The sequence below is a fragment of the Triticum urartu genome, chromosome 2A (assembly GCF_056163025.1).
Source record: "Triticum urartu cultivar PI428250 chromosome 2A, HENAU_Tu73, whole genome shotgun sequence".
Lineage (NCBI taxonomy): Eukaryota > Viridiplantae > Streptophyta > Magnoliopsida > Poales > Poaceae > Triticum > Triticum urartu.
The window spans coordinates 180,146,162-180,218,250 of record NC_141874.1 but is presented as its reverse complement, the minus strand read 5'-3'; the positions used below and the strand labels follow the sequence as shown (position 1 = coordinate 180,218,250).

The 72,089-nt window shown below is 44.0% G+C and overlaps 2 protein-coding genes and 2 long non-coding RNA genes across 5 annotated transcripts; 2 read left to right on the top strand and 2 right to left on the bottom strand.

The window, feature by feature from the left end:
• Positions 1 to 25,653: 25,653 nt before the first annotated feature.
• LOC125541354 (uncharacterized) lies at positions 25,654 to 32,214 on the bottom strand. Of its 2 annotated transcripts, XR_007297496.2 has the most exons (8): positions 31,321 to 32,214; positions 29,727 to 31,237; positions 29,209 to 29,313; positions 28,893 to 29,013; positions 27,614 to 27,691; positions 27,079 to 27,200; positions 26,777 to 26,969; positions 25,654 to 26,686 (listed from the first exon to the last, which is right to left on the bottom strand). It is a non-coding gene; the product is annotated as an uncharacterized LOC125541354 (long non-coding RNA). The 2 variants fall into 2 exon arrangements; XR_015616014.1 differs by having other exon boundaries at positions 29,727 to 32,214.
• An 86-nt stretch (positions 32,215 to 32,300) lies between these two features.
• On the top strand, positions 32,301 to 35,470 carry LOC147984450 (uncharacterized). Its single transcript, XR_015616013.1, has 2 exons — positions 32,301 to 32,439; positions 35,152 to 35,470. It is a non-coding gene; the product is annotated as an uncharacterized LOC147984450 (long non-coding RNA).
• Positions 35,471 to 36,809: 1,339 nt separating this feature from the next.
• On the top strand, positions 36,810 to 39,720 carry LOC125541352 (obtusifoliol 14-alpha demethylase-like). The gene is made up of 2 exons (XM_048704790.2): positions 36,810 to 37,398; positions 37,522 to 39,720. The coding sequence occupies exons 1-2, from the start codon at positions 36,832 to 36,834 to the stop codon at positions 38,479 to 38,481; spliced, it is 1,527 nt and encodes a 508-aa protein (XP_048560747.2). The 5' UTR covers positions 36,810 to 36,831; the 3' UTR covers positions 38,482 to 39,720.
• An 11,009-nt stretch (positions 39,721 to 50,729) lies between these two features.
• On the bottom strand, positions 50,730 to 61,182 carry LOC125536578 (alpha 1,4-glycosyltransferase family protein). The gene is made up of 5 exons (XM_048699817.2): positions 59,848 to 61,182; positions 55,072 to 55,221; positions 54,017 to 54,154; positions 51,774 to 51,965; positions 50,730 to 51,250 (listed from the first exon to the last, which is right to left on the bottom strand). Exons 1-5 carry the CDS (start codon positions 61,023 to 61,025, stop codon positions 51,064 to 51,066), a joined length of 1,845 nt encoding a protein of 614 aa, XP_048555774.2. The 5' UTR covers positions 61,026 to 61,182; the 3' UTR covers positions 50,730 to 51,063.
• Between the last annotated feature and the right edge of the window lie 10,907 nt (positions 61,183 to 72,089).

The following is a 72,089-nucleotide window of genomic DNA, read 5'->3' as shown; positions in this document are numbered from 1 at the left end:
CCTTCTGTCCATTGTTGTTCGGCGGCCGGGGCTCCTCGTCGTCATCACTATGCAGCCCCTTGTCTTCATTGTCGGCGCTTAACTTGCCTGCCTGCTTGAACACCCAACAATCCCTGTTGGTGTGATTGGGCGGCTTTTCGGGGGTGCCATGTATTTGGCACAAGCGGTCGAGTATTTGGTCCAAGCTGGACGGGCCCCTAGGATTCCTTTTGAATGGCTTTTTCCGCTGACCGGATTTAGAGCCTCTGAATCCGGCATTAACTGCTGCATTCTCAGCATTGTCACCGTTAATGCGGCGCTTCTGCTTGTTGTGACGCGACCTGCCACTAATGTTCCTGGTGTCCGAACTACCAGGGTTCTTGGTCATATTGTTGCTACGAGCAAGCCAGCTGTCTTCTCCCACGCAAAAGCGGGTCATGAGTGTCGTGAGTGCTGCCATAGATTTTGGCTTTTCCTGTCCAAGGTGCCGGGCCAGCCACTCGTCACGGATATTGTGCTTGAAGGCTGCTAGGGCCTCAGCGTCCGGATAGTCGACTATTTAATTTTTCTTTGTTAGGAACCATGTCCAGAATTGCCTGGCCGATTCCTCTGGCTGCTGAATTACGTGACTTAGGTCATCGGCATCTGGGGGTCGCACATACGTGCCCTGGAAATTGTCGAGGAATGCGGCTTCCAGGTCCTCCCAACAACTGACTGATCCTGTTGGCAAGCTGTTGAGCCAATGCCGAGCTGGTCCTTTAAGCTTGAGTGGGAGGTATTTGATGGCGTGAAAATCGTCGCCGCGGGCCATGTGGATATGAAGGAGATAATCCTCGATCCATACCGCAGGGTCTGTTGTGCCATCATATGATTTGATGTTTACGGGTTTGAAACCCTCGGGGATTTGATGATCCATTATTTCGTCTGTAAAGCACAGTGGGTGTGCGGCGCCTCTGTACTGGGCGATATCATGACGTAGCTCCAATGAGTTTTGTCTACTGTGTTCGGCCCTGCCGAATTTGTGGCCGGCATGACAGTTACCGTCTCGAGCCGTGGGGTGCCCACGCGATCCGTATATCGATCGTGTTTGCCCTGCCTTGTCCTCCAACATGTCTCGTAAGCCCGGTGCATATTCCCGTGCCTTGGTACGGGGTGCGGCTTGAGTGGAGGGCCGGGAGGCCTCTCTGTCGCGGCCACGAGGTGGCTGTTCGGCCGCATCAAGTGCTTCCTCCTCTAATTGGGGTAGCAACCTGCACTTTGGGTAACTCTTGGAGGGGCGTTCGAGTTTATGCTCTTCGGCCGCAAGGACTTCGGTCCATCTGTCAACCAGCAAATCTTGATCAGCTCGGAGCTGTTGCTATTTTTTCTTGAGGCTTCTTGCCGTGGCCATAAGCCTGCGTTGGAAACGCTTTTGCTCAACGGGATCCTCTGGCACGATGAATTCGTCGTCGTCGAGGCTTGCCTCGTCTTCGGAGGGAGGCATATAATTATCGTCCTCGACCTCTCTGTCTGCCGCTCTCTCATGAGGGCTGGTTTCTCCATCCTCCTGTGCTAAACCTTGCTGGAGGGGGTTTTCTTGGGCACTCTTTGGAGTATTATTATCTCCCGTGCTGGAATCACCATTTTTGTGTTGGCGGGATTTTGAGCGGCGCCGCTGACGCCGGCGCTTGGGATGTTTCTTGGAGGGGTCATCCTCCGCTGTTCCATCGCCCTCTCCCTCTTTTGGGGTGTCCACCATGTATATGTCATATGACGAGGTGGCTTTCCAGGGCCTAGTAGGCGCTGGTTCTTCATCATCTCCTTCATCGGCGTCCATACCATCGATGTCTTCGGAGTCGAAGTCGAGCATGTCGGTTAAGTCGTCGACAGTGGCTACAAAGTGGGTGGTGGGTGGGTTTTGAATTTCTTCATCGTCCGTACCCCAACCTTGCTGACCGTAGTCCGGCCAGGGCTCTCCTGATAAAGAGAGAGACTTCAGTGACTTCAGGATATCGCCGAAAGGCGAGTGCTGAAAGACGTCCGCGGCCGTGAACTCCATGATCGGCGCCCAATCGGATTCGATCGGCAGGGGCGTGGAGGGTTCGGAGTCCGGAGAAGAATCTGTCTCCGTGGAGTCACGAGTCTCGCAGAGTACGGGGCTGGTGTTCGGCTCAACCGCCGTTGGGATCACAGCCCCTGAGGTGGCGTCCAACCTCCCATCCTCGATCGGCGCGGTTGGCTCCGGACTAAGGGTCGGAGCCGATGCGGGTGCGGCCTCCAGGGCACTGTTTGGTGGCAGAGCTAGATCATGCTCGTCGTGACAGTGCGGCGCGCTTGGCGGTGGTTCGAATCCGCTGAAGATCAAGTCCCCGCGGATGTCAGCCGTGTAGTTTAAATTTCCGAATCTGACCTGACGGCCAGGGGCGTAGCTTTCGATCTGCTCTAGATGGCCAAGTGAATTGGCCCGTAGTGCGAAGCCGCCAAAGACGAAGATCTGTCCGGGGAGGAAGGCCTCACCCTGGACTGCATCGTCATTGATGATCGTAGGAGCCATCGGGCCTGACGGCGACGGCACAGAGGAACTCTCAATGAAAGCACCAATGTCGGTGTCAAAATCGGCGGATCTCGGGTAGGGGGTCCCGAACTGTGCGTCTAGGCCGGATGGTAACAGGAGGCAAGGGACACGAAGTTTTACCCAGGTTTGGGCCCTCTCGATGGAGGTAAAACCCTACGTCTTGCTTGATTAATATTGATGATATGGGTAGTACAAGAGTAGATCTACCACGAGATCAGAGAGGCTAAACCCTAGAAGCTAGCCTATGGTATGATTGTTGATGTGTATGTTGTCCTACGGACTAAAACCCTCCGGTTTATATAGACACTGGATAGGGTTGGGGTTACATAGAGTCGGTTAGAATGGTAGGAGATCTAAACATCCGTATCGCCACGCTTGCCTTCCACGCCAAGGAAAGTCCCTTCCGGACACGGGACGGAGTCTTCAATCTTGTATCTTCATAGTCCAGGAGTTCGGCTGAAGGTATAGTTCGGCTATCCGAACACCCCCTAATCCAGGACTCCCTCAGGGGGCATATGGCTTTGGTTGGCGAAGAGTTGGCATCCGACACAATGTTGGACAAGGTCCTGTGCATCTGCTCAGGCCGTTGGCTAATAAAACCCTGTACGGAAGGCCTTTCTAACAAGGGTCCAAGCTGCGGCGTGGTGCCCGCTGAGACCTGCATGAATCTCAGCCAGAAGTTGTCGCCCCTCCTCTTCGGAGATACATCTTTGAAGGACTCCGCTAGCGCTTTTCTTATAGAGATCTCCGTCATGAACCTTGTAGGCCTTCGAACGCCGGACAATGCAGCGGGCCTCATTCTGATCCTTGGGAAGCTCCTTCTTATTAAGGTAGGCCAGGAATGGTTTGGTCCATTGGGCAATGACTGCCATAATGAGATGGGCCGATGGTGTTATTTCGGTGGTTGAGCCTCCGACGATATCGGTGTGTTCGGAATCTGGGGTTGTGTTCGGATTCGGACTAGTGTTGCCGCCCTCCCCCTACCACACCACGGATGGCTTAAAAGCCTTTCCAGAAAAATGTTAGGTGGGACGGGGTCGCGCTTAGGGCCTATGCGAGCAAGAACGTCCGCCACTTGATTACTTTCTCGGGCCACATGATGGAACTCGAGTCTCTCAAACCGAGCCGGCATTTTTAGGACAGCATTACGATAAGCTGCCATCTTCGGGTCTTTGGCATCGAAGTCTCCATTTATTTGAGATATTGCGAGGTTTGAGTCCCCGCACACTTCCAGGCGCTATATGCCCATGGAGACGGCCATCCGGAGACCATGCAATAAGGCCTCGTATTCGGCTGCCTTATTGGAGTCTGTGTATAGTATTTGGAGTACGTACTGAACGACGTCTCCAGTATGGGACACTAAAACGACGCCCGCTCCTAGTCCTGCCAGCATTCTGGAGCCATCGAAATACATAACCCAATTGGAATATGTGTCATACTCTTTAGGGAGTTCGGCCTCTGTCCATTCGGCGATGAAGTCAGCCAGTACTTGGGATTTAATAGCTCGACGTGGTTTATATGTAATGTCAAATGGGAGGAGCTCAATGGCCCATTTGGCAATCTGGCCCGTGGCATCGCGGTTGTTTATTATGTCGTTGAGTGGTACTTCGGAAGCCACCGTGATCGAACACTCCTGGAAGTAGTGTCGGAGCTTTCGGGATGCCATGAAGACCGCGTATGCTATCTTTTGATAATGGGGGTACCGGGAATTGCATGGTGTAAGGACAGTGGATACGTAGTATACTGGCTTCTAAAGCGGGAATTTGTGTCCGTCCTGTTCTCGTTCAACTACGAGTATGGCGCTCACCACCTGATGTGTTGCCGATATGTATAGCAACATGGGTTCGCTGACGTTTGGTGCGGCTAGGATTGGGTTGCTCGCTAGAAGGGTTTTTATTTCTTCCAGTCCGGCTGTTGCCGCATCCGTCCACTCAAAGTGATCGGTTCGCCGTAGAAGACGATAGAGTGGCAGTGCCTTTTCTCCCAATCTGGAGATAAAGCGGCTTAGAGCTGCCAAGCAACCCGCGAGTTTTTGGACTTGTTTAAGGTCTGTTGGTGTAGCCAATTGTGACAGAGCTCGGATTTTGGCTGGATTTGCTTCAATTCCTCTATTGGAAACGATGAAGCCCAGCAGCTTTCCTGCGGGGACGCCAAAAACACACTTTTTCGGATTGAGCTTAATGTCATATGCGCGGAGGTTGTCAAATGTGAGGCATAGGTCGTCTATTAGTGTTTCGACGTGCCTTGTCTTGATTACGACGTCATCCACATAGGCTTCAACTGTCTTTCCGATCTATTTCTCCAGACATGTTTGGATCATGCGTTGATAAGTAGCGCCAGTGTTCTTGAGTCCGAAGGGCATGGTGTTGAAGCAGAATGGCCCATATGGGGTGATGAATGTTGTTGCGGCTTGATCGGACTCCTTCATTTTAATTTGATGGTATCCGGAATATGCGTCAAGGAAGCATAATGAGTCGTGTCTTGCGGTAGCATCAATGATCTGGTCAATGCGGGGGAGGGGGAAGGGATCCTTAGGGCAAGCCTTGTTGAGGTCTTTGAAATCGATGCACTGGCGCCAGGACTTGTCCTTCTTTGGAACCATCACCAGGTTTGCCAGCCAGCCCAGATGTTTTATTTCTCTAATGAATCCTGCCTCGATTAGCTTGGCTAGCTCTTCCCCCATAGCTTAACGTTTGGGTTCGGAAAAGCACCGCAGTGTTTGCTTGACCGGTTTATATCCCTTCAATATAATGAGGCTGTGTTCGGCCAACTCGCGTGGGATTCCTGGCATATCATAAGGGTGCCAGGTGAATATATCCCAATTTTCGCGCAGGAACTCTTGTAGCGTGGCATCAACCGTTGGGTCTAGTTGTGCTCCAATGGATGATGTCTTCTTGGGGTCCGTTGGATGGACTTGGAATTTGACTATTTCTTCTGCTAGTTTGAAGGAGGTGGATTTGGGTCATTTGTCTAGGACCACATCATCCCTGTCCACCATGGAGCGCAGCGCGGTTAATTCTTTGGCCGCGAGGGCTTCAGATAATGCCTCGAGGGCCAGGGATGCGTTTTTATTCTCGACGCGGAGTGATATGTCCGGATCACTAGCTAGAGTGATTATACCGTTGGGCCCAGGCATCTTAAGCTTCATGTATCCATAATGGGGTACCGCTTGGAAGCGCATAAATGCATCTCGCCCTAAGAGGGCGTGATATCCGTTGTTGAAAGGGGCCACTTGGAAGGTTATTTCTTCGGACCGATAGTTCTCCAGTGTGCCGAATACCACATCGAGTGTTATTTTTCCCACACACCGTGCCTCCCAACTAGGAATGATTCCTTGGAAGGTCGTGTTGCTTTGTTCGATGCGGCTCCTATCTATTTCCATTTTTTGTATTGTATCCTCATAGATGAGGTTTAGTCCGTTGCCACCGTCCATGAGAACCTTGGTGAGCCGAAAGCCGTCCAGAATTGGGCTGACGACCAAGCCGGCTGGTGCTCGGACTGTCCTGTATTTTGGCTTGTCGCCAGCATTAAAGGTTATCGCTGTGTCGTTCCAAGGGTTTATTGTTGCAATCTGGCAGACCTTGGTGAGTTCGCGGAGTGCCCTTTTGCGCCTATTGTTTGAGGCGAATGTCTTGAAGACCATCAATACTTTGAGGTCGTCGTCTTCTGGGGGTGTTGCTCTGGGGTATTCCTGGTGAGGATATCTTCACAGCTCTTGGCCACCTGCCAGAGTATCCAACATGCTCTAAGGCTGTGGGTTGGTATGCTATCCGGTGTTGTGTGTATTTTGCATGGCCCGTCGAGCCATCCTATGGTTCCGTGCCCCATAACGGGCTTGTGTTTCTTTACCATTTGTCCCGGCGTGCCATGAGGGTGCGCCCTATTCGTCTGAATGAGGGGTTGAGTGGGGACTGATGGTCCCCACCGTGCTGCCTGAGTTTTCCAGGCGCTTTCCATTGCGATGTACTTCTGCACGATAGTTGCCAAGTCAGCAAAGTGTAATATGTGACGGCGGTTGATGGCGTTGAGGATTCCCTTGTCCGTGCAATTGTTGCGAAACGATGAGATCGCGTCTTCGTCGCGGCAATCTTTGATCTTGTTTTTGACAAGGAGGAATCTGGCCCAAAAGTGGTGGACTGTTTCCTGAGATTGCTGCTACGTGCTCAAGAGAGCGCTTATGTCTGGGTGGGTGGGTGGAATTAAATCCGAACCCTGACCCAATTTTGGGTCCGGAGTCCTAAGATCTTCCGGACTTAGTGGTTCGAGCTCCGGGATATCAACTGATTTTTGGAGCTTATCGTCCAATTCTATGTTCGGAGGACAAGGCATGTCTTTCTGCCGGTAGGTGTCTGGCTTCTTGAGGTCGGATATCCGAACGTAGTTCGTCCTCAATATAGAGGAAGAGTTATCTTGCTCCTCGACTACTGCTATCTGGTGGGTGATCAGTGGATATTTAATTTCTCTCTGGTCGGGTTTAAGCCCAATCCGATCGTAGTCTGTAGCGACCCCCAAGGTGGCAATGCGATCTAGGTGTTTGTTTAAAGACGATAACTCTGTCGGATCCATCCGTTTGGCGTATTCAGAATCAACACAGAGGCTATTTTCGATGACTCGAGAGGTCATCATCGTTGGCTCAAGGGCCAAACGGACGGTCATGATAAAACCGCCCAGCCGAAGGGTTTGGCCTGAGGCCAGAGCTCCTCCGGAGTTGATAGTTTCCTTGACAATAAGTCGAGCCATCAACCCTTTCGACGACGGCACAGTGGAACGCTCAATGAAAGCACCAATGTCGGTGTCAAAACTGGCGGATCTCGGGTAGGGGGTCCCGAACTGTGCGTCTAAGGTCGATGGTAACAGGAGACAGGGGACACAATGTTTTACCCAGGTTCGGGCCCTCTCTATGGAGGTAATACCCTACGTCCTGCTTGATTGATCTTGATGAATATGAGTATTACAAGAGTTGATCTACCACGAGATTGTAATGGCTAAACCCTAAAGGTCTAGCTTGTATGGCTATGATAATGAGTATCTCCCCCTCCGGACTAAGTCCTCCGGTTTATATACTGGGAGGATCTAGGGTTACACAAGGTCGGTTACAAAGAAAGGAATCTACATATTCGGTCCCCAAGCTTTCCTTCCACACCAAGGAGAGTCCTATCCAGACATGGGTGCAGTCTTCGGTCTTCGTATCTTCACAGCCCATCAGTCCGGCCCATGGCTAATAGGTCGGACGCTCAAGGACCCCTTAGTCCAGGACGCCCTCAACTACCCCAAATACTTGGCGGATAAGAAGGATGGCAAAGTGAACAAAAGTATATATGATATACATGTTATTGATGTGTACTTTACTAGTGTTCATAGTAGCCCCTGGTTATTTGATACTGTTTCAGTAGCTATGATTAGTAACTTGAAATAGGAGTTACAGAATGAACAGAAACTAGTTGAGGGCGAGGTGACGATGTGTGTTGGAAGTGATTCCAAGGTTGATAAGATCACCATCGCACACTCCCTTTACCTTCGGGATTAGTGTTGAACCTAAAATAAATGTTATTTGGTGTTTGCGTTGTGCATAATATGATTGGATCATGTTTATTGCAACACGGTTATTCATTTAAGTCAAAGAATAATTGTTATTATGTTTACATGAATAAAACCTTCTGTGGTCATACACCCAAGGTGAAAGGTTTATTGAATCTCGATCGTAGTGATACACATATTCATAATATTGAAGCCAAAAGATGCAAGTTAATAATGATAGTGCAACTTATTTGTGGCACTACCTTTAGGTCATATTGGTGTAAAGCGCATGAAGAAACTCCATGCTGATGGGCTTTTGGAATCACTTGATTATGAATCACTTGATGCTTGCGAACCATGGCTCATGGGCAAGATGACTAACACTCTATTCTCCAAAACAATGGAGCGAGCTACTGACTTACTGGAAATAATACATACCGATGTATGCGGTCCGATGAGTGTTGAGGCTCGCGGTGGGTATCATTATTTTCTGACCTTCACAGATGATTTGAGCAGATATGGGTATATCTACTTGATGAAACATAAGTCTGAAACATTTGAAAAGTTCAAAGAATTTCAGAGTGAAGTGGAAAATCATCGTAACAAGAAAACAAAGTTTCTACGATCTGATCGTGGAGGTGAATATTTGAGTTATGAGTTTGGTCTTCATTTGAAACAATGTGGAATAGTTTCGCAACTCACGCCACCTGGAACACCACAGCGTAATGGTGTGTCCGAACATCATAACCGTACTTCATTAGATATGGTGTGATCTATGATGTCAATTACCGATTTACCACTATCGTTTTGGGGTTATGCATTAGAGATAGCTGCATTCACGTTAAATAGGGCACCATCTAAATCCGTTGAGATGACACCGTATGAACTATGGTTTGGCAAGAAACCTAAGTTGTCATTTCTTAAAGTTTGGGGTTGCGATGCTTATGTGAAAAAATTTCAGCCTGATAAGCTCAAACCCAAATCGGAGAAGTGCGTCTTCATAGGATACCCAAAAGAAACTGTTGGTACACCTTCTATCATAGATCTGAAGGCGAGATCTTTGTTGCTAAGAGTGGATCCTTTCTAGATAAGGAGTTTCTCTCGAAAGAAGTGAGTGGGAGGAAAGTAGAACTTGAAGAGGTAATTGTACCTTCTCTCGAATTGGAAAGTAGCTCATCACTAAATTCAGTCCCAGTGATGCCTACACCAATTAGTGAGGAAGTTAATGATGATGATCATGAAACTTCAGATCAAGTTACTACCGAACCTCGTAGGTCAATCATAGTACATTCCGCACCAGAGTGATACGATAATCCCGTTCTGGAAGTCATGTTACTAGACCATGACGAACCTATGAACTATTATGAACTATGAGGAAGCGATGATGAGCCCAGATTCCGCGAAATGGCTTAAGGCCATGAAATCTGAGATGGGATCCATGTATGAGAACAAAGTATGGACTTTGATTGACTTGCCCGATGATTGGTGAGCCATTCAGAATAAATGGATCTTCAAGAGGAAGACGGACGCTGATAGTAGTGTTAGTATATACAAAGCTTGAATTGTCGCAAAAGGTTTTCGAAAAGTTCAAGATGTTGACTACTATGAGATTTTCTCACTCGTAGCGATGCTTAAGTCTGTCTGAATCATGTTAGCAATTGCCACATTTTATGAAATCTGGCAAATGGATGTCAAAACTGCATTCCTTAATGGATTTCTTAAAAAGAGTTGTATATGATGCAACAAGAAGGTTTTGTCAATCCTAAAGGTGCTAACAAAGTGTGCAAGCTCCAGCGATCCATCTATGGACAGGTGCAAGCATCTCGGAGTTGGAATATATGCTTTGATAAAGTGATCAAAGCATATGGTTTTATACATACTTGCGGTGAAGCCTGTATTTACAAGAAAGTGAGTGGGAGCACTACAGCCTTTCTGATAAGTATATGTGAATGACATATTGTTGATCAAAAATGATGTAGAATTTTTTGTAAAGCGTAAAGGAGTGTTTAAAAGGAGTTTTTCAAAGAAAGACCTTGGTGAAGCTACTTACATATTGAGCATCAAGATCTATAGATATAGAACAAGACGCTTGATAAATTTTTTCAATGAGTACATATCTTGACAAGTTTTTGAAGTAGTTCAAAATGGAACAGTCAAAGAAGGAGTTCTTGCCTGTGTTGCAAGGTGTGAAGTTGAGTAAAGACTCAAAAAAATCCGACCATGGCAGAAAATAGAAAGAGAATGAAAAGTCATTCCCTATGCCTCAGCCATAGGTTCTATAAAGTATGCTATGCTGTGTACCAGACCTATTGTGTACCTCACCAAGAGTTTGGCAAGAGGGTACAATAGTGATCCAAGAGTGGATCACTGGACACCGGTCAAAATTATCCTTAGTGGAATAAGGATATGTTTCTCGGTTATGGAGGTGACAAAAAGTCTGTCGTAAAGAGTTACGTCGATGCAAGTTTTGACACCGATCTAGATGACTCTGAGTCTCAATCTGGATACATATTGAAAGTGGGAGAAATTAGCTAGAGTAGCTCCGTGCAGAGCATTGTAGACATAGAAAAATTTGCAAAATACACACGGCTCTGAATGTGGCAGACCCATTGACTAAATTTCTCTCACAAGCAAAACATGATCACTCTTCGGGTGTTAATAACATAGCGATGTGAACTAGATTATTGACTCTAGTAAACCCTTTGGGTATTAGTCACATGGAGATGTGAACTAATCAAATAAAGATGTGAACTATTGGTGTTAAATCACATGACGATGTGAACTAGATTATTGACTCTAGTGCAAGTGGGAGACTGAAGGAAATATGACCTCGAGGCAATAATAAAGTTGTTATTTATATTTCCTTATATCATGATAAATTATTATTATTCATGCTAAAATTGTATTAACCGGAAACTTGAGACATGTGTGAATACATAGACAAACAGAGTGTCCCTAGTATGCCTCTACTTGACTAGCTCGTTAATCAAAGATGGTTAAGTTTCCTAGCCATAGACATGAGTTGTCATTTGATGAATGAGATCACATCATTAGAGGATAATGTGATGGACAAGACCCATCCTTTAGCTTAGCATAAATGATCGTTTAGTTTTATTGCTATTGCTTTCATCATGACATATACATGTTCCTCTGACTATGAGATTATGCAACTCTCAAATACCGGAGGAACACCTTGTGTGCTAACAAACGTCACAACGTAACTAGGTGCTTATAAAGATGATCTACAGGTGTATCCAATGGTGTTTGTTGAGTTGGCATAGATCGAGATTAGGATTTGTCACTCCGATTGTCGGAGAGGTATCTCTGGGCTCTCTCGGTAATGCACATCACTATAAGCCTTGCAAGCAATGTCACTAATGAGTTAGTTGCAGGATGTTGCATTACGGAACGAGTAAAGAGACTTGCTGGTGACGAGATTGAACTAGGTATGATGATACCGACGATCGAATCTCGGGCAAGTAACATACCGATGAGAAAGGAAACAACGTATGTTGTTATGCGGTTTGATCGATAAAGATCTTCGTACAATATGTAGGAGCCAATATGAGCATCCAGGTTCCGATGTTGGTTATTGACCGGAGATGTGTCTCGGTCATGTCTACATAGTTCTCGAACCCGTAGGGTCCGCACGCTAAACGTTCGATGACGATTTGTATTATGAGTTATGTGATTTGATGTACTGAAGGTTGTTCGGAGTCCCGGATGAGATCATGGACATGACGAGGAGTCTCGAAATGGTTGAGACGTAAAGATCGATATATTAGAAGGCTATATTCGGACATCGGAAAGGTTTCGAGTGAGTCGGGTATTTTTCGGAGTACTGGAAAGTTACGGAAATTCGCCGGGGGAAGTAGTGGGCCTTAAAGGGCCATACGGGAAAGGAGAGAAGGGCCTCAAGGGTTAGCGGCGTGCCCCCCTGCTACCTCTTGAGCACTGCATTGGTTTTTCCTTGAAGAGGAAAGGCTGATGCAGCAAAGTAGGGTAAGTATTTCCCTTAGTTTTTGAGAACCAAGGTATCAATCCAGTAGGAGATTACATGCAAGTCCCTCGTACCTACACAAACAAATAAGAACCTCGCAATCAACGTGATAAAGGGGTTGTCAATCCCTTCATGGTCACTTACGAGAGTGATATCTGATAGATATAATAAGATAAATATTTTTGGTATTTTTATGATATAGATAGGAAAATAATGATTGCAAAATAAAATAGATTGGAAACTTTATATGATAAAAGATAGACCCGGGGGCCATAGGTTTCACAAGTGGCTTCTCTCAAGGTAGCATAAGTATTATGGTGGGTGAACAAATTACTGTCGAGCAATTGATAGAAAAGTGCATAATTATGAGAATATCTAGGCATGATCATGTATATAGGCATCACGTCCGCGACAAGTAGACCGAAACGATTCTGCATCTACTACTATTACTCCACACATCGACCTCTATCCATCATGCATCTAGAGTATTAAGTTCATAAGAACAGAGTAACGCATTAGGCAAGATGACATGATGTAGAGGGATAAACTCAAGCAATATGATAGAAACCCTATATTTTTATCCTAGATGGCAACAATACAATACGTGCCTTGCTGCCCCTGCTGTCACTAGGAAAGGATACCGCAAGATTGAACCCAAAGCTAAGCACTTCTCCCATTTCAAGAAAGATCAATCTAGTAGGCCAAACCAAACTGATAATTCGAAGAGACTTGCAAACATAACCAATCATACATAAAAGATTTCAGAGAAGAATTAAATATTGTTCATAGATAAACTTGATCATAAACCCACAATTCATCGGATCTCGACAAACACACCGCAAAAAGAGTTACATCAAATAGATCTCCAAGAAGATCGAGGAGAACATTGTATTGAGATCCAAAGAGAGAGAATAATCCATCTTGCTAATAACTACGGACCCGAAGGTCTGTGGTAAACTACTCACACATCATCGGAGAGGCTATGGTGTTGATGTAGAAACCCTCCGTGATTGATTCCCCCTCCGGCTGAGCTCCGAAAAAGGCCCCAAGATGTGATCTCTTGGGTACAGAACGTTGCGGTGATGGAAATAGGGTTTCGTGGTGCTCCTGGATGTTTTCGGGGTATATGGGTATATATAGGAGGAAGAAGTAGGTCGGTGGAGCTACGAGGGGCCCACGAGGGTGGGGGGCACGCCCAGGGGGGCAGGCGCACCTCCCTGCCTCGTGGCTCCCTCGTTTCTTTCTTGACGTCCACTCCAAGTCCCCTGGATCACATTTGTTCCAAAAATAACTCTCCCGAAGGTTTCATTCCGTTTGGATTCCGTTTGATATTCCTTTTCTGCGAAACACTGAAATAGGCAAAAAACAGCAATTTGCACTGGGCCTTGGGTTAGTAGGTTAGTCCCAAAATAATATAAAAATGTATAAATAAGCCCATTAACATCCAAAACAGATAATATAATAGCATGGAAGAATCAAAAATTATAGATACGTTGGAGACGTATCAAGCATCCCCAAACTTAATTCATGCTCATCCTCGAGTAAGTAAATGATAAAAATAGAATTTTTGATGTGGAATGCTACCTAGCATATTTCTCAATGTAATTTTATTTATTGTGGCATGAATGTTTAGATCCGAAAGATTCAAGACAAAAGTTTAATATTGACATAAAAATAATAATACTTCAAGCATACTAACTAAGCAATCATGTCTTCTCAAAATAACATGGCAAAAGAAAGTTCATCCCTACAAAATCATATAGTTTGGTCATACTCCATTTCGGTCACACAAGAATGCTCTCATCATGCACAACCCCGATGACAAGCCAAGCAATTGTTTCATACTTTAGTAATCTCAAACTTTTTTCAACTTTCACGCAATACATGAGCGTGAGCCATGGATATAGCATTATGGGTGGAATAGAATATGATGATGGGGGTTATGTGGAGAAGACAAAAAAGGAGAAAGTCTCACATCGACGCGGCTAATCAACGGGCTAGGGAGATGCCCATCAATTGATGTCAATGCAAGGAGTAGGGATTTCCATGCAACGGATGCACTAGAGCTATAAATGTATGAAAGCTCGACAAGAGAAACTAAGTGGGTGTGCATCCAACTTTCTTGCTCACGAAGACCTAGGGCATTTGAGGAAGCCCATTGTTGGAATATAGAAGCCAAGTTCTATAATTAAAAATTCTCACTAGTATATGAAAGTGACAAAACAAGAGACTCTCTATCATAAAGATCATGGTGCTACTTTGAAGCACAAGTGTGGAAAAAGAGGGTAGTAGCATTGTCCCTTTTATTTCTTCTTCTTTTTTCCTTTTTTTCTTTTTTTGGGGCCTTTCTTTTTTTGGCCTTTCTCTTTTTGGGGGGACAATGCTCTATTAATGATGATCATCAAACTTCTATTTATTTACAACTCGATACTAGAACAAAATATGACTCTATATGAATGCATCTGGCGGTGTACCGGGAAGGGCAATGAATCAAGAGTGACATGTATGATAAATTATGCATGGTGGCTTTGCCACAAATACGATGTCAATTGCATGATCATGCAAAGCAATATGACAATGATGAAGCGTGTCATGAATGAAACGGTGGAAAGTTGCATGGCAATATATCTCGGAATGGCTATGAAAATGCCATAATAGGTAGGTATGGTGGCTGTTTTGAGGAAGATATAAGGAGGCTTTTGTGTGATAGAGCGTATCATATCACGGGGTTTGGATGCACCGGCAAAGTTTGCACCAACTCTCAAGGTGAGAAAGGGCAATGCACGGTACCAAAGAGGCTAGCAATGATGGAAAGGTGAGAGTGCGTATAATCCATGGACTCAACATTAGTCATAAAGAACTCACATACTTATTGCAAAAATCTACAAGTCATCAAAAACCAAGCATTACGTGCATGCTCCTAGGGGGATAGATTGGTACGAAAAGACCATCGCTCGTCCCCGACCGCCACTCATAAGGAAGACAATCAAATAACACCTCATGTTTCAAATTTGTTACACAACGGTTATCATACGTACATGCTACGGGACTTGCAATCCTCAACACAAGTATTTCTCAAATTCACAACTACTAACTAGCACACTCTAATATCACCATAGTTATATCTCAAAACAATTATCAAGTATCAAACTTCTCATAGTATTCAATGCACTTTCTATGATAGTTTTTATTATACCCATCTTGGATGCCTATCATGTTAGGACTAATTTCATAACCAAAGCAAATTACCATGCTGTTCTAAAGGACTCTCAAAATAATATAAGTGAATCATGAGAGATCAATAATTTCTATAAAATAAAACCACCACCGTGCTCTAAAAGATATAAGTGAAGCACTAGAGCAAAATTATCTAGCTCAAAAGATATAAGTGAAGCACATAGAGTATTCTAATAAATTCCAATTCATGTGTGTGTCTCCCAAAAGGTGTGTACAGAAAGGATGATTGTGGTAAACTAAAAATCAAAGACTCAAATCATACAAGACGCTCCAAGCAAAACACATATCATGTGGTGAATAAAAATATAGCCTCAAGTAAAGTTACCGATGGAAGAAGGCGAAAGAGGGGATGCCTTCCGGGGCATACCCAAGGTTAGGCTTTTGGTTTTCCTTGAATTTTACCTTGGGGTGCCTTGGGCATCCCCAAGCTTAGGCTCTTGCCACTCCTTATTCCATAATCCATCAAATCTTTACCCAAAACTTGAGAACTTCACAACACAAAACTCAACAGAAAATCTCATGAGCTCCGTTAGTATAAGAAAACAAAACACCACTTAAGGTACTGTAATGAACTCATTATTTATTTATATTGGTGTTAAACATACTGTATTCCAACTTCTCTATGGTTCATACCCTCCGATACTAGCCATAGATGACTCAAAATAAGCAAACAACACACGAAAAATAGAATCTGTCAAAAACAGAAAAGTCTGTAGTAATCTATAGGTTTCGAATACTTCTGTAACCCCAAAAATTCTGAAATAAATTAGTGAATGTGAGGAACTTGTCTATTAATCATCTGAAAAAATAATCAACCTAATCGCACTCTCCAGTAAAAAATGGCAGCAAATCTCGTGAGCGCTAAAGTTTCTGTTTTTTACAGCAAGATCGCTAAAACTTCCCCCAAGTCTTCCCAAAGGTTCTACTTGGCACAAACACTAATTAAAAGCATAAAACCACATCTAAACAGATGCTAGATGAATTATTTCTTACTAAACAGAACCAAAAAGTAAGAAACAAAAATAAAATTTGGTTGCCTCCCAACAAGTGCTATCGTTTAACGCCCCTAGCTAGGCATAAAAGCAAGAATAGATCTAGGTATTATCATCTTCGGTATACAATCCATAAATGGCTCTCATAATAGATTCATAAGGTAATTTAATTTTCTTTCTAGGAAAGTGTTTCATGCCCTTCCTTAAAGGAAATTGGAATCTAATATTCTCTTCTTTCATATCAATAATTGCACCAATCATTCTAAGTAAAGGTCTACCAAGAATAATAGGACATGAAGGATTGCAATCAATATTAAGAACAATGAAATCTACAGGCACATAATTCCTATTTGCAACAATAAGAACATCATTAATCCTTCCCATAGGTTTCTTAATAGTGGAATCCACGAGATGCAAATTTAAAGAACAATCATCAAATTCAAGGAAACCTAACACATCACACAAAGTTTTTGGAATCATGGAAACGCTAGCACCCAAATCACATAAAGCATAGCATTCATGATCTTTAATTTTAATTTTAATAGTAGGTTCCCACTCATCATGAAGTTTTCTAGGAATATAAACTTCTAATTCAAGATTTTCTTCATAAGATTGCATTAAAGCATCAACGATATGTTTGGTAAAAGCTTTATTTTGACTATAAGCATGCAGAGAATTTAGCACGGATTGCAACAAGGAAATACAATCTATCAAAGGGCTATTATCATAATTAAATTCCTTGAAATCTAAAATAGTGGGTTCATTGCTATGTAAAGTTTTGACCTCTCCAATCCCACTTTTACCAATTTTTGCATCAAGATCTAAAAACTCCGAATCATTGGGACGCCTTTTAACTAAAGTTGACTCATCTCCAGTCCCATCATTATCAAGATTCATATTGCAAAACAAAGATTTAATAGGAGACACATCAATCACTTTTAGATCTTCATCCTTATTATCATCAAATTCTTCTGGTTTGGCGGCCATCTTATTAACTAAGGTGGCCTGCTTATCCGAAATTTGGGCTATCAAGTTTTCAAGATGAGGATGAACACTTTTTTGTAAAGCCATCGTTTCTTTGGACATATCATCGAGCTCTTTATTCATGTATCCCATAAAACTTTTTTGTTCTTTAAGCTCGTTTCTGAAGAAATTATTATGCTCAAACTGTAAGGACATAAAACTTCTAACATTGTTTTCAATTTCTTCCAATCTTCTAAGGTGAGGATCAACACTTTTAGGTAAAGCCATCGTGGCAAACAATCCAACACACAAGCAAGCAAGAGGCAAACAAAAAGAGGCGAACGGAAAAAGAGGGCGAATAAAACGGCAAGGGTGAAGTGGGGGAGAGGAAAATGAGAGGCAAATGGCAAATAATGTAATGCGAGGGATAAGAGTTTGTGATGGGTACATGGTATGTCTTGACTTGTGTGTAGATCTCCCCGGCAATGGCGCCAGAAATGGCTTGTTGACGGGAGATCAAATCTTGACTTGACTTGGTGCAACCTCCCCGGCAACGGCGCCAGAAATCCTTCTTGCTACCTCTTGAGCACTGCGTTAGTTTTCCCTTGAAGAGGAAAGGATGATGCAGCAAAGTAGCGTAAGTATTTTCCTCAGTTTTAAGAACCAAGGTATCAATCCAGTAGGAGACTACACGCAAGTCCCTCGTACCTACACAAACAAATAAGAACCTCGCAACCAACGCGATGAAGGGGTTGTCAATCCCTTCACGGTCACTTACAAGAGTGAGATCTGATAGAGATAATAAGATAAATATTTTTGGTATTTTTATGATTTAGATAGGAAAATAAAGATTGCAAAATAAAATAGATTGGAAACTTTATATGATAAAAGATAGACCCGGGGGCCATAGGTTTCACTAGTGGCTTCTCTCAAGATAGCATAAGTATTACGGTGGGTGAACAAATTACCGTCGAGCAATTGATAGAAAAGTGCATAATTATGAGAATATCTAGGCATGATCATGTATATAGGCATCACGTCCGCGACAAGTAGACCGAAACGATTCTGCATCTACTACTATTACTCCACACATCGACCGCTATCCAGCATGCATCTAGAGTATTAAGTTCATAAGAACAGAGTAACGCATTAGGCAAGATGACATGATGTAGAGGGATAAACTCAACAATATGATATAAACCCCATCTTTTTATTCTTGATGGAAACAATACAATACGTGCCTTGCTGCCCCTGCTGTCACTGGGGAAGGACACCGCGAGATTGAACCCAAAGCTAAGCACTTCTCCCATTGCAAGAAAGATCAATCTAGTAGGCCAAACCAAACTGATAATTCGAAGAGACTTGCAAACGTAACCAATCATACATAAAAGATTTCAGAGAAGAATCAAATATTGTTCATAGATAAACTTGATCATAAACCCACAATTCATCGGATCTCGACAAACACACCGCAAAAAGAGTTACATCAAATAGATCTTTAAGAAGATCGAGGAGAACATTGTATTGAGATCCAAAGAGAGAGAAGAAGCCATCTAGCTAATAACTATGGACCCGAAGGTCTGTGGTAAACTACTCACACATCATCGAAGAGGCTATGGTCTTGATCTAGAAGCCCTCCGTGATCGATTCCCCCTCCGACGGAGCTCCGGAAAAGGCCCCAAGATGGGATCTCTTGGGTATAGAAGGTTGCGGCGGTGGAAATAGGGTTTCGTGGTGCTCCTGGATGTTTTCAGGGTATATATATATAGGAGGAAGAAGTAGGTCGGTGGAGCTGCGAGGGGCCCACGAGGGTGGGGGCGCGCCTCCCTGCCTCGTGGCCACCTTGTTTCTTACTTGACGTCTACTCCAAGTCCTCTGGATCACGTTTGTTTCAAAAATAACTCTCCCGAAGGTTTCATTCCGTTTGGATTCCGTTTGATATACCTTTTCTACGAAACACTGAAATAGGCAAAAAAAACAGCAATTTGCACTGGGCCTTGGGTTAGTAGGTTAGTCCCAAAAATAATATAAAAGTGTATAAATAAGCCCATTAACATCCAAAAGAGATAATATAATAGTATGGAACAATCAAAAATTATAGATACGTTGGAGACGTATCACCCCCCATGGCAAGTCCGAATTGGACTAGGGAGGGAGCGGCGCCCCTTCTCTTTCCTTCTCCCTCTCCTACTCCTTCCCTCTCTCCCCTCTTGGAAAATGAAGGGGGCTCCAACTAGGATTGGAAATCCTAGTTGGACTCCCCCTATAGGTGCGCCCCTCCTAGGCCGGCCTCCTCCTCCTCCCTCCTTTATATACGTGGGCAGGGGGCACCCCAAAGGCACTCCAAGATTTGTCTTAGTCGTGTGCGGTGCCCCCTCCATAGTTACACACCTTGGTCATATCGTCGTAGTGCTTAGGCGAAGCCCTGCACTGGTAACTTCATCATCACCGTCGCCACGCCGTCGTGCTGACGGAACTCTCCTTCGGCCTCAACTGGATCAAGAGCCCGAGGGACGTCATCGAGCTGAACGTGTGCTGAACGCGGAAGTGTCGTACGTTCGGTACTTGGATTGGTTGGATCGCGAAGACGTTCGACTACATCAACTGCGTTACTAAACGCTTCCGCTTTCGGTCTACGAGGGTACATAGACACACTCTTCCCTATCGTTGCTATGCATCTCCTAGATAGATCTTGCGTGATCGTAGGTAAAAAATTTGAAATACTGCGTTCCCCAACAGGAAATGGCACACGCGAGCGTCGCCGCTGCCAGCATCGGCAAGCCGAGCAGGGATTTCGCCCTGGCCAAGTCTGAACAATCCCACATCCGTCAGGTTGAGATCAGGAGCCGAGGAGGTCAACATGTAGGTCAAAGTTGCCACCACATGGAGGGAAGTTGCGGGCACATGTGCTTCAGATCTGACGATTGGACGAGGCAAGGAGGTGGACGTGGCAGGGAAGGCGACAGAAGCTGGCATAGAAGGGTGGCGCCGCAAGTAAGCCAGGACCTGGAAGGAATGCAGATCTGAGCCATGGGACAGATCCGCCGAGACACCAGCAAGCCGATGAGGCTGGAAGGGGCGCAGCCAACGAGGGCGCCGGGGATGGAGCCGCATGAGCAGGGGTACCGGCAAACCGAAGACACTGGAAAGTGCAGGTCTTGGGCGGCCGGGCCGGAGTGATACGTCTCCAACTTATCTATAATTTTTTATTGTTCCATGATATTATATTATCTGTTTTGGATGTTTATATGCATTAATATGCTATTTTATATTATTTTTGGGACTAACCTATTAACCTAAAGCCCAGTGACAGTTCCTGTTTTTGAGTTTCACAAAAAAGGAATATCAAACGGAGTCCAAACGGAATAAAACCTTCACAATGATTTTTCTTAGACCAGAAGACAACTAGGAGACTTGGAGATGAAGTCGGAGGAGCCATGAGGCGGCCACAAGGACGGAGGGCGCACCCCCCACCCTTATGGGCCCCTCGTGCATCTCCTGACCTAATTCTTTCTCCTATATATTCCCATATATCCCCAAACCACTAGAGGCATCCACGAAAAGACTTTTCCACCGCCGCAACCTTCTGTACCCGTGAGATCCAATCTAGGGACCTTCTCCAGCACCCTGCCGGAGGGGGATTCGATCACGGAGGGCTTCTACATCAACTCTATTACCCTTCCGATGAAGTGTGAGTAGTTTATCACAGACCTACGGGTCCATAACTAGTACCTAGATGGCTTCTTCTCTCTCTCTTTGATTCTCAATACCATGTTCTCCTTGATGTTCTTGGAGATCTATTCAATGTAATACTTTTTTGCGGTGTGTTTGTCGAGATCCGATGAATTGTGGTTCTATGATCAGCTTATCTATGAATATTATTTGAATCTTCTCTGAATTCTTTTATGCGTGATTTGATATCTTTGTAATTCTTTTCGAGCTATCGGTTTGGTTTGGCCAACTAGATCGGTTTTTCTTACAATGGGAGAAGTACTTAGCTTTGGGTTCAATCTTGCGGTGTCCTTTCCCAGTGACAGTAGGGCAGCAAGGCATGTATTGTATTGTTGTTATCGAGGATAAAAAGATGGGGTTTTCATCATATTGCTTGAGTTAATTCCTCTACATCATGTCATCTTGCTTAATGCATTACTCCGATCTTATGAACTTAATACTCTAGATGCATGCTGGATAGCGGTCGATATGTGGAGTAATAGTAGTAGATGCAGAATCGTTTCGGTCTACTTGACACAGACATGGTGCCTATATTCATGATTGCCTTAGATATCGTCGTAACTTTGCGCTTTTCTATCAATTGCTCGGCAATAATTTGTTCACCCACCGTATTATTTACTATCTTAAGAGAAGCCTCTAGCGAAACCTATGGCCCCCAGTTCTATTTTTCATCATATAAGTTTCCGATCTACTATTTTCCATCATATTAGTTTTTGATCTGCTATTTCGCAATCTTTTACTTTCCGATCTGTAAACCAAAAATACCAAAAACATTTACTTTATGGTTTATCTATCTCTATCAGATCTCACTTCTGCAAGTAACCGTAAAGGGATTGAGAACCCCTTTATCGCATTAGGTGCAAGTTGTTTAATTGTTTATGCAGGTATTCCATGACTTGTGCGTTGTCTCCTACTGGATTGATACCTTGATTCTCAAATTAAAGGAAATATTTATCTCTACTTTGCTGCATCACCCTTTCCTAAAGGAAAAACTAACGCAAACTCAAGAAGTAGCACGGAGCCACACCAACGAGGACCAGCGAACCGAAGAAGCTGGAGAGGAACACAGCCTTCGAAGCAGCAGGGCTGGAGCCGCGCCGGCCGAGGACGTTGTCAAGCGAGGCACCTGGAGTGCGCAGGTCCTGCTGCCGCTGCCTCGCGCCCACAGCACAGGGGACGCCACCAGGGAACGGCACGGGTCCAACCTCGCCACGCGATGGGGGGCGCCACCCAGCCGGGACAGCACCACCACGGGAGAGGACGACAGCCGCCGCCGGGGAGCCGCCATCGAGATCCAGGCCGCGCCGACGAGCCAAAACCACACGGGCGGGGGTGGGCGAGGGGACGCCACCCAACTGGGACCAACATCACCGCGGGTGAGGAGCCGCCCGTCGGGATCCAGGTCGTGCCGGAGGCGCCATGGCCGCAGCACACCGCGGGGCGGGGGGTGGGAGCTCGTCGTGGGAGGGCTGGGCCTGGCCATGTCGCCCCGCCGCCACCATCCCGGGAACCGGCGCGGGCTTCGCCGGCCGTTCCTCCGGTGGCGGCGAGGTGGGGAGGGGACTGGGCCGCTCGATCTAGGAGGGACGCGAGGTGGGGAGCTACAAGATTGTTCCACCGACCCCTTTCCGATGCTTGCGTCAGTCGGATGAGTTGGTATGGGGTGGGCTTGGTTTAGGATGAGCAGACCGTGTTGTCTCCCCTAGAGATATAAGGGAGAAGAGGGGTGTTCATCTTGTAAGCACACACGGGAGCACATACACACATAGTCATCGGGACTCAATGCAAGCCCGGCATGGCGTGCGAACAGGAGAACGTTCAATGTTGTGCTACTATCGAGCACTATCTTTGTGTTGTCCTGTCCCGTCGAGCATGTGCCCCACATCGGAGTCTATAGTCAAATGCATCTTCACGCCAATGCGGCTGACATGACAAGTGATGGTCCCATGGAGGAGGAAATGAAGCAAAGAATATGGAAATGAGACCTGGTCTGACAATAACTGGCGGAGCTACGTGCGTAAGGGTATACATCTAATTTATTTGCATTCCTTAATGGCACAAACCGAGTTTGTAAAGTTTTACTGACAACCATCGAACATCCGAAATTGTGAGTGGCATGAACCAGATTTTCCTTTTTTTTAACCGAGTACAATTATTTGCCGAGTGACATGGAAAACAGTCAGTAAATTGTTTACCGAGTTTCGATGAAAAGACACTTGTCAAACATGGCTTTGCTAAAAGGGTATATACCGAGTGCGTTTTATCGAATGTAACACTCGACGAAGCGTTTGCTGAGTGTTTTTTTGGCCTTTGTCGAGTGTACCTGCCGCTAGGCAAATACTGTAGCGAGAGATCATCTTATCAACCTACATTCCAGTGATGGCTCCAGGAATGAGCAAGGCCCGGGCAGGCCCCAGGACATGGAATTTTGTGCTGGCAGCGATTTGAGGCCACGCCCCAGGCCATGCCCGGCCTGCCTGGGCCTGGCGCCGCCACTCGTACATTCCCACCGGTAGTACTGGCAGCTAATGAACCACGTACTTCTCAAAAAAAAATCCTAATTAACCACGTGGTATTGTTTACGTGTGGTCGATCTTTTCGAATGCCTAGTGTACATGAGACAAGGACGAAATTAATTAACCCTGCGAACAACTAACTTCCGGTCCGCCGCTCTAACTTCCTCCTCTATAAATACCCGCGCGGGGCGTTCCCTACTTCTCCATCTCCCACTGCATCATTTTGATCGCCGGGTAGCTCAGTCAGAGGTGAGCGAAGAGTACCATCTAAGGTAAAAACATGCATAGTAGATCTTTAAGGCTGGTCATAATGGGGAGTAACTTAGACTAGTGTAATGTATATGGCACTAGCCTAAGTTATTATTTTCATAATGCAAAGTAATATAATAGTAGTATCTTAGATGGCTTCATTTATTAGCTTATACGCTCATCTTGTCTTGAAAAGCGCTATGTTACAGTAACATATTATGTTACCAGCTCTCATTAATTACTTGTCACATAAGCAAAAAAAATTGAAGTGCGCTATATTACTAGCTAAGTTACTCCCACTATAACTAGCCTAATACACCTGCGCATCACTTGCCATACCACCGGCCCCTACAAATTACGTGAAGGCTAGACGCAGCTGTGTTAGGTACGTATAAGCTCCGGTAAAACCCTTGGTGCATGCTTTTTATATGTCATGCATCCGTTGAAAAGAGCTATATGCACTCTCTGGGTTTGATGCATGTCCTTTTGTGGAAAAAAAAAAGTTTGGTCAGATTACTGTCTTATATATGTTTCAATGGAATTATACCTAAAATGTTTGCAATAGAATTAAGCATGTATATATAGCCCTCTTTTATCTCAAACAAATGCTTTGAATATTTTCTACCAATCTATATACTACATAGACAGACCTCACTAGCAAGCATTAATAGCCATTTTTCTGCTCCCACAATGAGGCAAATCACCAAAAATATTGTGCTCTTGGCTTTGCTAGGTTGATCTAGCAACCGCCATCTGGTGTAGAGACATGGAGAGCCTCTCTGTCAGCAGCATGTATTCGTGCATTATATGTGGATTTTAAATCTATCTCATTTAGTTATAGCATGTTAACTTTTTATTAAAAAATTGTTTTATTTTGTTCATCAGAAATTTCTCACATGTTTTGAATCTTGACGGATAAGTTTATAGTCAATGCAATATTTCGGGATTAAATCTGCAACTCCACGACTATATGTGGGATATCATCTGGTATATAAATATTTAGGATCAAAAAGCACATACATCTTAAATATACCGATAAGTTGTCGCTTTTGGACAACCTCCTGTCACAAAATATAACGGTGGGCACCTATTTCTAAGACCCAATAAATTATAATATTATGAAAATAGTTTTATTAAAATATATCTACACATATGATTTCCATGCATATAATGAAGTCTAAATAATTACAGTGATAAGATATGTTTGGATGGTGGCCAAAACATACCTTAGCATTTTTGGTCATGACCAAAACTTTGGTGTTGTTTTTTAATGGTTGCCAATTTTTTGGCTTGCCAGTGCCTCTCTTTGAGAACTCCAGTTCATTTTGCTTGTCAATATTCGCCAGCTTGTTGGCAATTAAAATTTGTGGACAGCAAACTAGGAGTAAAATCATACATATTACCTCGGTCTCATGATAGAGCGCGTCTTAGTTTTTACTTGTTTTTTCACGTCACAACGTGTATGGGGAAATCGAGGCGTGGTGTATACCGATGCATCCAAGAGCCTAAACAACCATTCTTTCCTTGGTGTGCAAACTAGAGGCTGGGGCGCGCCCTGGGCGCGCCTCTTAGGCGTGAGCGTGCGCACTAATACTGCTTATGCAGTTGTCTACGTGTTTATATAGTCCAAATTGGCGCTAGTTTTCTGCTTCTAATACACTTGCTGAAACTGAACGTCTGTCGTGAATGGTACGTCTAGAGACGATGGACAGTTAGAGACTAAATTTTGTAAACTCAAGCATCCACAAAATAAAATCATTAGGTGATGATGATGTATGATAACCACTGGATATAGCCAAAGACTCCTCAATTAAATTTCTGAATAGTAAAAGAGAATGATAGAAAACCTATGATCTGGACTAAAATTCTGAATCGTAAAAGAAAATTACAACAAGCCTATGATCTGAACTACAACCGAGGAGCTTCTAGCTTGATAGCTTCATAGATCCGACCTTTGAAATTTCCCACAAACCTCCGTGGTACGGCCTACAGGAACAAGCAAACAACAAAATTATCGTTCTGACCAGGATAGCATTCAATCCAAAGGAGAGATAGGGTATCGATGCGCGACGGCTTGCCATTTCCTCTTTGAAATTGCCAGCCATGCACTTGAAAAAAAATACTTCAAATAATTATACTATTTGCCCATGAAAAAACAATCAATTACTAAGGCAACACCACGAGATGGAATAGGGCCAAGGTTGGACAATCCAATTCTCGATTCAGTGGCAGTTGGTTGTGGTCTCACAAGGACTGTCCATTCCTCGATTCAGCACCAATTCCTTCCTCAATGCGGAGGTCGCCCCTGTGATCGTCCCTCCGCTTCTTTCGGCATGTCAACCCTCTATGTTCCAAAATGTACCACCCCCTCTCTTAGAATCATTAAAGTCATGCAAGATAATCTTCATTCTCCTCTCGACTCTTAACCTGAAAGAAGCAGGAGAAGCATCTCTGCCATGTGAAAGACCTCACATCAAAGATGATGCCAACTGAAGACTGAAGAACCATAGAGCCTTCCATGGAACATAAAAAGTACACAATTGCTTCATGGGGCACCCCATTGGCGCGCCACTTGAGGGGCATCTGGGCGGTGCCAGGTAGATGCACGCTCCTTTCACTTTCCTTTTTTGATCTGGATAGCAGCACCATGTACATGCAATTCTTGATGAAATTATTATATTGGCGCATCATGTAAGGAAGAAACTGAAATGTCATGCTATCACAGGCAAACCCGTAGCGATATAATAGCATCGACAGGAGCATCTTGCTGTTTGACAACGTAAGATACGTTAAAAAAAATTACGCGCGCATCGGCCACGGCGGCGGCAGTCTCTTGATGCCTCCCTCAAACCGTGCGGCCGAGAACAAGAGGAGCATGCTCGGCTTGTCCGCCATGCGCTTCATCACCCGGTGCGCGTTGCCGATGACTCGCCACATCCTTGCCAGCCTATACATACAACACAACAACGAGAAACATTAATCAAACACTTGTGGGTGGGGGGAGTCGATCAAGCACACTATAATGGAACACACGTACATTCAGATTAGCTCCACGAGCTGCGGTAGGAGCTCATTGTCATGGATGGCGACCCAGCAACGACCCTCCAGGACATGGCATCGACTGAGGCGAGGGAGATGTTGAGCTTGGTCCGGAGGTCCATGATGGCTTGCCCTGGTCCTCTCGATGGCAAACGGCTCCGCACCATCGGCGTCCTGGCTCCTCAGCTTCCCTGCATGCAAATGTGTTTCATTTCATATCTTTGGCATGATTTGCTCTGAACTTCTAATGATTGTATGAATTCTGGGAGAAGAAGTGTGCTCGATCGAACGTATCCTGACTTTAGGCTCTCGTTGTGCCTTTGGAAGAGCTGGAATGGCTCCGGTGAAGCTTCACAGACGCCGACTTGCTCGTCGCTGTCGTCATCCTCAACGTCCCCTCTCGGAGTAGTTATTTGATCCGTCTATGTCCAAGATAGCAATAATCAATGCTACAATCTACATTATCCTTATATTCTGTGAATCTATTTTCTCAAATCAGATATCAAAACTATTAATCCTTAATTTATGGCACCTCATTTTCTTTTAGAGCTTCCATAGGAAAGAGCCAACAAATAGGAACAAAAGGAAATAGTGGTCAAGATAAAAAAAACTGCTTCCAGTTCTTTGCTGCAAGGACTTTCTTCAGCAAACATTTGTAACACTGGTTATAATTATTTCAGTTCTTAAAAATGCATGGGACGAATAGGAGACAATAGAGGAATATCAAGGTATGATCTTGGGATAGGATGACTCAAATTAATTGAAGGCTCACTGAAATGAGTCAGGCATACCATGCAATATGAAACAACTTTCTTCAAATTGTGGAAGGAACTACCTTTGTTGTTCCATTGCTCGATAGACGTCGAATTAGTGTAAAGTAATTCTGTTTCTGTCTATCTGCAATGTTATTATCCTACAAAAAAAGCAAAATTATTATACCAACATATGTTTATAAAAACCACATCAGACAGATATTAGATCAAAACGGCCAAGAAAGAATCAATGAAGTTTAAAGTCTCCACCCTCTAGATCAACATTAGATTGTAGACTTGACAGCGAAATCGGTTATGTGCAACTTCTTTCATCAAACTTTGCAAAAGTTACACCGATTAACCTTTTTTTAACATTGCCAAATTTGTTTAACACAACTCGAATGACCTTGTTATTCAAATATGAGAAAAGTTATAGCTTAATGATTAACAAAAGCTAGTTTTCTTGAAAAGTGTATCAAACTTTTAGGAGAAGGTTACACAATATTTTACTAAACTCGATGCTTTTCAGACTGATTTTAAAAATCAATGCATCCCTCATCCTATCATGTTTTTCTAGAACCTACTACAAATTCTTGAAAGAATAGTACACCATGACAACCAACTTCAGTTATAAGGATTGTACAAAAGTAGACTTAGTTGTAAATCAAAAGGGGTAAGGAATAAACATTGCAACATACTCCCTCCGTTCCAAAATAGATGACTCAACTTTGTATTAACTTTATACAAAGTTGAGTCATCTATTTTGGGACCATAAATTCCACACCAAGTGAGTTGATATTCGACAATGTACAAAAAGAGACGAGAGAATTTATATGTGGACACTAACAACAACAACAACAACAACAACAACAACAACAACAGCAGCAGCAGCAGCAACAGCAACACCAAAAACAAGTTGGGGTAGGCTAATTGGTTTGAATACAACATGACATATTTTTAGCTATACAGAATCATGTAACTGAAACAGTAGTACAAAGCTACAATGTCATGTCTCCTACTGGCTCTTACATAGTTATAACTAGATTACTATATAATTATGTTATTGAAACAATACATTAGCACATGCAGTCTGCATGTCAAGTATTCTCTAAGAATAAGTTTAGGTATATGTCACAGTAAAATCAGAGTAGTGATTGTTTAAGAGAAGACTGGTAGTTCGCTTTGTTTCCTATATCTAGTTGTCTCCAGTAAGAGTTTTACTACAAGCAAAAAGCTTGGAAGAAATCTGAATCCTTAAATCCATAATTAAAATCTACAGAAATAAAAAAAGGGTCCAATTGAAAAGCATGAAAACTGAAAAGTAATTAGAGGGCACAAATAAAGGAAAGAAAAATATATTACTTGTCTTCCAGGTGGTATCCTGGTACCTCTTCTCCCATTAAGAAAACAGAATGATTGCCAGGCATCTCATCAAGGGCGGAATTCAGTGCTTCACACGGTCATCCAAATTGCAAGCGAAGAACTGCATAAATTTCCCACACAAATTCAGAGCGTAAGTAGAGCAGAATATTACTTCTGGAGACAAACACATCACTTCTAAAATGTAACAACCAAGCATATTAACAAACTAATACGAGAAACATTCTCAGTGCCCAATAACATGACTAATTAACTGAATGTTTAGTTCTTTCAATCTTGTGAAACCAGAAAAACCCACCTAAAGAAGTCCTTGCAGAAAAGGAAAGTCCACACACCTAGCAACCTCGACAAATACCTCCCCATCACTATCGATCAGAATTCTTAATCACCTTTTCACTCATGCCTATTCAGAAAATGTTAGCACCCGTGAATGTCAGGTCATACAAATTCTTAATGTATAATGGACCCATCAAATTTGCGACGTGCTCATGCTTGCAAATCAATTTCTCAAATTTACAGTACTAACCACACAGAATTGTTGTTCGATGTCGCCCCCATCAGTGATGAGGCATTTGTAAGGAAGTGAAGTTATTAACACCATGATGAATAGAGCATTGTGTTATAATACACGAATACAACAGAATAAATAAATAAATGTCATAGCAGTATAGCATGGTTTTCCCAGAAACAACAATGTGACATCTCAAATTTTCAGCTTACAATAGAGCACTCTGTGTTTTAGACATTTGAGTATTATCACACAATTTAAATCAGCGAGTATCTAGTTCATAGAAGATGTTAGAAGATATTACAAACCTCATCTACTGCATTATCAAGAAGTTCAGATATAGCTGCACATCAAGAGAAAAGTTATTAGATAAATATTTTACATGGTGGCGTAAGTATCTTGAACACCAAACATAAAGAAGAGAAGTCATGAGAGTACCACACCGTCTAGTTTTTCTACCTTCTTATCCAGCAGACATTCCAATATTAAGCATTTGATTTCTAGTCAGTGGTCAAACTATAATATTCCCCAAACAGAAATAGCAAGGGAGAAATGGATAACATGTGTTTTTAGTATTAATGCAACAAAGATACTCAAATAAACCAACAAGGAATTCATCTTCTTTATGTAAGGAAAAATGGATAGAGCAGAGTACAGTCAGGAAGGCAAAATGGAAAAGAGATAGTAAAATAGATTAACATATAATGGATGTACTGATGACAAAGATATTCATGTAACTGAAACAGTAGGCAAAACTGAATCTTAATGTGCATTTAGCACATTCGAAACGCCAATCGATTCATGTGGTGTATGAGCAGCGAATCTGTACTTTTGGATGAAAACTTGAACGATTAGAGAGTCAAATGAAGTTGTAGCTGTCTCAATCATCTAAAAAACTATCTGCTGCACCACTTCTAAAATTGGCAACTTATTTGTTGTTTCTTTGTAGATCATTGTATTTTAAATGGCACAAACAAGTTCAGTTCTTGTTTTAAAGTGCACACCGTGGCAGAATTGATTTGAAATCCATCTTCATACAGTCACAAATAACAATCTTGCTCAAAATCTCTAAGAAGAAAAATAAGAACCAACCGAACTATCTTGCTTGGAACCTTATACAAGAAAAGCTACAGTACACTGGTATTTGTTGTTTCTGTGTAGATAACTGAATTTTAAACGCCAGCAACAAGTTCAGTTAAGTTTTTCCTATTAAAGCATACAACACAGCTCAATTGATTTCAAATCCATCTTTATACAGCGGCACATAACAATCTTTCTCAGAATCTCTAGTAACAAACAGAAGAACGAACTGAACAATCTCACTTGAAATCTCATACAAGAAAAGTTACAGTAAACCTGTATTTGCTGTTTCTTTGCACATAACTAAATTTTAAACGGCACAAACTTATTTCTTGAAAGCACATCCGAATAACATTACCTCGATGCCGCCCAGTTTATTTCAACCAATTGAATAGAAATTCTAGACCTTCACATGTGAACCGAAAATTTAAAAATAGTAAGATTGAGCGCTACCTGCTCCTCACACTCAGGCCAAATATCGTAACAAACCAGCAAGGTATGCATCTTATCTCCCATCAGGTCAAATATTGTAACAAACCAACAAGCAATGTATCTTGTAGTTACCTGGTACCCTTTGTTCTACAAACTGAGAACTATCAAACTATTACATCTCCACCAAACCAAACCAAATCAGAGAATGGATTGGCAAGGGCGTGAAACCTACGAACGCCCACTTGTGGGAGGTCGGGCTGATGTGGAGGAACCTAGGATGCACGCAGGCATGGTCGAAGTCCCCTGTCTGCAGCGCATATGAGACCGGGCAAACAAAATGGAGTTGGAATTTCGCGGAAACCAGGGAGGCTGGGGATTGAAGAGACGAACCGTGGAACTCACGGATGGGGACGGAGGGGGCCTCGTTAGTGCCGGCCTTCCAGGTACGACAACCAGGGGATCGACCACGCCGCCAACGCCTGTTGTGCCGCCGGTCATCACCACGCGAGGCAGACAAGGTACGGTGGAGACGAGCAGCATGAGAAGGCGGCGATTGTTCTCCCCCTCCCGCTCAGTTCTATAACACCCCAGTGTCATGCTATAGTAATCACCCCCTAATGGTGGCCATGTCATCATCATTACTATGCAAATTGCCACTTAATAAATATCAAAGTCAAACACCAAGTCAAATAATAATTTTATAAAATAGTAAATTAAAATGTTCCTTAGGTTCAAAATTTTCACTACATAATTCTCATGCATTAACAAACATTTTTGGAGATATTTAAAATACCCCTGGGTATTATAACAGTGGACCAACAGCCAATAAATTGGCCTGTTCATTTTTTTATAAATAGTTGAACACTCCCAAATGCTTTGAAACTTTTTATACCAAACCAGAATATTGCCCTGTATTTTTGTGCCAAGTTTCACATGTAGCAAAAATCATTTACTAGCTAAACTAGATGCGAAACAGACGAGGAATAAAAAAAACAGAATAGGAAGAAAATAAAAGGCCTCACACTGTGCGCAACTGGGCCTAAGTGCCACATTGCACTTTGGCCCAGCCCGGCAGGGCCTTCTCCTTCCTCACGCTACAGGAGGAGGCAGTGCCATGGCGTGGCTCACGCACTCCCGTCCACACGCCCGATTAGCTCGTGTCGAGCATCCACGACACATCAAGAAGGATAAGATCCCCCTCGTCGCTGTAGACAGACCCTAGCCCGCAAAATTCCCCTCTCCCACTCACGTTTCTCCTGAGAGCCTCGTGCCCGAGCTACCATCGATGCGCCGTCGCCGTCCCCGTGGCCACTGGCCTCCCCGGCGACCGGGAGCTTGTCCAGGGACTTCCTAGTCACCGAATCCGTCATCTCCGTGCATCCGTTCGACCGGAGCCGCACTATACGCCCGGGATCGAGCTGATTTTCTGCCACGGCCGTCGTCTCTTGTCGTCGAGCTCGTCGCATCCGGTCGCCCCCGCGCCTCCAATCCACGTCTACGAGCTTGGTGGTGAGCTCCTCGGCCGATTCCACCACTTTCCCCCTTCAATCCGTGTCTCTTTACGCCGTTGTTCGCCATCGCTCGAACCCCCGTGTATGTGTACGTGTGTGCGTGTAGTTGCTGCTCCCGCCCTGTCGCTATTGCTGTTGTGCGCGCACGCCCATGCGTGGCCTCGTCGCGGCTTGCTGCTGTGGTGCACGCCCACGCATGGCCTCGGCTTGCTGCTGCTCCGTTTGCTGCTGCCGGCCGCTGCTGCGCCCTGCTCCCGTCACTGCTTGCTGTTGCGCCGGCGCCGCTGCTGTTAAGTGCTGCTGCCGCTCCTCCTATCCCACTAGCTAGTGCTGCTGCTACTCTAATTGCTGCTGCTACTTTCTCATGCGGCTGCGCTGGTTATGGCCATGGCCATGGCCATTGTGCGTGTGTAGTGTGTACTCTACGTGCGTGAGTACAGACATGGCTGGCTATGCCGCCGGCCGGCCCCTGGTTTAATTAGGCTAGGCCTAGTAGTAGTAGTAGTTTAGTTCTAAGTTAGTCTATTAGTAGATGACATGTAGGCCTCCTTTAATAAGTTAGGTTTATTTATTTGTTTAGGTGAATAGTATATGACATGTGGGCCACCCCTGCCCTTTTGACGAGTTAAGCTGACTTGGTCAATTCGAATTAATTAAATATAATAATTTCAGAAATTCTAGAATATTAGTAAATCATTGAAAAATAATATTAAAATAATCCGTAGCTTGGATGAAAAAGTTTTATACATGAAAGTTGCTCAGAACGACGAGACGAATCCGAATACGCAGCCCGTTCGTCCGCCACACGCACCTAGCATAGCAAACACGCAACCTTCTTTCTCCCATTTCTTTGTCCGAAAATGCCTAACTCCGGGAAAACTTTTCCGGATGTTATCCCCCTTCACCAGTATCGTGTAGCACCGCGTTAGAACACCCCTAGTACCGCTTGTTGTCTTGTCATGCATATGTTTGCTTTGTATTTACTGTTTCTTCCCCCTCTTCTCTCCGGTAGACTCCGAGACTGATGTTGCCCCTGTGTTCGACTACGTCGACGACGATACTTCTTCTTTTTCAGCAGAGCTTCCAGGCAAGCAAACCCCCTTGAGCATTCCGATATCGCCCATTTCTTTCCCTCATGCTTGCATTAGAACTGCTACTGCTTTCTGTATGATCCTACTCTGATGCATAGCATGTTGTTGTTACCTGCTTTCATACCTTACCTGCTTATCCTAAACTGCTTAGTATAGGATGGTTAGTGATCCATCAGTGACCCCACCTTGTCCCAATTGCCCCGCTTTATGTTCGATGACTCGATCAACGTGATCGACGTCCAGGCCCCGACACCGCACATCACCCCTCCTAGTTGTACGACTCTGCGGAGTTACCATCGAGTGCCGAGGGTGGAACCTCTTACATCACTCCTGATGAGATCTCCGTAGTGTAGCTATACGGTCGATGTCATCGAGGGTGATTTCCTCCTTAACCACTTCCGTTACCGCTCTGTCGTGCAACCCCTCAAGTGTGAACCTCGAGGGTGGATCCTCTTACGTTCACCTTGATGATAACATCGAGTGGGATTCATCGGGGGTGATTCCTCGGGTTTTCCCCTTGGTGTTAGACACACAGTTACTATGGTTACTATGACTTTGCACTGAGCCATGTTACTAAAGACGGGTCGGCCCTGAGGGGTACCCGCGCGAGCTGAATAGCGAGTGATGTGGAGTCGGGTTGACCTGGAAGGTGCCCGCGAGATACTTACGAGGCGTGGCCGGGCATTCTTAGCCCTTGCCGCAAGTACTCGAGACGGGGCGACGGGGTCACATCGATCGTGAGTCTCTGCTCGTTACCGCGTGCTCCTAATCCACTGCGATTTGGATATTTGATCTGAAGGGCCTCTGGCCTGATAGTACTAACCATCACGTGGGCATAGTATGGGCGTTCTGCGTCGTATGCATCAGCAGAAGCTTATTAGACGTCAGCGACTGAGCGGCGCGCGCCGGGTTGGACTGGAAAGCACCTACCTTGTTGAAGGAGGTAGGTAGGTCTGCTCACCGGCCGCGTACGCAACGTGCAGGAGTTCCCGGGGAGATGGCCCATGACCCCTGGGGGCATAGGTTTAGTCCGGCGTGCTGGCCTCTCTATTAAGCCTAGGTCGGGTTGCGGCGTATTGTTTGGGCGAGGCCGGGCATGACCCAGGAAAGTGTGTCCGGCCGGAGTTAATCGAGCGTGGTGGGTAAGTTGGTGCACCCCTGCAGGGAAGAAAACATCTATCGATAGCATGTCCTACGGTAACGGACACTTGGAGTTGTATCCCCGATACAACTAGAACTGGATACTTGAGATGAGACATGGAGATGAGACTTGGATATGAGATGATAACTAGATAGTATGGCTCTGGGATTGCTTTCTCGCAGGGAGTCGAGGAAGGATCTCTGGCCGAGGTTGATAACATTACTGCTACTTTACTTTATGCTACTCTACTCCCTCCTGTTGCTGCAAGATGGTGGTTTCCAGAAGATGCTAGTCTTCGATAGGCTAGGCTTTCCCCTTCCCTTCTGGCATTTTGCAGTTTAGTCCACAGATACAACCCATTCCTTTGATTCAGATGCATACTTAGTTTAGATCTGATGTAAGTCTTGCGAGTACTTTGGATGAGTACTCACGGCTGCTTTGCTACCTCTTTTCCCCCATGCCCGATTGTTGCGACCAGATGACGGATCCCAGGAGCCAGACGACACCACTGATGACTACTGCTACCCCGAGGGTGCCTACTACTACGTGATGACCGCTGACGACTTGGAGTAGTTAGGAGGCTCCCAGGCAGGAGGCCTTGCCTTTTCGATCGATGTTGCTTTGTGCTAGCCTTCTTAAGGAAAACTTGTTTAACTCATGTCTGTACTCAGATAATGTTGCTTCCGCTGACTCTTGTGTATTCGAGCTTATGTATTCGAGCCCTCGAGGCCCCTGGCTTGTAATATAAAGCTTGTATTATTTTAATTTGTGTTTAGAGTTGTGTTGTGATATCTTCCCGTGAGTCCTTGATCTTGATCGTACACATTTGCGTGTATGATTAGTGTACGATTGAATCGAGGGCGTCACAAGTTCGATCTAGACGGCGGGAGCGCCGTGTCGTCCAGGCTGCCGCCTCCGTGCAGGTTTCCCGTGGAGGGGAGAAGGTGATGGGAGGGGGGGGGGCGCAGGCTGTGGGGAAGAGCGCCGGTGATGGCGGCGGACGAGAGAGGGGGAGAAGTGGAGGACTCGCTAGGCTAGGGCTGGGCGATTCATTTATTTTTTTTTGTCTCGCCGTACAAAGCGCCCACCGGCCAGCGCGAATCTCTGTCGCGATTGGCTGCCAGGCACAGTACCCCTGTGATGATGTGGACGTCGCGAGAGAGCGCTCCTTGCGCGACTGTTAAAGGGTTGTATTTTCGCTAAGATGCGCTCTTTAAAAAAAAGATGGTTTGAGTGCATTGATTTCCATGGTAGCTTTCTAAAAATAGGACTCGATAATTAATGCGCTAAAAAGTTTTCATCATCGTGTTTCTCTATCATGCAACAATTAATGATGATTGTACCGTTTGAAATAAGCGGTTAGCTATCTCAAAAACAAACAGCTCAACAATTAATGGTTGTCGTGACATTACTATTTTTAGTTAAGTGCCTTCAAATAGGGCATGGTGGTTTATATGGAAAAGATGTCCTAGAGGATGAGATTGAGACAGCCAGGCGAGAAACTGACAAGGAAATGTATTGCGGTGTGGGGAGGATAAACGTGCTAAACTTGGGCTATGAGGGGATTATTGTTCTGTGGGGACGAAAAACACGTGAGGCTAAAAAAACTATGCGGTGAGTAGCTCTTAAACTGACAAAAATACAGTTTGAGTTTATTATTGTTTTTCCTGGAGGCATAAAAGGGCACTGGGGCAATTTACTTTATTGATTAATGGAGGCATGAGGCCATTGGGAAAATTGAATAATGTTTCTGGCAATACTCCTGGTAGGTATAGAGAAAACATGGGACCACGAGTGCTAGTAACAAACGGATGAATATCACCCGAAAAACTCTAAGAAAGTACGCTAAAAACTTGCATCTCTATAATATAATGGAAACCTTTTATGTCCGCGATATGGATATTCATTTTAGCATGGCAGCAAACAGAAAAGTGTTGCCGTATGGATGTTTCAAAACCAATTTAATTAGTGATGGGACAAGTACTGAATCATCTTACCATGTTTTTACCAAAAGTTTTAAATAACCGTGATGTAGCCATGCTATAGAGAATTGAGCAGGGTGATGCTAAATGGTATTTATATATAATTATTTGGTAAAGTTACAAAACAGAGGGTTATAGCCCCGCTATACCCGCGTTATACTAGCTGTTTGAGAAGGATGCCACTATTTGGCATAGCTGATTCTTATGGATTTTTTCTTTGCCAGTGTTCTTACAGTATTGGTTACAATAGCATCTGGATTGCAAACATGAAATTGGCAACAGTCTTCTGGGTAGCGTGTGTTCCTATTTTCCTTGCAATTGTGTCGACAATGATGGCCCGACGACGACCGATGTTGTCCCAAACAACGAAGCTATCGCCTTCTCCATCGCCCATGGCCGCAGGGGCTCCCCTTCTTGGGATTCTCCCGGTGCTTCTCGCCAAGGGCCCGCTGCAAGTGATCCGCGACGCCCACACGGAGATGGGGAGCGTGTTCACGGTGAGACTGTTGCATCGCAAGGTGACCTTTCTGGTTGGGCCAAACGTGTCGAGCCATTTCTACCAAGGGCTAGACTTGGAGATTAGCCAAGACGAGGTCTCCCAGTTCACCATTCCGACTTTCGGCCCCGGCGTCGCCTTCGACGTGGACTTCGCTACTCGCCACGAGCAGTTCCGCTTCTTTGGTGACGCCATGAAGCCGGCCAAGCTCAGGACATACGCCGGACTGATGGTGCGCGAAGTCGAGGTAAGAAATAAGATGACATGTTTAGTAGCCTTGATTTTCTTGTTAACTATTGCAAACATTTATACATGTACTACATACTAGAAATTGTGATCTGATGTGTACTTGTGTATGTTACACATGCAGGAGTACTTTGCGAGGTGGGGACAGTCCGGCACGGTTGACTTGAAGCAGGAGCTAGAGCACCTCGTCACGCTCGTAGCCAGCCGGTGCTTGTTCGGGGAGGAGGTCCGGGCCAAGATGCTCGGCGAGGTCGCAACGCACCTCCGTGAGCTCAACGACGGCATGCGCCTCGTCACCATCCTGTTCCCGCACCTGCCCATCCCGGCGCACCGCAGACGCGACAGGGCGCGCGCTAGGCTCGGCGAGATATTCTCCGGCGTCGTCAGCTCTCGCAAAGCAAGCTACCCTGACTGCGGCCCCGACGACATGCTGCAGTGCCTGATTGATTCCAGGTACAAAGACGGCCGCGCCACGACCGACACGGAGGTCGTCGGGATGCTGGTGGTCTCGGCGCTGTTCGCGGGGCAGCACACGAGCTCCAGCACGAGCACGTGGACCGGAGCGCGCCTCCTCGCGCGCGCCAACTCCGAGCACCTGCGCGCCGCCGTCCGGGAGCAGGAGCGGGTCGTGGCGCGGCACGGGGACCGCGTGGACTACGAGGTCCTGCAGGAGATGGACACCCTCCACCGCTGCGTCAAGGAGGTTCTGCGGCTCCACCCGCCGGCGATGATGCTGCTGCGCCACGCGCGCCGGAGCTTCACCGTGCGGACCAGGGAGGGCGATGAGTACGAGGTCCCGGAGGGGCGTACCGTCGCGAGCCCGCTGGTGCTCCACAACCGTCTCTTATACGTGTACATGGACCCGGAGAGGTACGAGCCGGACCGGTTCGGCCCGGGCAGAGGGGAGGATGTGGCCGGCGGAGCGTTCTCGTACACGGCGTTCGGTGGCGGGCGGCACGCCTGCGTTGGTGAGGCGTTCGCGTACATGCAGATCAAGGTAATATGGACGGCGCTACTAAATATCAGTCGACGGAGACTTCGCGAAGTCTCAGTCGACTGCTGTCTGATCTTGTGCAGCGTGTAGATTCGCGCTGGGGCGGATTGTCCCTCATTTTGGCCTGTCTAAGATGTGGACCGGCCCGTTTGTTTTTTTTCTATCGAACCGCGATCCCGCACGAGCGTTTTGTGGGCTGGGCTGTGTTTCCGTGCGGGCTTTTTGTTTGTTTGTTTTTTACATTTTGTTTTTTGAACCGCATTAAAGAAAGGAAGGGGAAGCGACCACCCCCGTGATGATTAAGAAGAGGGGAACGGGGAGACAGAGCTCATTCCACATACTCTCTCTCCATTCCCCAATCTCAAATTAGAAGAAATACGGATGGGGAGAAGAGAGGATTTGGAAAGAACGGAATGCTTGGATCTTTGAGCAAGTGGCTAGCAGCGTGGACAGGGTGCTCGAACTAATCAGAGAGGATATTGCAACATGGAGGACTGCTGGCTGTGTTGGCGATTTCTGCTGACTTGTTTTTCTTCTTCTTTGCTGTGTTGTGCTTGCCTCTGGTGGCCAAGCTTCGCCTTTATTTCTTCAGTGTTTATTCAGAGTTAAACTCTGATGGCTGACAGTTCTAGATCGCCTAGACTGCCTAGCTCGCTGTACTCTTCCTGTTCTTTCTAATAAAAGATCGGCCTATGGCCCTTCGAGAGGGCGAGCTCCAAGGTTCTCTTCAACGAACCAGAGGACGAGAGAGAGGGGATGGCTGGCGCTGCAGTTGGAGTGAGTTCCCCCCTAGTTTTTCTTCTCCATCATTTTGTTGTCTTGTTTCTTGTTTGATGCTTCACCGTGATCTGTAGGGGATTGGGGGTAGTTTTGTTTGTGGATCAAGTGTAGAATAGTAGATTCAAGTCTATAATGGACTCCAGGATTTATATGCATTTTTTTTGTATCCTTATTTGTTCAAGTATTCAAAAGATTGGAGGATTGATTTGAATGTGGTAGTTTGTACGGTCAAGATCAAGTTGTATTTTTTGTAGTGTCTCAAAGGGGCCGGCCAGAGTGAGCGGCTGCTAGGCCTTTTTTGTAGTGTCTCAAAGGGACCTCATTTTTTAGTCTTTTTGATTTCACTTTTTTTGTTAGCTTCTTAGTCTGAAAATGGATTTTAGTCCAGAGGCTTGTTGTGAGTCAGCAGCATGAGGTCCTCGCCCAAGCTAAGTGCATGTCTGCTGCACTGTAGGAGTTTTATTACTGTGCCCATGTATCCAGTAGAGTAGATAGGATTTTTGTATGTCTATACTTACCCCCGCAAGATGAGGTACTGTTCTTTTCTTTTGTTTGTATTAAATATCTGATTAGTAGTTTCAAGCAGAGAATTGCGTCCATATTTTATACTTTTTTAGGGGGTTTTTTCGTGTTGAAATGCACAATAGTGTCTCTCGCTCAGGCGCGTGGATCAGCAATGTCGGTGTGGCAGATGAGAGTATGATGCTGGTTTCTTTTTTGTTATAGCTAGATTCACTTATCTAATCCAGATTTTTGCTTTTTTCCCTATGTTTTTTGAACTATCCAGTAAAGTTTAGTTTTATAACTAGTAGTACTAATTTTGTTTTTTAGTAGCCCAATAAACTGAGATGAAGTGTTCTATTTTTTTTGGACTGTACTAGAAGTAGGGTTATCAAGACCACCTTTTCTTCTTTATGCTTGTAGGTAGTAGGTTTTATCGACATCCTCTGTACATAGTGTATAGTATAGTTCATTTGTTTACACCCTTTTTGTACATCAGTGGGGGTGACAATCTAGATGAATGCGTTAGGCTCTTTTCGCTAAATCAGTAGCATGTTTTTGAAATTTTTTCTATCAAAACAGGAGAAGATTTTTACTACTGATTTACTGAATTTATCAGTAGGAGTAGGTATGTTCATTTGTTTTTGATAGTCCCTATATAATCAGTAGCTTGTCGTTTCTGAAATTTTTTTATGTAAATAGTACATATTATTGCTGAAATCTATCACTAGGGAGTGGCCTTGTTTTATTTTTTTTATTTTTGCTGATACTTTTATCTATTTTAAAAAGGAATGATTAATGAAAGTAAGTATCCAGCAACAGCATGTTTTATTTTAGTTTCTTTTTTCTTTTTCTGCCGAAAACCTGTATGATTCAGTATGATGTTTATTCCTTTTTGTATATGAAATCAAGATAATATGGTCTTTTTGATGGATCCCCACATCGCAAATTTATTTGTTTTCTTTTTTTTGTCATTAGTAGCGACGCCAATGATATCTCATCATTATCTTGAAATCTTTCTCGTCGGAAGGATACAAGTTTTTTCCTCTAAAAATCATTTTTTAGCTGAATATGTATGGGTCTCACTAGCACAAATTTATCGCTTTTTTATGCGGCACAGGAGATGGTGTGCAGAGTTTGTTTGAGCCCTTGCTACCGCGAGAGCAGGACAAGCGGGATGAGCATGTTTGTCTGGAAGGAGTTCAAAAACGCAGGGGTAACTTCGCAACCTATATACAAGTTTTTCCACTGTTCTGATCTTTATTTTTAGGTACTTATCATCATAGAATTATTTTATTGTTGTTGAAGGTTGATATTTGTTGGTCTCCCAGAATTTTGAACTTGATGGTCGTTTATGTCATGTGCAGTAACCTATGCTAGTTCTAGACTGATTTTTTTAGGTTGTTTTGCATCTTTTTGACTTTTATATCAGTGCTCAATTCATTTTTTCAGGCAGTTTTGATGATCGTTTTTTTGTTGTTCTTTTTTTGTGTTCAACACACAACAGGTTGTGCCATGTAACGAAAGAGTTCGTTTCAACGACCTGACAGGGGATACACTGAAGTTTAAGGCAAACAAACGGATGTACACCGTTAAGTGTCACAAGGGGCCCAGAAAGAGCATAATGTATGGTAGTGGGTGGAGGAAATTTGTTGCAGACAACAAGTTGGGGAAGGGCCAGCTGGTTCTCTTCTATTTGGACTAGCCTTCCCCAAGGGCAGTTGTCTGTGTGATTCAATTCGGGAATGGTGCCGAAGATGAAGGATCTGAGGGTGAGAATGACTACATGGAAGTCTCAGATGAAGAAGACGAGGATAGACAAGCTGGCAACAGTGATGACGATGATGATATTGTTCGCACTCAGGAAGATGGGCTGCTTCCGCTCAACAATGGGTTCATAGGGTTGGCATTTGTGCACCGCCTCACGAGGACTAATATTCTTTTGGGAAGCATGGTATGTATCCATTTTCTCACTGTTTTTTTTCAGTTTTTCTTTTTGCATGTTTAGTTTTTAAGTAAAGGCGCAAGCACTTTCGTTGCAATTTTTTGCATTAGTGAAACTGTTAATTCTGAAATTATTTTACTTTTGTTTTTATTAGTTTAACTATAAGTTAAAACCTTTTTTGAAATCTGCATTTTTAATTTGTCTTTTTTGTGTAAACTTTGGTTTTTATTAACAGAATGTTCGAAATCCTTTCAGGCTGTCTTTATATCTCTCTTTTTTATATATGTTTTTTTAACATGCATTTTTTATTGTCTTTTGTAGATTATTAGTTTTTCCAAACGCCCCCATGAACGAGAGAAACATTTTTTTTCCAAAGATGATTTGGAAAATGAAAAATAACAATGCATATGCGTGTTGTTCATTTTTTTGGAGGGTCCGTAGGGATTTTTCCCTACTGTAGTTGGTCAAAAAAAATTTGGAGAATTTTTTATTAAGAATTGTTGGGCAATCAGTTAGAATTTTTGTGCAGAAATCATTAGTTTAAGAATTACAAGCCTTTTTCCCTTCTGTTTTCTTTAGCCTTTTTGTTTGCAACTACTACACTATCTTTTTTTCTCTTAGTATGCCGTGTGTGTGTGTTTAGCACATGAGGGCATGGGTGCGCATTTCTTTTTTTAGGAAACAATGTAATTTAAAAATACCACTTTTTATAACAATTTGTAATTGTAGTTGGGGGAGGAGGAAGTTTTGTAAGTGGGTTTTCATAAGAGAGGACGGTCCGACAGATAAACACACCCATGACTGCAAGTGCATGTTGCACACACCCCAACTACCATGGCAACGGTTGGAGAGCGGTGAGTGTCGCATCGCCGGTAGGGAGAGCGGATGGAGGGGTCGCATCTCTCTCGGTATGGTTTGTTTGTAAGTGGAACGGTAGGATAGGGGTGGGGGTCACATCTGCAGTAGTAGAGGGGTGGGAACATTTTGTTTTGTCGGAGGGGGCGGCATTGAGAAGATGGGGCCATTTGCATGCCCCACAACAGGCACACAACTGTATGTCTTTATAACTTGGTTTAAACTTGACTACAGGTAGAGAGGCCAGTTGCATGTCCTACAAAAGGCACGCAACTGCATGTCTTCGAACCCGGGCGCAACTGGAGACCTTTATTTTGTCGGAGGGGGCGGCGTCGAGAGAGAGGGGGGGCCACTAGGCACGCAACCATCCCAGCATGGTGACAACTGCATGTCTTTTTATAACTTGGTTGCAACTCGACTTCTAATTTCGTTGTATAGGCAGAGGCGTCAGTTTTTGCACGTCCCACAATGGGCACGCAACTGTATGTCTTCTACCTTGGTCGGAACTGGGGGCCTTTGTTTTATCGGAGGGGGTGGCGTCGGGAGAGAGGGCGCTAGTTGCATGTCGCACAACAGGCAGGCAACTGCAAATCTTTCTAACTTGGTCGCAACTAGGGGGGACCTTTGTTTTGTCTAAGGGGGAGAGGGGGCTAGTTGCATGTCCCCACAACAGGCAGGCAACTGCATGTCTTTCTAACTTGGTCGAAACTAAGGGGGGCCTTTGTTTTGTTGGTGGGGTGCGGCATGAGAGAGAGGGGCCTAGTTGCATGCCCCACACTAAGCATGCAACCGCATGTCTTTCTAACTTGGTCGCAACTAAGGAGGTACCCTTGTTTTGTCGGAGGGGGCGACGTCGAGAGAGAGGGGCCCAATTGCATGCCCCACACTAGGCGTGCAACCACATGTTTTTTCCGAGCATGGTTGCAACTACATGTCTTATAACTTGGTTTGCAACTCCACTTCCATTTTTATTATACGGGGAGAGGCGCCAGTATTTTGCATGTCCCACAATGGCACGCAACTACAAGTCTTCTAACTTGGTCGCAACTTGGGGGGGGGGATTTGTTTTGTCGAAGGGGACGACGTCGAGAAGAATGGGGCCCAGTTGCATGTCACAAACTAGGCATGCAACTGCATGAACTCCAACTTGGTCACAACTGGGCGGGGGGGGGGGGGCTTTGTTTTGTTGGAGGGGGCGACATCGAGAGATAGGGGGCCAGTTGCATGTCCCGCAACAGGCATGCAACTGCATGTCTTCTAACTTGGTCGCAACTAGGGGGTTCTTTGTTTCATCGAAGAGGGCGGCATTGAGAGAGAGGGGCCCAGTTGCATGTCCACGGCAGGCACGCAACTGCATGTCTTTATAACTCCATGTCTTCTAGCTTGGTCGCAATTGCATGTCTTATAACTTGGTTGCAACTCTACTTCCGTTTTTGTTGTCCAGGGATAGGCACCGGTTGCATTTCCCACATTGGGCATGTAACTGCATGTCTTCTAGCTTGGTTGCAACCGGGGGGGCTTTGTTTGTCGAAGGGGGTGGTGTTGAGAGAGATGGGGCCCAGTTGCATGCCCCACACTAGGCACGCAACTTCATGTCTTCTAGTTTGGTCTCAACTACGGGGGATCTTTATGTTTGTCGGAGGGGGCAATGTTGAGAGAGATGGGGCCCAGTTGCATGTCCCACATTAGGCACGCAATTGCATGTCTTCTAATTTGGTCGCAACTGCATGCCAACTCGACTTCCATTTCTTGTTGTACGGGGACAGGCGCCAGTTGCATGTCCCATAATGGGCACGCAACTGCATGTCTTCTAGCTTGGCCGCAAATGGAAGGGCCTTTGTTTTGTCGGAGGGGCGACAAAGAGGGAGAGAGGTGGCCCACTTGCATGTCCCACACTAGGCACGCAACTGCATGTCTTCTAACTTGGTCGCAACTCTGGGGGCTTTTCTTTTGTCGGATGGGGCAGCATCGAGAGAGAGGGGCCCAGTTGTATGCCCCACACTAGGCACGCAACTGCGTGTCTTCTAGTTTGTTTGCAACTAGGGGGATCTTTGTTTTGTCGAAGGGGGCGGCGTCGAGAGACACGGGGCCCAGTTGCATGTTCCACAATAGGGCACGCAACTGCATGTCTTTCTAACTTGGTCGCAACTGCATGCCTTATTACTTAGTTGCAACTTGACTTCCATTTCTTGTTTGTACGAGGAGAGGCGCCAGTTGCATGTCCCAGCATGATGGGCACGTAACTGCATGTCTTCTAGCTTGGTCGCAACTAGAGGGGCCTTTGTTTTGTCGGAGGGGGCGGCCCAGTTGCATGTCCCACACTAGACACACAACTGTATGTCTTCTAACTTGGTCGCAACTGCATGCCTTATAACTTGGTCACAACTCGACTTCCATTACTTGTTGTACGGGGTCAGGCGCCAGTTGCATGTCCCACAATGGGCACGCAACTTCATGTCTTCTTGTTTGATCGCAACTAGAGGGGCCTCTGTTTTGTCGGAGGTGGCAGCGTCGAGAGACATGGGGCCCAGTTGTATGTTAATGAACAATACCAGCCTGTGACCACAAACATGTTATGTAGTTTATTTTTTTCAACTATGCATGTGAAAGTCAACAAAATAAAGGCACTTTATAGTACCTCTGGGTCAGCAGCAAACAATAACTGTGTGTATGTCATGTTACCACTTCCAAGGAAATTCATCCCGTGCATTTTTCATAACAGTATAAGTTTCTTTCTTTATCAATCTTATTTTTTTCACAGAATTACAAGGGCATGATAGTAGAGCGGCAGGTCATTTATGAAGTAGGGAACTTAAAGAGGGCATAATCAATCTTTTTTTCTTCAAGAAAAACTCGTACATGTGGTGCAAATGCACTTGGAGATGGTTGGAATGCCAAATTCATCGTAGGCTGTTATTGCTGCACATACTGGACACCATGGTACTGCTGCCATGGAAACACAAATCATGCTTATGTCAGTTTCTGGGATGGTGACACATCTCAAACATATGTATTTACAATCTAAGAGATTTTTTGTTTTCGCATTTTTTATCTTACTTGGACTGGGGTCACCAAATTATGTGGAGCTGGAGCACGATTGCTTGGAAATCTCCGTGCCAAAGTATTCACTGGCTGCTACATGAAATGCAGAAGACAGTATGTGTCAATCTGAATCCATGACATATTTTTTTTGGCTAATGCAAAGAACCATGTTCATTAGTTTATCATATTCAGAAACTGTCAAGAACAACAACAAAAATTCAACCTTTTCTCTGCCCACAGCAAGTGTACTACATGCTTAGTACGTGTCCTGAACAGTATGTGTGCTGGACATACAAAAATTAGCACTAGCATGAAAATTATTATCTTTTTTGTCATCAACTACTGAAACCCATGCTTCTAATATACTACAGTTTTCTTTCTTCACTTTTTTTTCTTCAGAGAAACTTGAACATCAGGCTGAGACAAAGTTGGAGTTTTCTACCATGAAGTTATCTTAGAGACAAACATGTGTGCCCATCAGGAAATTTCCATACTGCTCCAAGATTGGTGCAGAAAAACAAAGGGGGAGAAGAAATTACAAGGTTTTCAGGTCCAAAACAAAGAAGGGAACAAGAAATTGAAAGGAGTTGCAGATGGATCCATGTGGTGGGGGTGGGGTGGGGGGGGGGGGTAGGGTTTTATCTGACAGAGGAACGTACAACTGGGAGAGAAGCAAAAGTTTTCCTGTCGTTTGGCTATACATGGGCTCTTTGCTTTTCTGTTGTGTATTTGCTGCGTCCATGGGCAGGGACACAGGTACAACGGGCCAAACAAACAGCAAAAATAACAAACAAACAAACAAGCAAAGTCCACACCATAAGCCCATCACGAAGAAATTAAAACCCATCAGGAAGGGATGCTAAACAGGCCTAATCTGTCAGGGATGACGTCAGCCGACTGACTCAGTCGACTGAGACCTAGACAGTCCCTGGAGCCACCTGCTGAGGAACTTTGAGATGGAGATGATGTCGCCGTTCTCCGGGACGGACTGGAATGTGGTCATGCCGGGGCCCAAGGGGAAGGCCATGGTCCGGTACAGCAGAAGGAGGATGTCAGCGGCCGCCTAAATCACGAGCTGATACATACGCTACGTGTATCTACTTCATGTTGCATGTTTACTTTCTCCTCGCACCAATAAATTGCCGTTCTAAAGTAAGTTAACCGTTGCGATTGAATTATAGGAGTACTGTATTAAGAAACAGTAAAACTGAGCTAGCTACGGCTGCTCACAACGATTTGACGCTCTAAACCGTTTGATCGGCTCACTCAATGGTCCTGATCGTACCGTCATCCCACCTCATCCCACGGCCTTTTCTACCAATCCAACTCGGGCGTTCTGGTCGGCCCAACGTTAATGGGCTGCTGCTCCGGACAGCGACCTGGCCGCCCTCTCGTTCACGGATGCATCGCACTGCCCGATCATGAATAGACGGTTGCGATCAGCGCTTGGCTATGGAAACGAGCGAGGCACGCGTGGGATGATGCAGCTCGCCGCCGATTTGGGCGAACCGTACCTCAACTCCTTGTACAGGCGACGGTGGTGGCGGCAGCTTTCTCTTACCGCCACACGCCCTACCAAAAGCCTAGATCCGATGGCCACGAGCTCCATTGTCTTGTCCTACCATCTTCGATCCTTCGTCCGCAGGTAGCAGCTGGCTTGCCGGTGGCCTCCTTTGTTGTTAGGTTGCTTGCTGCAAGGGAAGAGGAGGGGAAGGAGAGACAGTGACATTGTGCCGTCGTTGCAGCGGCCGTTTAGCTTCCCGTACAGATCTCATTCTCGTCAGCGTGCTTACTATGGTCGGGGAGACAAACACACATAGGAAGGTGCAAGCGGATGAGGTCCCTTTTCCTTCTGCTTCCTCTCCCCTAATCAAGGGGACGTGTGTGTTTTCCTGAAGTGATTTTGCTAGACCATGAATATGGTGCAGATTACAGCCTCCATTTGGTTTTGTGAAGGTAACTTGTTTACTGCATTCTCACCGATCAGTTCGAGTTTTGTTCCATAGTTTCCATGTTCGTGTATAAGATCCAACCCTTTTTTTTTCTTAACGAATCGAGTCATGTTCATGGTGAGTTCATTAGTAAAGCACCTGCGACTGGAGTAATGATACTAAATTACTAATATAGGCACAAATATGTGCATAGTGAGTTCAGCGTCATCTCTCATTTTCATATCTGAGGTAACCCAGTGACTATATATCTATGGTGACTTTTTGTTGTGCCTGCTCCCTACCTTGATCACTATTCTCTTGTAGGTGTGAAAGAAATACAATGTACTCCTATGTAGGAAGATCTTACATATTTGATCCCAAGGTTTCTTTTATTGTTGTTCATTAGCAGTTACTTCCTCCGTCACAGTTTAGAAGGCATAGTTAAATTTGCGTGCGTTTCCACAATAGACAAGGTTTAGGGCGCATTGCATTTATGTCTAGTAGCTAATTAGTACTCCTATATACTATTTCTATATGCATGCATAGTGTGAATGCTATTTTCTAGCCCATCTCATAACCAATAGATAACCACCTAGGTCCCAGAGAATTTTCAAGCGCGCCTTCTAAACCGTGACGGAGGGAGTACCATTCTTCAATCATTTCCGGAAGGATGTCAAAAACATTTCCTAGATGATATGTATTCCAGATCCTGACTTATAAACGGTCAATATAGATGGAGCTGAGTACACAATTATTATACTTGCATTTGCTTTCTTGCCAGACCAAGTTATTTAGTTATGATACAAATATCTTGCAATGGGTGTGTTAGACACTTGATCAAACAAATCTTTTCCACATGCCCTATCTCGGTGAGGGCACTTTTCTGCATTATCCTTCCTTGGTTGTTCAACTGCAAATGCAGACAAAGGCGTTGATGAATGTCTGCTTTGAAATTGTATATTATCTTTTTGCTGGTAATATATTTGTGCTAGAACATAACCAATGTTAAGAATTCAATTCAAGCATTCATGTGTCATGTAAGTAAAATCATCTTTCTCTATGGATGTGGACCGTAAAAATTGTAATTTTGAAATGTTGAAACTACATAATTTTTTCTAAATTTATTTATTTTTTCTTTAAAATGGACGAGCGTGGCAACGCGCGCCTTTATGGTCTAGTTTGTTCGACAAGCCAATGATGGAGCGCCTTTCGCGAGAGTGGCATGTATATACAGTGGTGACCGTGTGTGTACTATAGCTGAGCACTTTAAGACTTGTCAATGTATTATACCGCCTCTTGGCAAAATACCAGGTCAATCCGTTTTTATTTACTTCGCATACTAGTTTTGACTGAAGTCAAATTTTATAAAGCTTGACCAAGTTTAAAGAAAACAGTGTGAACATTTACAGCAACAAATATATATGGCGTGAAAATATGTGGTGTATATATTACTAATATAATTTCCCTACAAACTCTTAAGTCCAAAAAATTCCAGGAATTTCAATACCAAACTGTTTGGACGCCGATGGTTCATTATTCTCAGGTGGACAGTGTTTCGTGCGGTACAAGTATCTAGTCTGGTTCTGGTTGTATTAATTGGGTCAGCCCACAATTGTGCTAATGTGAAATGCTCGTAAGAAACATGCAAAATGAGGCAGAGTATAGATGGAGTTCCCTTGCCTATAAAAAATAAAAGAAGTTAAAAGGTCGTTCTCAATGTGTGTTCGTTTGAAGAAACTGTGCAAGTTTTTTTGGTGCGAAGACGTGTCATCATGATATTTTTGTAATTAATGATGTGAATCGGCCGACCGGCAGGCTCTCATGCCGGTAGAACGCACGTGCTCAACGCGTCTCGTAGGGCCCATACCATTCCCTTTCCTATGGACCGTGTGTGTGCACTTTGTTGTTGTTTTTTTAAGGGAGACTATATCTAAATACTTTAAAGACTTGACAATATATTATGCCGTCTCTTAGCAAATATAAGACGTAAATTTGATTGTAATTCAAAATTTTCTAATTCAACCAAGTTCGTAAATAATATAAACATCTATAATACTAAATAAATGCACTGCCAACACCCGCAATTGTGCTATGTGAAATGCTCGTAAAGAACATGCAAAATGAGGTAGATTATAGATGGTGTTCCCTCGACTAAAAAAATAAAAGAAGTTAAAAGATAGTTCCCGATGTGTGTCCGTCTGAAGGAAGTGTGCAAGTTTTTTTGATGCGAAGATGTGTCTATCATAATATTTTTGTAATTAATGATGTGAATAGGCTGGCCGGCAGACTCTCACAGCGATAGAACGCACGCGCTCAGCATGTCTCATAGGGCCCACGCCACTCTCTTTCCTGTGGACCGTGTGTGTGCACTTTGTTGGGGGTTTTTTTTTTGAGGGAGACTATATCGAAACACTTTAAAGACTTGACAATATATAGCAAAATATAAGACGTAAATTTGATTGTAATTCAAAATTTTCTAATTCAATCAAGTTCATAAATAATACTCCCTCCGTTCGAAAATACTTGTTCGAGGAAGGGGAAGGATTTGACCAGGACTTGAGCCCATGACCTCATGGTCACAAGACAGTAGTTTTAACACTGCGCCAAGGCTCCCCTATAATAATAATTAAATACACCACCAAAACATATTTCATGGCAATATCCACGGCTACTGAATTCATATGCTACTGATAGTTTCTCTACAAACTTGGTAAAAAAATAATTTGTAACATTGTACAAAATTTGCTATGTCTTGAAAAGGAATCCCTATTACCAGAGTTTCATCTCGAACACACAAGGGTTTATGAAGTTGTTTGCAGGGAAGCAGCACCAAAACAGTTCAGAGCACTGAGTTCGATTTGAAGCCTGCGCCAGTTCCTGCGATTAAGTTTTAATCATGTGACCTTCCCGTTTAGCCCACGGGCTTGTAATAAAGGTAGCTCGTGCTATGGCTGCTCATGGTGCAAATGCACTGGAACCTCGCCTACTATGGGTGGAGTCAGTGCTAGTTGCGCAATCTGGTGATAGAAAATTTTAGCTTGGATGTGCTACAAACGTATCCTTGGCCACTTTCAAACAAATAAGTCAAAAAATAGTTTGTCCGATTTGTGGAGCAGTGTAAGTTCCAGAAATAGTTTGGTAGATTTGTTGAAACAGAGAAAGCTGTTCTCAGTAACCTGCCATAAATTTTGCACTGTACTTCAGCATTCAAACGATAAACATCAATAATTATTCCCTAATGATTTGCTGGATTGCAAGTAAGATATAAGTATAACAAGAAAAGATGAATATCAAAACACTCATTTACTCAAACCTCTTAATTTCAAATGCCCAAGTTGTTGAATTCAATATTTGCAGTAAGCAGATTTCCTATCAACACCAACAACAAAAAGGGTCAAAGTCACCAAAATTGCACTTGGTTGTAGCATCACCACCGATACCCTGTTGAAAAGAATATATATCTACAATGCCACCATAATATTTTCCCCGTTACACTTTTTAGGCAGATTTCAACAGTATACTAGCCATATTTTGTACCCATTAGACTGGTGAATTTCTTCTGTATATGTATTCTAAACCAATATGAAGCTCGTCATGGGAACTCCAGGTTGCTACCAACTATAGAACATCAAGGCAATGGAGACAGTAATGGTTAAGAATTCTCTCAACAAGACTGTTGGATTCAGGAACCAGAGAAGATGTAATGCTGTTCCAGAAGTGGAAAGTGGTAGAGTAGTTCAGAATCCTGGAAAACAGAGCATCATGTTGTGCTCTTTCAGCCGTACTGTCTGGTTCTGAGAAGTACCTGCAGTACATCAATACTGCAATGAGCATGCATACCACAAATTTAACCAGTACTATCTGAAGAAAAAAGGGTTACTTCATGTTTTTTGAAAACGAGTCCTTAACAATCTTAAATGCAAAGTAGTAAACTTCTTTCGCGGGGGTAAATGCTAAATGCTAAACTTTTGGAATGGTTGACATGCATCAAGTCCAGAGACTGAATTTTGCAATAACTGTTCAGGATCAAGAAGCATATTAACAAACATTGTTGCAATTACAACTCGCAAGAGCATCAGAGTCGGAAAACATGAAGCTATGTTCTGCAGTAGGAGACAACTTTGGTGAAACAAACAGGTGGCAAGAGGAAAGAGTAATACAACATAAGTGTAAATATTTTAGTTGGTAAAGTTCATACTGCTGGTTGAGATCAAACCTTGATGTATAGACTAACATTGTATAGCTTACAGCAGAATATTACTTCCAAATAGTAAAGCTGAACAAGTTGGCTGGCCATGGAAGGACAAATGGATGGACAAACTACATACCTATTGATATCCGTAGAATTTATGGGGTAGAATGTAAATGAGGGTTCCAACTGTATCTCAAGGTGCTCCCTATTTGGATCACTGTCAGAATGATTTCTTATTACTCTTGTCATAAGTTCAGCACCATTCCACTGTATGAGAGTATCATCATATGTTGAATACCATTCCTTCAGGCACTCAAGCAAGAATGGGCTGCATCAACAAAAGTAATGTATGAAACTGGGTTAGAAGTATTAGAAGAGCTTGAGAATGTTAACTCGTTGTTCAAGCCATTGCATTTGACACCAAGCATCATAAAACACTTTGTGCTACAATTAAATTTTGCATGTTCAAGTTGTTAATGCCTTCACAGAACATCCAAAAATTTGCTTTTAGGATTTTGTGTTGTAACTATTTGTGTCCCTGTTACATGATAGGATAGGATTAACTTTGTCTGATTTTAATTAAGCTAGCCACATTTCCCAAACACCAATACGGCTAGATGCAATTACAATACATATACTCCATATTAGTAAACATGGCTGTATTATACAACTCTAATGCTTATGACTAAAATATATCGATTAGATTTTTCCTGCAAATCTAGCAGTTATTGTCTGCACCATCATAATCTACACCCACCAGTAAGCTATCTAGATACAGTATTTCTTTGTTTCCTCCAATTAAGGAATTTCTGGCCTCTGGGAGCTATGTGAAGGTTTTTCTAATATCTTTCAAATGACATAATAGATGACACTTATCCTATATACTTAAAGAGTTGATCCCCACCACTTCTATTTAACTCGACATGCCCGCATGCCACCTCATCAACCCCACTAATTTTATTTCTCTGATCCTCTCTACATGCATGTTCTTAAATAGTTGAAACCCACTATTTATTTTTCTAGAACATGCAAGCCCTCCACATCATCAAGCACATGCAAGACCTCCATATTTCATTTTTCAACATGTCCAAAGCCTTAACATCATCAATCATATGCAAGACCTCCACATTTCATTTTTCAACAAATGCAAAGCCTCCATATCATCAAGCCCATGCAAGACCTCCACACATTGTTACAAATATCGGCCAATTAACTGCAGTTAACTGCTATTCGGCCCCCCTCCGCCTCCGATACGAGAAAGGCCTATTCGGCCCATTAACTGGGAGGCCCAGTTAATCTGTCTGACAAGCTGATTTATCGGTTGTCAGGCCAAATTATCGGCTGGGCCGATTAACTGGGCATCATATTTTGTCCCAAAACTACTCTCCTATGCCTAGAATGTACAAGTAGTACTGTTGCTGTGCTACTCTCCTTTGATGTTAGATAGTGATGTACAATTACTGCTGCTATGTTGTTGTTGTTGCTCTTCTATGTATATCTAGACATCATTAGAACATTGAGGTAACACTCTTCCTTGTTGCTATGTAGTCTAGGATTGCATATTTACACATTCAGCATAATGCATGTTGCTATGTAGCCGCGGATATATAGATATGGCCCTAGTTAACCTACCGATAAATGGGTTACCAATATATTCAGTTAAATGGCTGATTCGCCAATTAATCACTTGTCAGCCCCCGACCGATATGGTATCACAGATATCCTGAACAGTGCCTCCACATCATTGACTTCTTAGCAACAAATCATTTCACCTAAGCTAGAAAATGACGAGCCGCTATAATGTGCAGTGGCCCTCCACGTCATCAATTGTTTTAGCCAAAAAATTCACTTCGCTGAAGCTAGAAAACTATGAGTCACTATAAAGTGCAATCACCTCTATATATATGGCGAAATATGGAGAATATTATTCTTATATATTCTTTTTTCCAGAATATGCACAAGCATGCATATCATCTATTGAAGGAGTGGCAAATAAGCCAAGTTACATCCACTACCTTTTTTTAATTCTTCATAAGTTTATTGCTATAAATTCCCGCAACAACGCATGGGCATTATCTAGTTTATCCAACTACCCTTAAAAAGAGATGGATTGCTAGTATATAGTTGAACAATTTATGTGACTTCGTAATTCAAATTGAAAATTCAGGTATGTGAAATTCCATCCTTTGAACATCTGCAAGTGTTATGGCACGTCATTAATTGAATTACATACCAAGACAACAAGAACTATGACCTAGGCAGACCAAAATCGGTGCCTAATTTGTACGCATGAATACATAGGATACCATTTGAGATGTAAGGGAAATAGTAATAAAAAAGGAAATGGTTATGTACGAGATCACATGATACTATTATTACCTCTGTTTTTCAAATGCCAATACAGCACCACTGAAACTGGAACCTCTAGAAACTTCTTTTACAGTACCAATAGAATTTCGGAGGGATTTCAATGGTTTGAGTACAATAATATCAGAGTCAAGGTATATACCACCGTATCTGCATGCAGAACATAGATCATATATCAATATTTTGTCCTCAAAATAAGAAGAATTGAAACTGTACTCATGATTACATTTATGTTCTCACGGCACCCGACTCCTCAACATTCAAGTTGTTTATGTATGTATATACCCCTCCCCTATCTCCCTACAACCCTAGTACACCACACAAGTATACACATATACCATTTTTGGGCCCAGTGAAAAATGGAAGCTCACCGAAAGAAAGTCTCACATAAAATTTAACGATTAACTATTTTTTCGTTGAGATCAAGGGAATGTTGATTATATGCAATGCACCTTTCAATCTTATGTTCTTTATTATCTATTCATCTACGAAAAAAGATGGCAAAGTACAGAGAACAGAGAACGGATGTTTACAGCTGAATCAGGATTGATTATTAGTTTATGACAGTCCAAGATGAAATTTGTTCTGTTTTGTTGTGCTATTTTAGAAGCAGTTTTAGATGCTTGAATCTTCATTTCATGTGACAATTTAGAAACAATTATGTTCTTTGGTTTATGACTATTTATGTACTGCTACATGTTAGTTGTACACTTGTACTTTTAAGTTCTAACTGATCTGGAGTGTTGTTAGATTTAACAACTAGCTGGGCATCTGCTTTCAATGGCATTGGGGGTCAACTGTTTCCAAATGAAAGGCTCTTTTCGTAACTCAACTGTTCTACCTGACTATTCATTGCTCGTGTATTCTACTTGACTACTCATTGCTGGTTTGTTCTACCTGGCTATTCATTGCAGGTGCAGATTCATCCACGACTCTACATGGATATAATACCTTTTGAAAAGCATAATAGTTCCATCTTTTCTCTAGATTATTTTAACACTGTCAAATAAATTATGCATGTAATCAACAAATGTTGGCACTAGTATGTAGTACTATTATTGTCTTACCTGTAAAGAGCAGCAAGGCGTACTAGCTCACTGTAATGCAAGGGGTAATTTATTGTTTTCCGCCATTCATACCACACCGATGCAAAAATGTGGGTTGGTGTGCCCTCCAAAAGTTCATCAAGATTTGGCACTGCAACTGCAACCTTGTGTCTGAAAGAGGAGAAATCAACTATGAGTGATGATGCAGAGACAACTGTAGCGAAAACAATTATTCATAAGATCTACAACATGAAATGCACATTATATTGGTGGTCATATATACGCTAAATACAAGACGGTGTTCAGAATATTGAGTTCATATGTAATTCTAAGCAAATAGACATTTTAGCTTGGCTGTATGATTTAGTGAGAATTTAACTGCGGGCACATGATTTGGCTCATTCACATGGTAGGATACTACTCCCTCTGTAACTTCTAATATTAGACGTTCTTTGACATTATGACAGTGTCAAAAAATGTCTTGTATTAAGTTACAGAGAGTTACTAACAACACAAATCGATGTCCTACTTGTGTCTAGCTGAAAGCTTGACAAGGCCTATTTAGTGTATCCGGACACCCAACCACTCGCATATAGAACGGGGCATTCAAAACCAGACAGGGATTCCATCTCCTATGGTTGCTCTGAGGGTCCAGTCCACCTTAAAAACTAAAAAATGAACTGCCACTAAAAAATGGTGAAAATGGGGGGCATAACTAAGAAGAGAAGATTCATGACGTTGAATGGTGCACAAACACCAAATAAGATCAACAAATTGTAACAGAGCTCAGTATATAAACATGGCACGGAAGGGAGCAGACCGATATGAAACACATCGATATTCACGGCAAAAGAGGGTGTTGTGAACAAACTAATACGGAGGAATAACTCACAGAAGAAGGGGAACAAAAGGCGGTCACATGGCTTGGGCTTCCCTCTAAACAGGTAGGCATGGACATTCAGCAACAAGGTAAACATCCGTTGGCGAGAGGTCGGATGGCAACACATGAAGCTGAATGAAGCTATATGAAGGAGGGCACCGGTCAAGGGAGAAATGGGTCAACAATTGCAGGAGAAACAAGTCTAGAATGGTCAAGGAGGACGACAACAGAACTTGACGCACTAGGGACTATTTCAATCCTTGAACTCAAAGATAAGTGCACCATTCTTATAGGCAGTAGCCCTAACAACGTAACTACAATAATGTGGATTCTAACTGCAGATAAAAGGGAACTACTAATCAACCAAACGTACAAGTAATGGACTTCTGCTGCCAGTTGGCATTTGGATTGCTTGCCCATATGGCTGGACAGAATCGTCATCAAATAGAAAAAGAATCCTCTCCAAACTATTTGAACATGTCTATCTCAATAGCCATTACAGCTGCAGCATCTTGCCGTTGTTCCCATGGGCTGTAGCTAGTATAGCTGATGTTTCACATGTTTACAGCACAAGTATAGATGATATCTTAGAAGGATGTCATTTCAGCGCAGAAAACACATCTGTACATGGATGGCAAGTGAAAAAAATACCGCTTTTGAAATATTATAAGATGCAATGACTATTCGGAAGATCTCAAATGTCTGGTAATCAAGCAATAAGTCACCAAAGGAAACCAGCCACTCATTGTTTATAAGGCAGTAAGGCGGCCTAAGGCGAGCACCACCCGCTCTGACGCCTAAGCGCCTAAAGCGGGCATATTTGTAAGGCGCTGCCAGGGCACCTTATCGCCTAAGCAATGCCTAAGCGTCTAAGGTAGGACGCCTTATAAACAATGCAGACACTGAAATAAAAGGTAGAAAATTTCAGATGGTAGATAATTTAAGATGATCCGATACTTATGCTACTTACTTGGTAAATCATTAGTATTCAGTTGTACATATGTCATACACTCCATCAGGAAAAACCACCTTCTCTTGGTAAATCATTAGTTATTCATCTAAAGAGCTTCCAATATATTAACATGTAAAATTCGTGATATGGCATATGCTTTAAACAAATGCTCGAGCACAATCTTCAGAAAGAACATGAACAGATTAGCTATGATTTGGGAAACAATTCCTTCCAGTCGACCGGACAAGTCTTGCGCCGGTCGAGTGTGCGTCGTTCGATTCCATCAGATCATACACTCCATATCCATGCAAATCGGTTCAGCGATGCTCACGCCACCTCGCTCGTGTAGCAGCACGTATTCGGTGGGACCCACGAGAGAAGTCTTCGTCCGTGCCTTATCCGTTCCGGGCCATGCGCCTCCACTCGTTTCCTTTCTTCCCCAGCTCCTCTCCTGTCTCGATTCCTTCTTTCACAGGAAGCACCGAAGTACTCTCCATCTGCCCTCCATGGACGAGCTCCCCATGTAAAAGCCGTTGTCCAGTGAGAGTGGTACAGATGTGGCCGCGGCCTCCTCCTTTTTTGTCTCTTCCCCGTCCAAGCAATTGCTGCCCCCCCCCCCCCCCCACCCTCTCCTCCCTGCTGCCGACACTGCTGGGGCCTGTGGTGTCGCCGGGTGGTGGTCCTGCTATTCGTTGCAGACGGTGTTGCAATCTGTGGGTGGCGGTGCTGGAACCGGCCAATGGCGATGCTACAACCTTGGTCGTCTTTTTGCTGGAACTGACGGCCACCGGGTGCTGGAATCGACAACGGCCATGCTGGAACCGGCGGGGGCAGATGCTGCAACTAGCCATGGAGGTTGCTTGATCCGGCAGTAGCGGATGCTAGAACCAGCAACTCATGTCACGACCGGCAGTGGAAAAAGCTGCAACCTGCGTCGGCCCATGCTGCAACCGTGATCGGTGGAAGCTACAACAGGCCATGGCGAGCTGAGACCTTGCGTGACGGCACCGGGGTTGCGCGGGGGGACTGCCGGAGCTTCCGGTGGTGACCACGGCTAGGAAGGGTGCTGCAACCACGATGCCCCCATGCTGGAACCGGCACTCGCCGTTGCACCAACCGGCTACGGCATGGCTATGGCTACGACCGGTGGGCTGGTTGCTGGAACCGACAGCGCGATTTGCTGCATAGGGGACGGAACCACGCGGGCGCCAGCGCTGCAACTGTCGAGCCGGCAAGGGGCCCCGGTGAGCCGATGAGTGGCGCCATGGAGCCTACAAACTGGTGGCCACGGGGGAGACGACCAAGCAGGGGCTACAGGAAAACTGCCGCTAGCCAGAAGATGGTGTGCTTGAAGGCTTAGCGGCTGAATCCTGTGGTTACGAGCGCGCGCACCGTGCGGCTGCGCGGGACCGGACGAAATTTGGGCCGGTCGTCCCGCCTCCCGCGCCTAGCATTCGTCCTATGATTTGCTCTTTTTGGAATGGTAATCGAGCAATAAGTCACCAAAGGACACCAGCCATTGAAACAAAGAGCCTTCTCAGATGATTCACTAATTGATGCTGTTTACTTTTGTTGGGTATTCAGTTGTCCATATATGTGTTCGTAACACTCCATTGGTAAAAAACCATGAGCTTCCAGTATATTAACCATGTAAAATTCGAGATATGGTTTATGATTTACATATAAAATTATAAATACTGCAGCGCAAACTCCAGAAAGAACAGGCGCACATTAATTGTGTCTTGCTCTTTACAGAATCCTCCTTGGGATTCCAGACAATCGATTATGTATTTATGGACTACTAGAGAATGGATCTTGCTGACCTAATATGCAGACTGCAACCATCAAATTACCTTTTGGAGTGGATAAATCTAGAAAAGCAATCAAAGTTGCAGCAAACAACTACGTTGGATAGCAAATAGCAAAGGTTAAAGCACCTAAAGGTGCGTCATTTGTGATATTTAAGAAAGTTAATTAATTCAGACTAGGTCCGATCTGTATCATCCACCCATAGCTAGCTGAGATATCACTTGATGTGCCAATGCTGAGCAGTAGTTGCAGCAAACAACTACGTTGGATAGCAAATAGCAAAAGGTTAAAGCACCTAAAGGTGTGTCATTTGTGATATTTAAGAAAGTTAATTAATTCAGATTAGATCCGATCTGTATCATCCACCCATAGCTAGCTGAGATATCACTTGATGTGCCAATGCTAACAGAGCTGGGGAGCAGTAATCTAAGAGGTGAGGGTATGTTTTTATGCTTGTACAACTAATCAAGCGAATGTTAATAGTATAGGTAAACAGAATATAATACTTTAAACACTACTTGTGTGGCGCTGACCAAATATGCAAATGCAAGCACAAGAAAGTACCATTATCCTACTCATGAATACTTTATTGGATGGCTTGGGGTTCAACTAGTAATTTATTCACCGGTTAGTAAGGAATAATCTGGGAGGATAAGAACACAATTAGCTTCTATATGCTAAGAAATAAAACAGCGAAGACAATATTCTGCACAGGTGTGGACCTAAGCCACTTTTAATCCAAGGGTTAGAAAAGAGATTGGCTATGTAAAGGGTGGGACTAGAAATGCAATGCCAGAGACTAGAGATTTCAATTCCCTTCAATGACAGTCTCTACTCAGTACATGTCCATTTATGCCAGCAATAGTTCTAAAACATGGTGTTCGTTCCCCAGAAGTGACACATTTCCTCAAACAGCTGGTAAATATACTAGTACAAAGAAAGAAAAATACCGTGTAGCACCAAGTGGTTCTAGTTCTAGTTACTTCACGCTTTTATGTTGGAAGTATTATCTTTCTGTAGTTTGTTATTCACAGTTAGCTAATCTCATTAATCAAATACTAGTTATTACGAACACTACAAAGTTGTATGACTTCAGCTGTCACTCGCAAATTAGATCTAAAGAAGCATCAGCGAATAAACAGGTTATGAAACATACCCTTCCTTCACAAACTCATGGAAGGTCTCCAGCTCCAGCGTCTCCGACAGCATGACCACACAGGCATCAGGATGCTGCAGGAGCAAGCTCTCGAGCCCACGCTGGTGCCGAACACCGTACGCCCACTGAGGGCTGTTCCATACCATGAACACCCTCATGGAGCACTTCCCATGCTCGAAGAACCTTTCCATGAACTCCGAGAACCCCAAATGTGGATCAATTCCTGGAAAGTGTCCCCACCTCCTAACTTCTTCCGGCTCCTCCTTCACAATGGATCCTACTCCATGCTCATTGTCAGACGACTTGAGGCTCCGCCGGGCAAAATTCTTGGATGAGCCTTTCTCAATTTCTGAGATGAGCATCCGCTGCACCATGCGGTCGCCACGGGTGAGTGAAGTGAGACCAGGACTGTCTGGGTCCTGGAGCAGAGGGTGGTTGCGAGGATTGAGGAACTCCAAGTTGGACCTGAGCATCCGATCGCGTCGGAGGTAGTCTGCCTTCCCCTCCAGCCACCGCGCCCAACCAGAGCGGAGCCGCGTCTCGCTACGGCCGGAGGCGGGCTTGAGGAGCAGCGCGTCCTCAATGCCGCTGATGGACGAGATCTCCACCCGCAGCTCCAGATCCACAGGCTCGTCATCGGATCCAAAGGCGGCGGCGGCGATCCGACGCGGGGAGTCCAAGTGGGGGAACCCCGCGGGCGGGGCATCGCCAGCGGGGGGGAGGCGGAAGGGGAGGCGGGCGACGCCGGCGGCGTGGTCCCAGAGGAAGGACGCGGCGGTGGTGGAGGCGGGCACGTCGTCGGCCGCGTCGGTGGCGGCGGAGGAGTCGTCCTCGTCGAGCACGTCGAGCTCGTCGATGCGGTCGTCGTCGGGGTTGGTAGCCGCGGCGCCCTCGGTGGCGGCAGCGGTGGTCACGGCGGCGAGGGTGAGGTCGGGGTCAAGAGCGGCGGCCACGGGGTCGTCATCGTCGTCCGCGAGGAGAGCGGTGGAGTTGGTGGCGGCGGAGTCGGTGGCGGAGGAGCGGGACGAGGAGGAGAGGGGGAAGGGCGAGGAGGAGGAGAGGCGGGAGTGGAGGACGGCGAGGGAGAGGAGCAGGAGCAGCGCCGCGGCGACGGCGCAGAGCTGCGGGCCGAGGCCGGAGCGCCGCCGGGCCGGGTGCGAGTGGGAGCGCGGCAGCATGTCGCGGTTGGAGGGATCCTCTCCCCTGCAACCGCAAGGCTCCGCCGCGCGCCTGTAGCTGCGTTTTCTTGGTGTTTAAACCATGCCCGGTGACTCTAGCTAGTCGAACTGTCACAGTCGCGCGGCCTCACCAACCTTGGCTTGGCTACCAAACTAATCCTCTTTGGACAGGGAGCTGACCGTATGAACAGGGGAATAAGCTCGCTTTTGATGCACACATTCATCTTGGCCCCTTGACAGCCTGTTTGGCAACTTTTCACATAACGCAAATGTGACACTTATCAACTTCGCCCACGTTTCTATCACCCTATATCGCGATTTATGATTTTTAAAGCGGCGAGCGGTGCCATGTCATGTTTTGAGAGCGTTCGGTGCGAACGACGCACGACCGAACGAGTCTCTTATCCACTACCCCATACACTATGCCGCTCACTTTTCTCCCCTTCATCTCGAGCTCATGTGGGGGCTGCCCCGTCGGCATATTCGAAGACCACGAAGAGGAGCTCGTGCGGGGTGGCTGTGTGGGCCGCTTACTCGGAGACCGCGGTGAAGGTGCTGCTCCCGGAGCGCGAGCACCACGGCGAGGAGCTCGTGTGTGGGTGATTGCGCCGACGGCTTACTCGGAAACCGCAGCGGAGGTGCTGCTCCTGAAGACCGAGGCGGGGAGGAGTGGCGAGAAGGAGATGGGGGGGCGATGCGTTTGAAGACGAGGGACGCCCCTGCTGCTGCCCCGTGTGTTGGGGCGGCTTCGGCAAGGCAGCAGGAGGCCACGTCAAGGATCTGCGCGAGCACAGAGTGGAGGTGGTTGCGCGGGGAGCGGGCGGCGGCAGCTCTGACGGAGAGGAGCGGCGGGAAGGTGATGGGGTGCGATGCGGTCGGCGACGAGAGGCGCCCCTGCTACTACATTGGGTGCCGACGCAGGTACGAGAGCATTGTGGTCCGGGATGGAGCATGTCGACGTTCGGCTCCGACGCCTTCGTGCACCGCGAGCTCCGCGGCCTACTCCAATGGCTTCCTCGTGTCCAAACCTCCACGCTCTGTGCAACGCGAGCTTCGGGAGCAGTCACAACATGATCAAGAGGACCAACACAATAGTGGAGGGCACTTTGGAGGAGCAACATTGGGGTGTGGAAGCAACAGCGGAGGGCAGGGGCGGCTCCACAAGCAGCAACAGGGGGCAGTTCATGCTCAGGTGGATTCATGCAAGGACATGAGAAGCATGGATGCTTCTCATGCTCAGGTGCTTTTTTCAGATTTTATCCTTCATGAATGTGAATTTTTCACGCATAATCTGCCATGCAAAATTGATACGTCTCCAATGTATCTATAATTTTTTATTGTTCCATACTATTATATTATCTGTTTTGGATGTTAATGGACTTTATTTTACACTTTTATATTATTTTTGAGACTAACCTATTAACCCAAGGCCAAGTGCAAATTGTTGTTTTTTTTGCCTATTTCAGTGTTTCGCAGAAAAGGAATATCAAACGGAGTCCAAACAGAATGAAACCTTTGGGAGCGTGATTTTTGAAACAAATGTGATCCAGAGGACTTGGAGTGGAGATCAAGAAATGGACAAGGAGTCCATGAGGCAGGGGGCAGTCCACGAGGCAGGGGGCAGTCCACGAGGCAGGGGGGCGTGCCTACCCCCCTGGGCGCGCCCTCCCCCCTCGTGGCTCAACCGACCTACTTCTTCCTCCTATATATGTTCTCATACCCCGAAAACATCCAGGAGCACCACGAAACCCTATTTCCACCGCTGCAACCTTCTGTATCCAAGAGATCCCATCTTGGGGCCTTTTCCGGAGCTCCGCCGGAGGGGGCATTGATCACGGAGGGCCTCTACATCAACTCCATGGCCCCTCCGATGATGTGTGAGTAGTTTACTTCAGACCTTTGGGTCCATAGTTAGTAGCTAGATGGCTTCTTCTCTCTCTTTGAATCTCAATACAAAGTTCTCCTCGATCGTCTTAGCCTACTAGATTGATCTTTCTTGCAATGGAAGAAGTGCTTAGCTTTGGGTTCAATCTTGCGGTGCTCGATCCCAGCGACAGAAAGGGAAACGACGTGTATTGTATTGTTGTCATTAAGGATAAAAAGATGGGGTTTATATCATATTGCTTGAGTTTATCCCTCTACATCATGTCATCTTACCTAAGGCGTTACTCTATTCTTATGAACTTAATACTCTAGATGCATGCTGGATAGCGGTCGATGTGTGGAGTAATAGTAGTAGATGCAGGCAGGAGTCGGTTTACTTGTCGCGTACGTGATGCCCATATACATGATCATGCCTAGATATTCTCATAATTATTCGCTTTTCTATCAATTGATTGACAGTAATTCGTTCACCCACTGTAACACTTATGCTATCTGAGAGAAGCCACTAGTGAAATCTATGGCCCCTGATACGTATCCAACGTATCTATAATTTTTGATTGATCCATGCTATATTATCTACTGTTGTGGACATTATTGGGCTTTATTATCCACTTTTATTTTTGGGACTAACCTATTAACCGGAGGCCCAGCCCAGAATTGCTGTTTTTTTTTGCCTATTTTAGGCTTTCGAAGAAAATGAATATCAAACGGAGTCCAAACGGAATAAAAACCTTCGGGAACGTGATTTTCTCAACGAACAAGACCCGGGAGACTTGGACCCTATGTCAAGAAAGAAAAGAGGATGCCATGAGGTAGGGGGCGCGCCTACCCCCCCAGGCGCGCCCTCCACCCTCGTGGGCCCCCTGTTGCTCCACCGACGTACTCCTTCCTCCTATATATACCTACGTACCCCCAAACGATCAGATACAGAGCCAAAAACCTAATTCCACCGCCGTAACTTTCTGTATCCACGAGATCTCATCTTGGGGCCTGTTCCGGAGCACCGCCGGAGGGGGCATCGATCACGGAGGGCTTCTGCATCAACACCATAGCCCCTCCGATGAAGTGTGAATAGTTTACCTCAGACCTACGGGTCCATAGTTAGTAGCCAGATGGCTTCTTCTCTCTTTTTGGATCTCAATACAATGTTCTCCCCCTCTCTTGTGGAGAACTATTCGATGTAATCTTCTTTTTGCGGTGTGTTTGTTGAGACCGATGAATTGTGGGTTTATGATCAAGTCTATCTATGAATAATATTTGAATCTTCTCTGAATTCTTTTATGTATGATTGGTTATCTTTGCAAGTCTCTTCGAATTATCAGTTTGGTTTGGCCTACTAGATTGATCTTTCTTGCAATGGGTGAAGTGCTTAACTTTGGGTTCAATCTTGCGGTGTCCTTTCCCAGTGACAGTAGGGGAAGCAAGGCACGTATTGTATTGTTGCCATCGAGGATAACAAGATGGGGTTTTCTTCATATTGCATGAGTCTATCCCTCTACATCATGTCATCTTGCTTAAGGCATTACTCTGTTTTTAACTTAATACTCTAGATGCATGCTGGATAGCGGTCGATGAGTGGAGTAATAGTAGTAGATGCAGGCAGGAGTCGGTCTACTTGTCTCGGACGTGATGCCTATATACATGATCATACCTAGGTATTCTCATAACTATGCTCAATTCTGTCAATTGCTCAACAGTAATTTGTTCACCCACCATAGAATACTGATGCTCTCGAGAGAAGCCACTAGTGAAACCTATGGCCCCCGGGTCTATCTTCATCATATTAATCTCCTACTACTTAGTTATTTCCTTTGCTATTTACTTTGCCTTTTTTTACTTTGCATCTTTATCACAAAAATACCAAAAATATTATCTTATCATATCTATTAGATCTCACTCTCGTAAGTGGCCCTATAGGGATTGACAACCCCTATTTGCGTTGGTTGCGAGGATTTATTTCTTTTGTGCAGGTACGAGGGACTTGCGCGTAGCCTCCTACTGGATTGATACCTTGGTTCTCAAAAACTGAGAGAAATACTTACGCTACTTTGCTGCATCATCCCTTCCTCTTCGGGGAAAACCAACGCAGTGCTTAAGAGGTAGCAAGAAGGATTTCTGGCGCCGTTGCCGGGGAGGTCTATGCAAAAGTCAACATACCAAGTACCCATCACATACCCTTATCTCCCGCATTACATTATTTGCCATTTGTCTCTCGTTTTCCTCTCCCCCACTTCACCCTTGCCGTTTTATTCGCCCTCTCTCTCTCTCTATCCTCCCTCTCTTTCTCTATTTGCCTCTTTTTGCCCGCTTGCTTTTTGTTTGCTTGTGTGTTAGTTTGTTTGCTTGTCGTTATGGCTAGTCCCTTATCTTCTCCGTTGTCTCCCGAGAATGAAATTCTAAATTTTAAGCAAAGGGAGGGAGAAAATCTAAAAGATGCTTGGTATAGAATTTGCAATGCTCAAAATAGATCTACTAGGAAGTAATCTACTTATGTTCTTCTTCGCAATTTTTATGTAGGCATTACTCCTTGGCACCGTTATGTTCTTGATACTATTACCGGAGGGAACTTTTTGGGTAGCCATACTTTTGATTCTTATAATGCTATGTTAGATTTATTTGGCTCACCTCCTCTCTTGGTTAATGGAACTATATTAACTTTGGAGCATGTAATGCAAAGGCTTGAAATTATTGAAAATAAGGTTGCTACCGTAGAGTTAATTTAAAATTTGGATAAAAAGATCCACATCCGAATCTCTCAATATGGATCTAAAGTAGGAGTTACTTTGAAAAATATTAAAGAAAAGGAACCCATGGTTAATGAGAAAATAAATCATGATTCCACTAGAATCAATAAACTTGAGGGTATTATCAGCAACTTGGGAACCGCTTTTTCTTCCGTAAAGAGTACTCCAAGTCCTCCCACTAAAATTTCCAAGCTTACGTATTTTCCTAAAAATAAGGATGAATCCTCTAGTAAGGAAAATGCGGATCTCAAATCTATAAGTATTCATCCCAATCTTTTTGCTATCATTAAGGAACCATTTATTACAAATGAATTTTTCGATCTTGTGCCTAAAAGTTTGATAATTAATAAAAATAAATAAATTCCTAAAGATGGTAGATGCCTCATTCAAGAATTGCCCACCAAAGATGGCAATACCTAGATCTATTCTTGCTTGTTATGCCTAGCTAGGGGCGTTAAACGATAGCGCTTGTTGGGAGGCAATCTAATTTTATTTTTATTCCTTGCTTTTTGATTCTGTTTAGTAATAAATAATTTATCTAGCCTCTATTTTGGTTGTGTTTTTTGTGTTTAATTAGTGTTTGTGCCAAGTAGAACTGTTGGGAAGACTTGGGAAAAGTCTTGTTGAACTTGCTGTAAAAAACAGAAACTTTAGCGCTCACGAGAACTGCTGTCACTTTTATTTGAAAAGTGCCATTTAGTTAATTCTTTTTGCAGATGATTAATATATAAATTAATCACGTCCAGAAATTTATTTTAGAATTTTTGGGGTTCCAGATCTTGCGCTAGCTACAGATTACTACAGACTGTTCTGTTTTTGACAGATTCTGTTTTTCGTGTGATGTTTGCTTCTCTTGATGAATCTATGGATAGTAAAATAGTTTATAAACCATAGATAAGTTGTAATACAGTAGGTATAACACCAATATAAATAAATAATGAGTTCATTACAGTACCTTGAAGTAGTCTTTTATTTTCTTTCGCTAGCGGAGCTCACGAGATTTTCTACTTTAAGTTTTGTGTTGTGAAGTTTTCAAGTTTGGGGTAAAGATTTGATGGATTATGGAACAAGGAGTGGCAAGAGCCTAAGCTTGGGGATACACATGGAACCCCCAAGATAATATAAGGACAACTAAAAGCCAAAGCTTGGGGATGCCCCAGAAGGCATCCCCTCTTTTGTCTACTTCCATCGATAACTTTACTTGGAGCTATATTTTTATTCGCCACATGATATGTGTTTTGCTTGGAGCGTCTTGCATTATTTGAGTCTTTATTTGTTAGTTTACCACAATCATCCTTTCTGTACACACCTTTTGAGAGAGCCCTACATGATTTGAAATTTGTTAGAATACTCTATGTGCTTCGCTTATATCTTTTGAGTTATATAGTTTTGCTCTAGTACTTCACTTATATCTTTTAGAGCACGGTGGTGGATTTGTTTTATAGAAACTATTGATCTCTCATGCTTCACTTAGATTATTTTGAGAGTCTTAAATAGCATGGTAATTTGCTTAAAGTCTTAATATGCTTGGTATACAAGATTAATAATAAAACTTTCTTATGAGTGTGTTGAATACTATGAGAAGTTTGATGCTTGATAATTGTTTTGAGATATGAAGATGGTGATATAAAAGTTGTGCTAGTTGAGTAGTTGTGAATTTTAGAAATACTTGTGTTAAAGTTTGTGATTCCTATAGCATGCACGTATGGTGAACCGTTATGTGATGAAGTCGGAGCATGATTTATTTTTTGATTGTCTTCCTTTTGAGTGGCGGTCGGGGACGAGCGATGGTCTTTTCCTACCAATCTATCCCCCTAGGAGCATGCACGTAATACTTTGCTTTGATAACCTGTAGATTTTTGCAATAAGTATATGAGTTTTTTATGACTAATGTTGAGTCCATGGATTATACGCACTCTCGCCCTTCCACCTTTGCTAGCCTCTCTAATACTGTGCATCTTTCGCCGGTATCATACACCCACCATATACCTTCCTCAAAACAGCCACCTACCTACCTATTATGGCATTTCCATAGCCATTCCGAGATATATTGCCATGCAACTTTCCACCGTTCCATTTTTCATGACACACTCCATCATTGTCATATTGCTTAGCATGATCATGTAGTTGACATCGTATTTGTGGCAAAGCCAACATTCATAATTCTTTCATACGTGTCACTCATGCATCATTGCATATCCCGGTACACCGCCGGAGGCATTCATATAGAGTCATATCTTGTTCTAAGTATCGAGTTGTAATTGTTGAGTTATAAGAAAAATAAAAGTGTGATGATCATCATTATTAGAGCATTATCCCAGTGAGGAAAGGATGATGGAGACTATGATTCCCCCACAAGTCGGGATGAGACTCCGGATGAAAAAAAAGAGAAAGAAAAGAGGCCATAGAAAAAGAGAGAAAAGGCCCAAATAAAAAAATGAGAGAAAAGAGAGAAGGGACAATGTTACTATCCTTTTACCACACTTGTGCTTCAAAGTAGCACCATGGTATTCATAGTAGAGAGTCTATCATGTTATCACTTTCATATACTAGTGGGAATTTTTCATTCTAGAACTTGGCTTATATATTCCAATGATGGGCTTCCTCAAAATGCCCTAGGTCTTCATGAGCAAGCAAGTTGGATGCACACCCACTTAGTTTCTTTTTGAGCTTTCATATACTTATAGCTCTAGTGCATCCGTTGCATAGCAATCCCTACTCACTCACATTGATATCTATTGATGGACATCTCCATAGCCCGTTGATACGCCTAGTTGATGTGAGACTATCTTCTCCCTTTTTGTCTTCTCCACAACCACCATTCTATTCCACCTATAGTGCTATGTCCATGGCTCACGCTCATGTATTGCGTGAAAATTGAAAAAGTTTTGAGAATGTCAAAAGTATGAAACAATTGCTTGGCTTATCATCGAGGTTGTGCATGATTTAAATATTTTGTGTGGTGAAGATGGAGCATAGCCAGACTATATGATTTTGTAGGGATAACTTTCTTTGGCTATGTTATTTTGAGAAGACATAATTGTTTTGTTAGTATGCTTGATGTATTATTATTATTATGTCAATATTAAACTTTTGTCTTGAATCTTTCGGATCTAAATATTCATACCACAATTAAGAATAATTACCTTGAAATTATGCCAAGTAGCATTCCGCGTCAAAAATTCTGTTTTTATCATTTATCTACTCGAGGACGAGCAGGAATTAAGCTTGGGGATGCTTGATACGTCTCCAACGTATCTATAATTTTTGATTGCTCCATGCTATATTATCTACTGTTTTGGACATTATTGGGCTTTATTATCCACATTTATATTATTTTTGGGACTAACCTATTAACCGGAGGCCCAGCCTAGAATTGCTGTTTTTTTGCCTATTTTAGGGTTTCGAAGAAAAGGAATATCAAACGGAGTCCAAACGGAATGAAACCTTCGGGAACGTGATTTTCTCAACGAACAAGACCCGGGAGACTTGGACCCTACGTCAAGAAAGAAAAGAGGATGCCACGAGGTAGGGGGGCGTGCCTACCCCCCAGGCACGCCCTCCACCCTCGTGGGCCCCCTGTTGCTCCACCAACGTAGTCCTTCCTCCTATATATACCTACGTACCCCCAAACGATCATATACAGAGCCAAAACCCTAATTCCACTGCCGTAACTTTCTGTATCCACGAGATCCCATCTTGGGGCCTGTTCCGGAGCTCCGCCGGAGGGGGCATCGATCACGGAGGGCTTCTGCATCAACACCATAGCCCCTCCGATGAAGTGTGAGTAGTTTACCTCAGACCTACGGGTCCATAGTTAGTAGCTAGATGGCTTATTCTCTCTTTTTGGATCTCAATACAATGTTCTCCCCCTCTCTTGTGGAGAACTATTCGATGTAATCTTCTTTTTGCGGTGTGTTTGTTGAGACCGATGAATTGTGGGTTTATGATCAAGTCTATCTATGAATAATATTTGAATCTTCTCTGAATTCTTTTATGTATGATTGGTTATCTTTGCAAGTCTCTTCGAATTATCAGTTTGGTTTGGCCTACTAGATTGATCTTTCTTGCAATGGGTGAAGTGCTTAACTTTGGGTTCAATCTTGCGGTGTCCTTTCCCAGTGACAGTAGGGGCAGCAAGGCACGTATTGTATTGTTGCCATCGAGGATAACAAGATGGGGTTTTCTTCATATTGCATGAGTCTATCCCTCTACATCATGTCATCTTGCTTAAGGCATTACTCTGTTTTTAACTTAATACTCTAGATGCATGCTGGATAGCGGTCGATGAGTGGAGTAATAGTAGTAGATGCAGGCAGGAGTCGGTCTACTTGTCTCGGACGTGATGCCTATATACATGATCATACCTAGGTATTCTCATAACTATGCTCAATTCTGTCAATTGCTCAACAGTAATTTGTTCACCCACCATAGAATACTGATGCTCTCGAGAGAAGCCACTAGTGAAACCTATGGCCCCCGGGTCTATCTTCATCATATTAATCTCCTACTACTTAGTTATTTCCTTTGCTATTTACTTTGCCTTTTTTTACTTTGCATCTTTATCACAAAAATACCAAAAATATTATCTTATCATATCTATTAGATCTCACTCTCGTACGTGGCCCTATAGGGATTGACAACCCCTATTTGCGTTGGTTGCGAGGATTTATTTCTTTTGTGCAGGTACGAGGGACTTGCGCGTAGCCTCCTACTGGATTGATACCTTGGTTCTCAAAAACTGAGGGAAATACTTGCGCTACTTTGCTGCATCATCCCTTCCTCTTCGGGGAAAACCAACGCAGTGCTTAAGAGGTAGCAAGAAGGATTTCTGGCGCCGTTGCCGGGGAGGTCTATGCAAAAGTCAACATACCAAGTACCCATCACATACCCTTATCTCCCGCATTACATTATTTGCCATTTGCCTCTCGTTTTCCTCTCCCCCACTTCACCCTTACCGTTTTATTCGCCCTCTCTCTCTATCCTCCCTCTCTTTCTCTATTTGCCTCTTTTTGCCCTCTTGCTTTTTGTTTGCTTGTGTGTTAGTTTGTTTGCTTATCGTTATGCCTAGTCCCTTATCTTCTCCGTTGTCTCCCGAGAATGAAATTCTAAATTTTAAGCAAAGGGAGGGAGAAAATCTAAAAGATGCTTGGTATAGAATTTGCAATGCTCAAAATAGATCTACTAGGAAGTAATCTACTTACGTTCTTCTTCGCAATTTTTATGTAGGCATTACTCCTTGGCACCGTTATGTTCTTGATACTATTACCGGAGGGAAATTTTTGGGTAGCCATACTTTTGATTCTTATAATGCTATGTTAGATTTATTTGGCTCACCTCCTCTCTTGGTTAATGGAACTATATTAACTTTGGAGCATGTAATGCAAAGGCTTGAAATTATTGAAAATAAGGTTGCTACCGTAGAGTTAATTTAAAATTTGGATAAAAAGATCCACATCCGAATCTCTCAATATGGATCTAAAGTAGGAGTTACTTTGAAAAATATTAAAGAAAAGGAACCCATGGTTAATGAGAAAATAAATCATGATTCCACTAGAATCAATAAACTTGAGGGTATTATCAGCAACTTGGGAACCGCTTTTTCTTCCGTAAAGAGTACTCCAAGTCCTCCCACTAAAATTTCCAAGCTTACGTATGTTCCTAAAAATAAGGATGAATCCTCTAGTAAGGAAAATGCGGATCTCAAATCTATAAGTATTCATCCCAATCTTTTTACTATCATTAAGGAACCATTTATTACAAATGAATTTTTCGATCTTGTGCCTAAAAGTTTGATAATTAATAAAAATAAAGAAATTCCTAAAGATGGTAGATGCCTCATTCAAGAATTGCCCACCAAAGATGGCAATACCTAGATCTATTCTTGCTTGTTATGCCTAGCTAGGGGCGTTAAACGATAGCGCTTGTTGGGAGGCAACCCAATTTTATTTTTATTCCTTGCTTTTTGCTCCTGTTTAGTAATAAATAATTTATCTATCCTCTTTTTTGGTTGTGTTTTTGTGTTTAATTAGTGTTTGTGTCAAGTAGAACCGTTGGGAAGACTTGGGGAAAGTCTTGTTGAACTTGTTTTAAAAAACAGAAACTTTAGCGCTCACGAGAACTGCTGTCATTTTTATTTGAAAAGTGCTATTTAGTTAATTCTTTTTGAAGATGATCAATAGATAAATTTCTCACGTCCAGAAATTTAATTTATAATTTTTGGGGTTCCAGATCTTGCGCTAGCTATAGATAACTACAGACTGTTCTGTTTTTGACAGATTCTCTTTTTCGTGTGTTGTTTGCTTCTTTTGATGAATCTATGACTAGTAAAATAGTTTATAAACAATAGAGAAGTTGGAATACAGTAGGTATAACACCAATATAAATAAAGAATGAGTTCATTACAGTACCTTGAAGTGGTCTTTTATTTTCTTTC

Excerpts from the sequence above, each read along its gene's own strand:
- LOC125541352 (XM_048704790.2), top strand. The coding sequence starts at position 36,832 with ATGCCACTATTTGGCATAGCTGATTCTTATGGATTTTTTCTTTGCCAG. Across the intron at positions 37,399-37,521 it reads TGATGGTGCGCGAAGTCGAG|GAGTACTTTGCGAGGTGGGG; the intron begins GTAAGAAATAAG and ends TTACACATGCAG.
- LOC125536578 (XM_048699817.2), bottom strand. The coding sequence starts at position 61,025 with ATGCTGCCGCGCTCCCACTCGCACCCGGCCCGGCGGCGCTCCGGCCTC. Across the intron at positions 54,155-55,071 it reads CGCCTTGCTGCTCTTTACAG|ATACGGTGGTATATACCTTG; the intron begins GTAAGACAATAA and ends TTCTGCATGCAG. Across the intron at positions 51,966-54,016 it reads TTGGCATTTGAAAAACAGAG|CCCATTCTTGCTTGAGTGCC; the intron begins GTAATAATAGTA and ends TTGTTGATGCAG.